This window comes from Triturus cristatus, chromosome 4_2, assembly GCF_964204655.1.
Source record: "Triturus cristatus chromosome 4_2, aTriCri1.1, whole genome shotgun sequence".
Classification (NCBI taxonomy): Eukaryota; Metazoa; Chordata; class Amphibia; order Caudata; family Salamandridae; genus Triturus; species Triturus cristatus.
In genome coordinates, this window is record NC_140586.1 from 566,718,831 (window position 1) to 566,790,919 (window position 72,089).

The 72,089-nt window shown below is 43.6% G+C and overlaps 1 protein-coding gene across 2 annotated transcripts; it reads left to right on the forward strand.

The window, feature by feature from the left end:
* The first annotated feature begins 994 nt into the window (after positions 1 to 994).
* Positions 995 to 57,479, forward strand: LOC146834706 (fibronectin type III domain-containing protein 7-like). 2 transcript variants are annotated; one of them, XM_085602221.1, is made up of 14 exons: positions 995 to 1,180; positions 1,603 to 1,616; positions 2,542 to 2,807; positions 4,992 to 5,246; positions 15,029 to 15,289; positions 16,827 to 17,096; positions 18,360 to 18,614; positions 21,149 to 21,406; positions 23,060 to 23,314; positions 25,091 to 25,345; positions 28,074 to 28,334; positions 34,112 to 34,141; positions 43,715 to 43,785; positions 54,438 to 57,479. In XM_085602221.1, exons 1-13 carry the CDS (start codon positions 1,118 to 1,120, stop codon positions 43,744 to 43,746), a joined length of 2,475 nt encoding a protein of 824 aa, XP_085458347.1. In that variant the 5' UTR covers positions 995 to 1,117; the 3' UTR covers positions 43,747 to 43,785; positions 54,438 to 57,479. The 2 variants fall into 2 exon arrangements, with proteins under 2 accessions (XP_085458347.1, XP_085458348.1); XM_085602222.1 differs by having other exon boundaries at positions 43,715 to 43,777.
* Positions 57,480 to 72,089: the final 14,610 nt, after the last annotated feature.

Here is a 72,089-nt window from a genome sequence, read left to right on the forward strand (position 1 = left end):
TCCCCAGCCCCCGCCCCCCGCGTTACGCTGTGGGCGGAAGTAGGCGAAAATAAAATGATAATAACACAAGTTCTTATCCTTTTATTTTCTCTGTGTTCCACTGCAAAAAAGCAGTGGGGCAACGCTCCTCCGCGTTAGCGGAGAAGCCGTAACTGAGTTGGTGGTGCATTTTGGAGCACTGGTGAGTCTTGTCACTGTCATTTACAGTCACTACATTTTCAATTGAAATGGCACTAAATTTGCATAGACTATATGGCGCAAAAACGATAATATGTGGAAATCGGGTTTCAGCAAATATTCAGCATTTGTGCATTACCAAGTAAAGTCTCTTGATTTGTTTCGATCCTACTAAAATCTTTGTTTCCGTCACACTTCAGAATTACAAAAAAGTGCTTCATTTGTGCGTTCCTAATTGGTTATGTAATTTGAGCTATGTGTTTAGTTCATTTACTGATATTGAAATGTTGTGCGTTAGAACCCAAACAGCACCCCACTGCATTTCCATTCGCTTCCAGTATCCCAGGAGGATTGGCACCTAGATCATTTTTACAAAATCCTCTCACTTTGCAGTCAAATAAATAATAGTACAGGAATAAGCAGCTGTTTTTCAGAAGACAAAGTCTGACATTTGATCTTTGTCTTTGTAAACGCGCAACAAATGTGACAAGATCAACAAAAAAAATTAAAACATCTTTATTGCTCATTCACCCACTAAACTCCAGCATGATGATTCTGGCCCCTACTTTCAGTGCCTATGCCTACTACCCGAGGACGTTAAAAGTCTTTCAAACCAAAACTTAATGATATGGCAAAGAGACTTAACCTAAATTAACAATTTTTTTCTAGTTTGGCCACTTTCTGCACTCTTTGTCCTGAGTGAAAAGGGCAACATGCTCCTTCCTACCTCTGCAGCGCTCCCTTTCTCTAGGCCGCCCCCTCAGCTGTAGGGTGTGGCCAGCAGCAGGTATTTATTTTCACTATCAGAAGGGCAGGGATGTGTTTTAGCAGTGCTGCAGTGTAGTCAGGCGATCCCAGCTTCAGAAATAAGCACTTATAGATACCAGCTTGTCTGCTGAGGGCACATGTTACTCGACGAATAATAGCAGCGCAGGTCAAGATGGAGATAGGAAGCGTCCGGTTCTTCGTTCTGGTGGGGGTTTTCTTCACCTGTGCTGAGAAGGTAAGTCCAAGCATGTTTTTAAATCAACCTCCCGGAGTTAGACTTTTTATTTCCACAACCAAGCGCAGTGCTTTTTCTGCGTGACGGGTCTTCCATGCCACAGAAACAAGGCGCAGAGGTCATGACCTTCAGAGCCTGTCAGCAGCGGCTCGCGGCCCACTGTGTGTCAGCAGCCAGGCTCAGCGCGCGCCGGCCGAGAAACATGACCCGCATTCCTCCCTGCATCTCCCTGCACGGTCGCGAGCGCCGGTCAAGGGCAGGTCTGGGAAGGGCCAGTCCATGAGCGAGGCGGGGGCAATTCACCGTGGAATGTCATCTTTTAAAAAAAAAATTAAACTCCCGTTTATCTGCTTCTCTGGCATCGAAAGTTGTTACTCTTTGTGATCTTAATATTGTAATAATGCAAATCTTATTTTTTTCAGGCTGCTTCGCAGAGCTCAGGTAAAATATTTTTTTTGTTTCATTTGCAGTTGACACTCACATGACCACAAGGTGTTCAGTGATTAAAATGAATTACAAGCTCGTTGGATAGCTTAATGATTTTTTTTGTAAATGTTCGAATCAAAGCAGTTTGCTTTCTAATACCGTTGGCATTGATTTCTCCACACACATATCTATAATTAAATGATGAGATGAGGGTGGGATCGTATATCTATCTATCTATCCATCTATCTATCTATCTATCTATCTATCTATCTATCTATCTATCTATCTATCTATCTATCTATCTATCTATCTATCTATCTATCTATCTATCTATCTATCTATCTATCTATCTATCTATCTATCTATCTATCTATCTAATCTATCTATCTATCTATCCATCTATCTATCTATGGAAAAGCAGTATTTTTATAAATACTAGAATCTCGTTGCTGCTTGAAGAATCTCATGTACAGACCCCTGGGTTACTTCTGCAGGAGGGGCACCTCGAGTCTTGAAAATATGTCATTAATATTAACCTGCAGCCTCATGAAATGTGCTCTTCAGAGAAGATTGGGCTGAGCTCACGAGACAGGTTAAGGCATCTCCATCTCGAGGCTTGCAGGGCGTTTTGCCTTGAAGTCTAAACATGGGATCATCACTTTTGAAAAATAGTTAGGCTCCAGTACCTTTTATTCATGTATCTATTTGTGGTATTTATAAAGTACGGGGCTACCTAAAGGTTCTGTAAATGACCTCTCTTTTTGCTTTTTTTGGAAGACCTTGGTGAGGAATTTCTAATGAATGCACATTTTCACTGCATTTCGCGTGATAATCTCAGTGCATGAAATGTATTTTCCGACATAGTTTGCTTTGAAATGCTGTCGCCAGATGCCACTCTTTGCTGATAAATACTGCTTTTTTTGTTTCTTGTAAACCTCAGCTATCGACGTGTCCATTTTTCAACTGACGGAGAGAAGCTTCTACGTCCAATGGACCAAGATTGCAGGCACTTCTTCCTACAGGGTGACGGCCACCCCTGTGAGCTCTGTGGTCACCCCGTCAGCCTTTGCCGTGTTCAACAGTGCTGTCAGCATCGGGACCCTCAACACCCTGGTGCCAGACACGTTATATGACGTCACCGTGGAGGCCTTGGACAGCCATGGAGTCACACTGGCCGAGGGAACCATAGTAGGGCACACAGGTACGAGCTGTCGAATGCACTCTCTTGTATCCTTAATGCTATACCACATCAGCCATCTCACCCTTGCAAGGTGGCATACACCTATGATATGAAATGATGGATGTAGCCGGCAGTGGGCACAAGCTGGGACTACATCTTAGCGGTTGGCACTGTGCCATTGCTGTGGGTAAGGATGGCGTGGGCCCACCTGCCTGTGCTGAGGTTGAAAGCGATTAATACGCGATCATTGTAGAAGAGTTTACGGTGTATTTGCAATGTGCCTGCGTAAAGTACACAGCAGGGTCACTGATAGCATGCCACTAACAAAGTTTTGGTTTGACATGTGATGCATGTACAGAAGCGTGTGACACAGAAAGCTGCTTGATCATATACTTATTCATTTATATTCAATGTGTAGCTGAGATTTTGTGAAGGGCCAAACGTGCTACTGGCTGGGGTGGGTCGAGTACTTTTTGTAGAATCACATGTGAACATTCAAGAGCACAACAAAACACTACACATAAATAACACAATTGAGGTGGATTCCATGGGGCCCACTTCACAAATTAAATCATGCTTCCTTGGAAGTACTGGTATAAACCTACACAACAAAGAAAAATGGGGAGGGGGGTTCTTTAAAATTGCCCTAACTTTCTGCTCTATTATTGTCTGATTTATTAAGGTGTACGTTCAGAAGTGAGAATAAGAGTGAGGAGTGTTCCTGAATGCACACAAAGATATCCCCTATAGTTGCTCTTCTCCTTTGCATTGCGTTTCCTTTACCTGACATTCCCCTACTTCCACCCACTAAACATTTTTTTGGGATCACCTTTGGGTGTGAAAAATCCTTCGTACCTTGCTGACCTTCCAGGCTTGTGACACCTCTGTATGCCATGCCCCACAGGTCGTACCTCTGCGAAGCAGTAAAAAGTATTGTACAAGGAGCTTTTCCACACATAAATCACATTTACCTGTGGGATCATCTTTCGGAATTGTAGCCTTCATTGTGCCAGATGGCTGCAGTCTGATGTGGACGGCTGCTCCTTAAACGTTGTGTAGGAGGGCAGCACTGATGTGTCATTAACTATTTGGACTTTGCACTTCCGGTTCAAGGAGCCATAACCGAAGCTCCTGATCATATCGGCACCAGTAATAATGGGATGGATGCTTTTCGCTAGATGCCTCATAATGTTAAAGCATTTTGACCATAAATACCCACTGTCGGGCAAATAACTTTTCGCAAGTGCAATGCTTTACTAAAGGCACCAAAACCGGGCGTTAATCAGGGGCAGAAAGAGGGAGCAGGTGGTTCTGCTTGCATTTCATACGGGCTGCTTTGCAACACCTGTGATTGTAGCAGTCCTAACCATTGCATGTTAGAGAGCGGGCATCTCTGCCGTTGCTGTTCTAGTGCATGCGCCTATTGCAGTCCCAGGGTGATTAGCACGCGTGAAACTGGGTATTCAATAAATATTATCTGGTAAATAGTAGCATGACGTGTCATGGGGTCAAAGATCATGTGTGACATCAGTGAGTCGTGAGTCTTATGACATGTCGTCTCTCTCTCCACCCCTGTGATTTTAGTGAAAAGATGCCACTGCGTCACTTTCTAAAGATGTCTCTCATGTTGGGTCAAATCAGAGCATTCTGCGTGTCAACCATCATAGATTTACACATCACTGGCATCTGCATGCACTCAGTCTTCCTGTGAGGGGAAGAGGGAGTTCTGGGGCCAAGCCTGCCCAGCTCATCCTTTGAGAGCCAGTTCTTCCATTGTAGAGCTGCCTGGAGGGGCTCAGAGTAAGGTCTTCATTAGTGCAAGCATGGACCTGTGTGTGCCCTTGAACCACCAGAAGTCTATAAAGTGTAAACACTGTCAGTCTCTATACCACGGAGATGAGGTTCAAATACCATGCATGACATCAAAGATACATGTAGAGTCTTAGCATTCATGATGAGATCCGATGACGTGTGCCAAGAGGGATAGAGCAGCCTTAGTGGAATAATCAATACCATTCATCATTCCATGTGACTGGTTCAATAAAACTACTGGGTGTACGTGATTAATGGAAGTTCCTGCAGTCAAACATTTTGAAACTGTCTTAAAATATGTATTGGGTAATGTAAATTTATGATCCCATGTATGAACACAGGATAACTCAAGGAAAGAGGGTTAATTTTGCTCTCTGTGTCTTTCATCCCCAGCTCCTGAGATACCCGTTATTGACCAGGCCTACTCCAAGCTGAGCCAAAGTATCACCGTGGAGTGGGCGGCCGTCCCAGGCGCCAGTAGCTACCTCGTCACAGCCCGCAATGGACCCTTGTTTTATGAGACCACCGTCCCTAGCTCACCAGGGACCGTGACCGGGCTCGATCCCGCCGTCCTCTACAAAATGACCATCCGGTCTATAAACTCCGCGGGAATGAGTCAGCCATCCCGTGCTAAGTATACACGGACAGGTAGGTATCCTCTTCGATCAACTGCAACTGTTTTACACTCTGTCTAATTCATCTAATAGTTTAGAATTTGACTGACAGCTCTTTCCCAAAAAATGCTCTTTTGTGAAAAATTACTCACTCACTGAGGCTCCAGCTTACCAAACCCACCCACCTCATTGAATACTCGCTCACCCATTCACTCTATAATGCACTCTTTGGTTCATTCATTAATTTCTTTACTTACTTATTTACACATTTACTGACTCACTCACTAATTCAAGGGCACACTCACTCTTTCACCCATTAACACACTCCTTTACTCACTCGTGGACTCTTTACTTACTCTCTTTCCTCACTCACTCACACTCACTCACTTGATCAGTTATATACTCCCTGGCTCATTCATTTCCTGCCAGACTCACTTCTTGACCCACTCACACCTTTTCCCCCCATTGACTCACTACTTGACTCACATCACATTCATTCACTCTTTGATCCATGGATCACCCCTTAGCTCACTCAATCATTCTTTAACTAATGTATTCTTCCACTCAGTCACTCTATTTTTCAACCACTCACTCACTGTTTGACTCACCTAATCACACACTCACTATTTCACCCATTGACTCACTCCATACCTCGCTATGGACCCACCCAACCACTCAGTCTTTCGCTCATTGACTCACTCATCAATTTACTCCCGGACTCACTTACTCATCCACTCACACACCGTTTTACCTATTGACTCACTCCTTGATTCTCTTCCTGGCTCACACAATCACTCACTATTCACACATTCACTTATTCATTGGTATTTTATGTTATGTTGATTTCTAAGGCGCTTACTAATCCGGGAGGGTATCGTGGCACTGAACAGGTGAATGTAAACATGCCTATGACCTAAAGAGATTTCTAGAAGAGCCAGATCTTCAGCTTCTTGAAGAATTCAAGAAGTGAGGGGGAGGCTCGAATGTGAAGCTGCAAGTCATTCATTCACGTTTTCATCCATAGAGTCACTCATTGATTCAGTCACCCACAACACTTACCATCTCGCTCACTTTCTCACTCGTTGTCATTCTAGGTCATTCAGTCATATTGGATTATACCATGAGAAAATAAACTTTTCATTACCTCTGTATGGCCATAGCTTATGTTTTATATTAACAGACTATTTACCACTAAAATTCAGACACCAATAGTGGTTTGAAATAGGTTGTATTTCCATTGTATCTACACAGACAGATTTCTGCTTCCTTCAAGGGTCCATCTGGTGAACGATATCACAAAAGGTCTCAAAACCCAAGCAGGCATCATCAAACTAAGCAACATCCCGAATGTCCATTGATGGTCATGTTTTGCAATGCAGGAGTGGGTAAAGAGAACTGTTGTCTCGCCACTGGCTGTCCCCTAGAAGGAGGGTATGTTCTCAACAAGGCTGCACATGTGAATAGTCTTCTGTTATATACTAATGGCAGCTGCAGTCATAATGGATGCATGTCTTGTATGACAAGGATCTATGACCTGGTAGACATACCGTGGGTGATCAGATTTGAGTAATCCGATAACCTGGGTTGACTGACACATGGGGTCTGCACATAGCGTTACATTTGGAAATTCATCAAAAAGCGCTAAAACTCAACATCTCCATTCATCCTTTCATTGCACAGAAGATAAACATATATTAATATCCGTAACACAGTCAGGCTAACTCTGAAACAAGGTCAGGTAGAGGCCTACGGCTCTGCAGCTGCAGCGAGCAGTTATTCATTCGAACAAATGGGCCCTCAATCGTCATTTCTTTACGCCTGGGGCAATCTTCGATGCAAAGCCATTGTAGAAGGGACAGTAATGTAACACCTCTTGCAAAGAACACAGACTCGAAATCAAAACCAGGTAAGGCTTTGCAAATCCTTTTCAGAGCTGCAGGTTATTATTACTGTCTGGTAATGGATTCCTGCACCTGAGAGGCATGTTTCGGTGTCGCCTCCAACAACGAATGACTCTAAAATCCTCATTTTCAACTAGAGCCCCATTCTCACCACTTCATTCTGGGTTCCAAAGCATCCCTTGTCGGCCTTAAGGCTCAATGGCATCCTTGTTGTAAGGATAAGATCGTTCCAAACAATTGATATCGATCCTTTTACAACTGAAGCTGTGAGATTCTATACGGCGCAAACAAGGGGTGGGGGAGACAGAACTTGGGACATTTATCACAAATCCCAAATTCGCGTCTTTAGGATCAGCAAAATCTAGAAGCAACGTTGGGTGAGCTAAATTTAGTATGTATGTGGAAGAGTATTTGGGAATATGGCAAGGTGGATGACCAACCCTGAGGGCAAGAAGATAGACACGCATCAGGTGTTTAGATTAATGCAAGCTGCGGTGCAGAACTATCAGGAGGTGATGAGATCCAATGAAAAGGCACACATCATTTTTATGGTCAAGTTTTGTGTCAGCCCAAGTACTGACCCCAACAGTATGAATATAGGAAGAAAATAGCAGCATATTCTTGTAGGTTAGAATATTTACACAGTGTTTCTACAGTGCCCACGTGTCACTGAGTAATTGTGCCAACCACAACACCTCCAGAAGATCGGCGGAGAATGGGCATAAAGGGCCTAATTTAGAGTGAAAAAATAATTTGTATCCTTGAAGCGTGCATGGTTCAAGGCTGAGTTTATGAAGAGTTTGTTGACAGTCCAACAAAAGTCCTGGTTCTTTTATGGATAGGACATTCACCTGAGCTTATTCTTTGAGGTATTGATTCAAGAAATTGGGTAGAGATAAGTGGCAAGGTGGAGATATCGACGCTCGTGCAAGCGCAAACACATGCACACTCACAGACACTGGCCTTATGCATGTACCTTGATTCTGCCTAAACGGCGTGTGATATATGGTAGAAAGGGGGCGAGTTGGTCCCACAGGATTATTAGGAATGTCTCTTGGATACTTGAGTGGAATGACCAGTCCTCACTTTATGATTCATGATCCACATACAATTGTTTGCTAAATCTAGCATGCAATTCGATTGCTTAAAAAAATTATCCAGTTTAAAAGAATCAGCTAAAATAATGCCACCACATGTGTTACATTTTAAAATCTGATCTCAGGCTCATTTAACATACAAATGCTTGTTCAGACCTTAACTGTTCCTGTGCGTCTTATGCACTGACCATGACTACCTTTAATCACTGCTTGAAATGAATGTAGCTGGAAAGCAAACATGTTTACAAGACAAACAAGCCCTCATTATTTTAACCACTATTCTCTATCAGCACAAAAGTGCTAAGTGGTCGAATCCGATTGGAGCACGCGTTAGTCTGTACTAAATTGATTCAAGAGGTAACATGGGTTTACATAATCACACAGCTCTCCAAGAGCCCAAACCAGCGTTTGAGTGGTGTGGGTTGGGAATATGGAAGTCATAATGTCGATAGGTTACAATATCATGACCAGAATATAGAGGGACAAAATATCGAACGGTTAGTTTGTATAGCAACTCAAGATAAACGTTCCTTGGTGATATACATATCTTCAAGGTATGTACATGTGGAGTTAAGAATAGTAAATTCATATCTCTCTCTGTGTACTTTCCTTTTCAATATTTTTTTCCCTTCATATTCTGGTCACAAGATTGTGACCCATGGATTTTCTGGCTTAGATATTCCCTACCACACTCAGTTTGAGCCTGTAACTTACCCGCCAAAATTTACATTGCCATGTAGAGGTGTGTGGAGTGGCCAAGCCGCTTTTGTGCAAATTTATAAAATTGCGTGTTCTGACCAGGAGGCAACCATGTCTTGAGACAATCTACCTGAGATAGGTCCTCATGATAGGATCCCTGCCGTTTCATGGGATCTAGAAATAGAAAGCCTATTCCATCTACCAAGTATTAAAAGACAATGCTTTTTTACTCTTAGATGATGAACCAAAAGAAACAAAGTGCAAAGAAACAGTATTGCACCTAATTCAAGGACTAGAATGCAAACTCCTTAAGGGAGGATTTTATTCTGGAAAAAATAATGGCAAGATGGTATTGAACTCTGGATGGAACACTTTATGGTTTTAGAGGGGAAATAAAGAATGAGTAACAGAGGAGTGGTTCTTTACATGAGAGTGCCCCTAAGCACCTTTGCAAACAAAACTAAAACTGTCCGTTCCCCAAAAATTCAAATGAAAGAGCCTGCAGACCTCCTAAAACAAAGGAGGGTCCCTAATGTAATAAGACAGACTGGGTGACAGTGTTCAAAAAGATCCTATGAGCCAAAGTGTACAAATGTGACACCTCCGCCCAAGCTACTCTGCTGGCTCTTCTAGCATCCTGTTGTCCTATTAACTAGGAAACTGATAATCCCAACATAAATCCAACTTTTATGAAGTTGATAACATGTAAGTGGTGATGAGCACTGGGATGCAGACCCACTAGGGTGCACCAGACTGCATCATCAGATCAATGCCAGGTGTAAACTCTGTCCATAATTTGAGCTAGTGGTTGCCAGTAGGGCCCACCGACACTCACTTTGAAGACCATCACTTACATTTCCTCATCAGACATTTACATAGCGCAAGACAGAACAAAACGGGCAAAGTGGAAAGACGAACGAAGAGAAAGACGGAAAAAAATGTCAGAAAGAGAGAAAGCAGGATGATTAAGACCGCTTGCTGTAGATTCAAGACTATGCAGCCTAGGTATTTGGAGCGCCGACATTTAACAGCACCAGCCTTAGACTTCTGAGCAGAGCGTTGAGCACTGGAATTCATTCTGTAACAAATAAAGCACTGTAAACTTCAATGGTAGGACTTCCGAATTTCAGCCTAACCTCTCTAGAGTGATCCTACTTGTAGAATAGTACCTTCTCAACCCCCAGTCCCCCAGCAAAGGCAACAAATACAAAATACAGAGGGTAGTGAGAGGAATAGATTAGAGAAGCCACCCTCTCAACGTCCAAACACCAGGCAAAAACAGCAAAAAGATAAAACACCTTGGTGCAGTGAGAGGAAAAGATTAGTGAGGCCAAGACAAGTCCTCTGCAAGACTACTGAATTGCCAACTCTCATAGAAACGTATATTGGCCTCTTCATCACGGATCCTCGCCGCACCTTATACAACTTCTCTAGAGCAGCCCTACCACTAAAACCTACCTTCTTAACCTCCAAGCCAAGGCAGCAAAGAAAAAACACTTGGGCACAGTGAGAGGAAAGGAAGAGCGAAACTGAGCTACATCCATCCAAACACTACTGAAAATACCAACTATCATAGGAGCCTCTATTAGCCTTCCTGCCACTGTCGTCAAGTGGCCAAGAAAGGGGAGAGAAAATATTCTTAGCGTTTTGAGGTTTTGATAAACAAATGTTACTAGCATTTCAAGTGCAGTAATTGAGCGACCTAACAGGGTATATGTGTTCCAACCAAGAATGCAAAATAAAACTATGGCTAAGACCCTCACCTATTCAACGCGGCATGTTTCTTCATTGGGAGGGAGCTCTTTTTATTTAAACTTTTGGTTATGACCCTATCAAGAGAAAGATGGTGATAACATAGATGTTTCCAACTCCTCGTCACCTTATTAGTGGTGTTATCCCTTGCGGGTGCTGTTGCCTCTAAACTGCACAACGTCTCTGAACAGACACACGTGCAAACTGCCACACCTGTAGGATCATTACACGGACAAAACGAAAGGTGACACGGCAAATTTTATTGAGGCCTCCAATCTACAAGATTAGATCCAGCAGGATGTACTTGTAACTTTATCTAGGTCACGGTAGGAGTTAATGATAATATCCTCCCAAACTAAGCCTGTTGGCCACAAGATTACTTTCTGCAGAAATTCTGAATTGAGGTAGGAGAAATGGTCTCCTTGTGCTTCCCTGTGCCCCAGTTCACACATCTGCTGAAGTTTGAAGAGTGTGACAACTGACTGCATGCTCATAACAAGCAACCATGAATCCTTAGAGAACACAGAGGTGAGTCTGTTGAGGAGAAATCCTGGAGCGGCCTCCCTACTTCAAAGCATATTTCAGAGGCCCCTGTGCCTACTAAGTGATTGCCAGTAAATAAGGTTGCTTCTGACAGTGGACTGTCCAACATTGACACAGGTTTGGACCCACCCAAGCCAGAATTTCAGGATGTTCTCTGAAGATACTTTGCAGACAATTCATCTCAATGGGAATCGTTTACAAAGTTGCTAGCTATCCTTCTGAACTTACCACGTGTTTATCAAGGTTGGATACTCCTGTTCCAAATCCTGGGGTGATAAGGATTGCCGCAACAAGGGTGGTGCATGCCTGCAATTTATTTCCAATGTAGGTTTTTGCAACACAATTCTGGTGTAGGGCACACATAGGAAGAAAACAGTAAAATTAAATGGAAGGATAAGCTCTAGACCTAGGGCCAAATTTGTGAAGTCGCCATGTTGATCTTTGACTGAAGAACTGCATTTTCAAGTACCCGATTTAAAAGTTCCGCACTGAGCAGAGAGGAGATGTACAAGACGTCACAGAAATATTTCTGAGCCAGACTTTGACTATATGACTAGCTGTGAGGTGACTACATTTTAAGGTATGGGGTCTGCATAGGGTTTCAGCCTGTCTCTTGAAACTGTGGCACAAACTACCTAGCAGCAATTTCTAGCATTGCTAGTTGGAGGTAGTAACCCCGGCTGTTTGCTGTTTTCACCCTTCTGCTATGAACAGGCTGCCTGTGGAAAAGATTACATGGTTTGCCAAGGATATCTTCATAGTTGCACAGAAGGAAAAAGGCCCTGCAATCTGTGCAGCTGCTGATATGTTAACAACCACATTTCAAATAGGCTCCTTGCCCTTGCAAACCAGTAGGGTGTACAGTCATCCAGCAGTCACAGGAGTGGAAACTGATGGCTCAAATAGCTTTGGTCACCCCTCTTTGCCACACTTCCAGGGAGACCCATACTCTCTTGGTCATTACAGACACAGACTTCAGTCTTGAACTTTTCTCCAACAAAACATTGTTTTCAGATAGGTTAGTCTAATTATTTCAATACAAACAAAACAAGTCCACTTTACCCAGAATGTATTAGTTTGTGACGTTATGAATCCAGAACTGGAAACAGTGTTCATAATGATCTGGAGGCAGGTGTTCACCCAACTTCCCACATATCTTTGCAGCATCTACTCATGGAACCCCATTGTTGGCCAACCAGACCATGCAGTGAATACTTTTTGCGTGTTGTATACAGATGGGTGAAGATGCAGGCCACCCATTGCTGCCAGAGGGAAAGGAAGCATGTCCCACTCTAGAACACTTAATATATCGAAACCCCTTAACATCTAAGGGCCTCCCTCACCCCTACCCATGAAGGAAAAGACCTCTGTTCAATGGCACTAACCTATATTGTACTCACCTTTTTTCGCCAATCTAAAATACCAGTCCCAGGTGCTTTGGTGAAACTTCAGCTGCACGCGGCACTTTAATAAATAAACAAATTATATAAATACATTTGCTCATCCATGCATCATTCATACAGAAATTGTGATATTGAATCAAAACTATTCTCCTCTACGTTTTGGTGATTATCGTTATCGCCTTATGTAGACAAGCATAGGCAAAGCCGATAGGTCTTGGCTTCACGAGTTCGAGTTATTGGTTCTTCCGATGTTTTTTGCCAATCGTGGGCATGGTCGACAAACTTGCGCTGAGTTTTCTATTGATGGCCACTGATGCGTGCATGGTAGTTGATGGATGATGGATATTTAAAATCTGCCATTTTAACATGGCAGACTGCCATGCTAAAGTGGTAAAGTAAAATGTTACAAAAAGAAGTGAAAAACAAGTGCACATGAAGCTCAAAAAAGGAAGTGAGTGACTCAGCAGCACTTTGAAATTGACTGGCCCTTGTAAAATAAATAAATAACACTGCGTTCTGTGCCTCGAGGAGAGAAAAAGGACCACGGTGGGGGCCGTGTGGGTTTTTGGGGCACAGAAAGATCAAGGAGACACATGCACTCTCAATGGAGTGCTAAATGCTAAATAAAAGAGTCCCATGTGGCATGCCATTGAAGGATACGCTCATCCCATCACAACACTGTGGGGCATATTTACAATAAAGTGGCGAAGTGTGTCATATAGCCAAGAAGGCTAACGACACGCTTCATCAATTTAGAAAGGCAGGGCTGCACCATATTTACTAGAATATGGTGCAGCCCTGCGTTTACCCCTGCACTGGCGCTAAATTTAGCTGTCTAGAGCAGGGGGAAAGCATTTCTCCTCGTTTCGCTGTTTAAGACCAGGTTTTTCCCAGTTTTAACTTTTACGCTGCCTCCTATTTACGCTGCCCTTGTAAATAGGGGGCAGAGTCAAAATCAATGGGTGTTGCGGTGGAATGCCCACCGCAACACCCATTACCCTCCCCTTTCACGTTAAATACAGCATGAAAAGGTGCCTTCTTTACAAGGCAGCGTGAAGCCACGCTAAGTGGCTTAACCCGCCTTTTAAATAAGGCGAGGCCCCTGTCGCCATCACAATGTCACTGAAAATGATGTTGTGGTGGCGATATGGGCTTGTAAATATGCCACTGAGGGTCCAAAAGCTCCTTGATGGGACAAACTCACGAATAGGGAGGAAAGCCGTCAAATCAAGAGCAGAGAAATGGGATAGGATGCAAAGCCATCCAAACATGAGCAACGGGCTGACCCAAAAGCCCGCTTTAATTATATGTTAAGTACTGAAAACAATAGGTGTGCGTAGAGACAGGCAAGGCCAGGGTCGGACTGGCCTAGAGGGAAATCAGGCAGTACCCGATGGGCTGATCTGATCTGTGTGTATGGCATTTTTTTAGCAGTTTGTGGGCCAGCTTTATGGCCAGGTTGCCCAGTTTTGACTGCTAATTTCCCTGATATTACCACAAACATTGCTTTCAGCAAACACAACTGCATGGAGTCTCCCGTACCTTGCAAAATACTAATACTGTGTGTCTTTACAAGTTCAAAACTGACCTGATATGGAAGCGTGGGCCACTTTTTTAGATATCTGGTTCGCTAACGGGGTCACTTCTATTTTGGTGTCCCAGTCCAACCCTGGCTAAGGCTGTCTGTAGCTAAGATCTTAAAGACTCAACTTCACCATTCTAACCCTGACCATTGCAGTTTAACCTAGAAAGCAGAACGGCATGCTGCATTGCTACTCTTGAAGCCAATTGTTTGTTTTCCATGTCATCTTATCAATATCCATTACGTGCATGTTGAATATGTACCATATAGTCTCCCTTTATCCTAATAAGAGACAGGACACATACTTGAGAGATGATCTCTACTGCTGTGATGTCATATCAGTGTGAACCCAAAGCAACCGGACACCCTTGTGATGTCACAGCAGTGCGCACCCAAATCAGCTGTACACCCCCATAATGTTATATCAGTGTGCATCCAAAGAAAGTGGACACCACTGTGATGTTACAGCAGTATGTGGCCAACATCATAGTACACCACAATGATGCTACAGAGCTGACTAGGACAGCAATTATAAAGTGCTCTAATCAGCAACAGATAGCCACACAGTGGCACTTCTCATGTACTCACTCGGAGATAAGGCAACACCCACAGTCGGCAGTAGCCTTGTCCCATCTCCACAGCTCACCCGGTCTTGAAGGATCTGAAGAAATGCCATGCTGTGCCAGCATCGTCTCTGCCTATATTCACCACCCTCTATCGATTGTCTTGATCCAATGGACATAGAGTGGAGGAAGGGATCCCCCGCCTTCTTGTTTTGTAATAGCATTGTGATATTGGTGTGCAGATTGAGTAGTGACTGTATTGATATTCTTTCACAGTTTTGGCGGCTGCAAACGTCACTGCGAGCTCTGAAAGTTCTGACAGCGTGCAAGTGGTGTGGAGTCCTGTTCACGCAGCTGTGTCCTACTCGGTGTCGATTGTGCGCTCCGATGGGTTGGGAAATCGAATAACCGAGAATACAACAGACACCAACCTGACATTCACTGGTCTGGATCCTGGTACCGTCTACACCATCATCGTAAACGCCTGGGATGAAGATGGCAATCCTGGAGATAGTTTCACTCTCACTCAAATAACACGTAAGAGCTAAGAAAACGTTTATGATGTGACCATTACACCAACAAATTGTTGCAACTGCCTACACACCCCATTCACTTTGCATGGCACTTATAGTCTTTTGTTTAATTGCAAAGGCTTTGCACATTGTGCTCCTTACCCACCTGCAAAATCCATAGTTATCTTTGTATAATTTAATGACACTACAGCTTGAAGAGCAAACCTCTATTTGTGAAAACAATTGACAATGACCTTGAAAGATACTTGATGCCTGTGACTAGATCAATAGTTGGTTGATAGAGTGATATTCGAGACATCAGTTATTTGTATAGGCATTTCAGTCCAGTGATAGCACCTCCAATAATCCATTCCTACCCAGTTAAATCCAGTCCTAGTACCTAGTCCACTCACATAAAACGGATTCTAGTATTCAATCAGCAATTCCAGAAGAAGAGCAGGCAAGTGTGGGTTGAAAAATCCTTGTGTGGGAATTTGGTGCTAGCATCAGGGCGCTGCTATTAGAACAGTATTCCCCTGTGTAGAAAACACCCACTATCCCCAAGAAAGCCTGCCTCATATCCACTGACACCGGGCTTGTCTACATTAGGCATATTTTTTCTGGTACAGAATATCAAACCATGTTATATCATATCAACTTTAAAAAACTGATATTTATATTACTGTATGGTATTATACCTCAGAACAGGGACATCTAAGCACTTCAGGTGGAGGAAAGTTGAGGCTAAGGGTTAACTCAGACCACAGCACCCTTCATTTCCGATGACTGTGCGGTTCTTATACCATGACATATGTGGATTCCATTCAGAATAGACCATACTGTATCAAGAGTAGGGTGTTGATGGGCAACTGTTACATAGCTCTGAGTTAGTGAGATGGTGAGTAGATCTTAACCTTAGAAAAGGGAGGTTATTTTAGATACATGCGTGCAAATGAGATTCTGATTATCAGAGGGAAACTATGAGGGTTCTGCTACTTAAGTCTGTGCCTGAATTTTTGCAAAATTCCAGACTGTCTGGAAACTCGTACTGCGTTTAGTTGAAAGTGTCCAACTTAGTAGAACTTATGTGATTTAGACTGTAGATCTTTCATCTTTATTAATGTCAAGTTGAGAATACATTGAAGGACAGAGAGAGGAAAGTTAGAAACGTTGTTAACGTAATTAACCTTAATCATAATTAATCAACTGTTTTGAGGTCAGCATCCACAGCGACATCAAGGCCACAGGATGGAATATGACAGATTCTGTATTGATAATGAAGCGTGCAACAATGTAGGTTGTTCTGGGGTCTGTTAGTGGCTGTTTATGATGAGAGAGCTAGTGGTCATCTAGTCCGTTACTCACTCTGAATGAACAGATGTGGTGAATTCGAAATAATAATGGAGAGACATTGTCATGCTAGTCAATATAGAGGCAAAGTTCTGCATCACTCAAATATGGTCCTGATATTGTCAGTATGGCATGATAGAATGATGTGATTTAATATAACGTGGAATTTGGAACAGCTGCAGCACATTTATACCTATATTTGGTTCAAACAGGTCCCGAGGCTCCAGCTTCAGCTACTATTACCACTGTTCTTGACGTTGCAAACCTGGACGCCACTTTCAACTGGCCTGCAGCACATGGAGCTTCAGAATACACACTGACCCTCTCCAGTGATGCCGGCGACCCCATCCTCAACTGCACATCGTCATCCACATCCTGCACCATCTTCTCACTTGAGTGTGGAAAACTGTACTCAGTGTCCCTCATTGCGAGCAATGATGGAGGATCCAGTCTACCTTCGATTGCAGAGCCTTTACTAACTGGTAAGTGACCTATGCTACAGTAGCCCTGTCTGATTTAGCGTTGATCTTCCCGGTGATGTTCCTCAATTGTTTAGTTTTCTAGAGTACACCTCATTTCCAAACCTACTTTAGCAAAGGCAACTGATCAACCTCAGGTGTTTTAAGTCTGTGCCCCAATCCCAGGACCAACATCAATTCATATGGTCAAAAAATCCTGAGTTCAGACTTGTACATGATGGACTTGTAAACATGTTTTTGTGGTTGCCTTTATTTTCCACACCAACCAAGTCTAACTTCCACACAACACCACCACACCAAAGCTCCCATTATTTTTAGGGTTGCTTGTGTGAACATGTCCATCTGTTGAGGAAAATAGTGATACATCTGATTTTTTTCTAAGTTCTTTATTGTTCGGTGGTTTGATCCCTAGCCTTCTCATCCTCCCCTCTGCCCAGAACCCATAGAGTCATCCTCCAAAGCACTGATAGCATTAATGCTCCAATTGTCCTTTTTTACCCACTTAGATTCAGTGGACCCAAATTGATTTTTTTCCACATTTACCACCCACATTTGCTTTCTTGGGAATGATTGTTTACAGGGCAACAGGTAACAGTACAGCATGTGCAGGAATCACATTTTTTAGGACATCCTTCACAATTCTAAAAACATTCTAGCAACGGTCACAAACATTCAGAAAACCTGAGTTCCACCTTCTCTTTAATGGTATCCGTCTTTTTGTATGTATCGGGTCTGCGTGAATCGAGGCCACCGATGTCAGTGGAAACACATAAACTGCTGTATCAGAGGTAATTCTGGGGGTAATGTTGGTGGGTGCTCTGTAGAGCTGTTCCAAAAAAGCGCTAAATCGAACCAATACATCTCACTCGTTCAAGCATTTTTTCCAACAGAGATGGACAAAATTCAGAACTACGTCAGAAGTTGTCAGGCAGTGCTCGCTCCAGCAATATAGTTTTATTGAACCTGCTTTCCATACCGATAGGGGAAAGTAGAGGTGCACAGAAAAATCATTTTAAAAACTGCGTGCTCATGTTTGGATGGGTTATGAGCAATCTTTAGGGTTTTGAACTGACCTTGTAAATTGATTTTCATGGTCTCTAATGTCCTCCAAAATGTTCAATTTCTGAGTCTCTCTATGTATGTAGTTAAGCTCTGCAGAAACACGTTTTACAAAATATTACACATTTTAGAACATGATTATTTGGAGTTGGTTATGCCGAAGCCTATTTGTGCCACTTCTAACAGACCTGCTTGTGCTTTACTTAGTTCCCTGTGCTCCAGAAGGTATCGCAATTTCAGAGGCGAACCCCGGCAGCCTCTCCGTGTCCTGGTCTGACGTGCAGCTCGAAGACTACTATGTTGTATTTGTGAAAAGTGATGACGGACTGGAGGTGAACTGCAACACATCATTGACACAGTGCCCTTTCCCAGCGGAATGTGGCTTCACCTATTTCATCAGTGTCTTTGCGTACAACAGGGCCGGGCAGAGTCCATCAGGGGATGTGCACAATTACACCACTGGTAAGTAAGCGAAAGGGATGCATTCTGTAATTGACCAATATCTGCAAAGAAACATCGCCAACCTCCATAGTTTTAAGAGGGCACTGGCTGTTTAGCTCAACTTTAGGCAAATAAGGGGATTGATTGTTCATGCTTGTGTTGTGACTGCCTTATATAAAGCTAGTTGTGACGTCTGTGCAGCCTGTTTCTGCAGGCTCTCTTTATTCAGGGGCATGCCATGTATGGAATTTAGATTTAGAAACCTTGGACTCCTGGAGTGCTGATTGTCAGTAGGATTGTATGTCTGAGTGAGTAGCACGCCAAGGAGTGATGTGCATGTTGGAGCAGTGTGTTCTACAAACCTGTAAGCTAAAAAGCATGGACAAAAAACTGTTGATTGCCCATGCTGAAAAGCATCAGCAAAAACTAAAATAAAGAAAAACGCAAGGCACAGCATGATGACGAATATCTAAGTGTCTTTGCATGTCCACATATATGTCATGATGCTACAGCAGCTTCAGCGTGATGATATATTGCATGCATGTGTCACCATGCATGCGCACATATGCACTTTGATGCGACTGCTATTTTTAGATATTTAGCATTCAAAAGAGTGGTTGGCCCATCTTGGGGTGGTAAATTTGAATTTAAAAAGCGCAACTAAACCTTTTTTTTTAGAGAACGCAGCAGAGCAGCAGATTGAAGGTACTGCACTCTCCTAAAAAGAAAAAATGAAAAAAATTTGATGGGGAGAGGTCGAGGAGCGATGGTGGAGCGAGTGGGGACAAGAGTTTAAAAAGTAAACAGCTTTGATTGGCAGCAGCAACAGGGAGTGGGTAGGAGCAACAGAAAAATGGTGTCAGCAACAGGGAGTGTGTAGGAGCAACAGAAAAGCTAGGGGGAAAAATAGGTGAACGGGGTAGGAGGAGCATTGAATCAACGGTGTGGCAATTAAAAACTAAACATCGCAGAGCATCACCAGCCATCCCTGGCCCGTGCAGGTTAGAGTGGTGTGGCCAAGTGGGGGATTTCGATGGATGATGACGAGGTAAAATGTATTATTTATTTAATTTTCCCTCGTTATCGTCCATCGAAATCCCCCCTCACCTGGCCCAGGCCGCTCTTGCCTTCCCAGGCCGCGGTGGTCACCAGCAACTGGGAGCATGGAAAGCAATGTAAGTAAGAGCTTGGTTAAATAATTATATTCAGGCCAAAGGGGAGGGACAGGAGAACTAAGGGAGGAGCTTCGTAGGAGCAATACGTAGAGTGGGGGGCCAGATGTGTGGGGAAAGCAGCATATGGGGGACAGAGTAAGAAATCACATGCACTCCCATGGAGTGCTGAAGGAAACAAAAAAAGTAGTTTCCTGAACGTGAGCAGTGGAAGGGTAAAGTCATTCAGTCAGTACGATGGTAAAGAAGCTATGCTCCAGAGGAGGGAGAAACATAAGAGGAGGAAGGAAAGTCATCGAATAAGATGCAAGCAAATGGTAAGCAATGAGCTGATCTAAATCTCACGGTGTTTGGACAAAATATCACAGAAAAAATATTGTGTGGACAAAATATTGTGTCAAGAATATCGAGGACAAAAAATTGTGAAGGTAAATTTCTACGGGAAATGCCATTTTTACCATACTGGTATTTATATGGATATCTTCAAGGTACGTAGATGTGTAGTTAAGAATAGTAAATCTTTACTTACCTATTTGCACTTACCTTCTCGATATTTTGGTCCTCAATATTTTTGACACAATATTCTGTGCAGACTATAATTTTGCAATCAATACTCTATCAGACATCTAATCTCACTGTAAGTAGTAGTAGTGTTAACAATAGGTCTTCGACAACACACAGCTAAAAGCTGCCTGTAGGTGGGACCTAAAATGTCCTTGGGATGGGCATTTAAGGACTGCATGCCTTCTGTTCCAAAACAGGCCTCCTTTAATGTTCAAAAGGGCCCATGATGTCCAATGACCATGTAGGAACCAGGCATGTGACCTGCTCCATCAACATGTACTGATGTCTTCCACATACTTCGTCTATACGCTTTCACCATGTATTTATATTTATTCCAAATGTAATACACTTGTAATTGCTGCTATGCAATTTCTGTGAAGCGCTCTGATTGCTTTGAGTCAAGCTTGTGTTATACAAAACTTGAAGAATAAATATTTATGAAGGCAGTGACTGTGCAAATGACATGCATCTTTCCAACAAAATAACACATCCTATTTGCTAATCAACAACGTGTGCTTTATTTTGATTGTGTGCAAATATGTAAAGCCATATTTGTACTCTTCTTGTATATACATCTATTATGAATCGACTCCATACTTCAGTACTCCAAAACAATTTACTTTTTTAAAGAAAGTATGGGACAGATGGCTCACTATTTTTTACTTAATAAGAAAAATGCCCTTTAACAATGTGCCCATACATGTGTCAGAATGTTTCAGTGAGGAACGGCTTGCTATATTTTGTAATTCATATATATATTTCTTTGAAAAAAAGTTAGCGGTTGATTTTAACTTTTACTTTGTTTGTTTAACTTTTTAGCACCATGTTGCCCTGGAGACGTGAGTCCAGCGTATGTATCCGGTGACACTCTCGAGATTGTCTGGTCTCCTGTCCGAGGCGCTGAAATGTACGAAACAAAAGCAGTGCATGGAACCAACGTCATCCTCTGTAATGACACGTCAACAGTCTGCGCTCTTTCGGCATTAGAGTGCGACACCACGTACAACGTCACAGTGTACTCCTACAGTGACATCCGGGGCAGTAACACCTCGTGCCCATCGAGATACGCGACAACAGGTACAATCGTTATACAGTATTTCTTTATGAGTTTGTTCCCCGATAATGTATGGTATCCATGTAGTTTAAACTTAAAAAAACCACAGGGAATGTGTTTGTGATTCCAAGTCAACAGGTCTGCAAACGCTCTTTCTTTAGGACACAAGCATGTACTGGTATGTAAAAATTGGTCCTGTTAGTATTCTGTGCTACTGTGCAACCTGCACTTTAATAACTGGCTCAACTGTGCATGCATGCATCAATAGTGCACATGCACTACAGTAACAACTATGGTCCTAGTGACCCATAGTTCAAGAAATTTCCAGTGATCCCCAGTGGTGTTCTGAAGTGTATGACCATCGAAAGCATATCATCATGGCAGAGGGACTACAGAAACTTTGCTTCAGGTGAGGGGGTTCTTTTATACTTTAGATTATATATTTGCACAAATAAAATGGGTTGCAATTAAAGAAAATAATGTGTGCCCACCCACCCAGGGGTATTTTTATAGGTGCCTAAATTCATTTCAGTTAGAAGTTGAACTATTTTTTTACCTAACTCCAACAGCATCAACAGGGCATTGGGCGATTTTCAGATGCCCGAGTGAATATACAGTTATGGAGCACTTGGGTTCTGTAAAGGCTTCTTAAGATATGGTGATCAATGGGTTGGAGGACCAGGTATCACACCTGAAGAAGTTCAAGAAATAATCAATAGAAAATTAAGTATTACCTTACCCTGATGATTTTCTCTGACAAATCTTATTCAGTCAGGAGATTAAAAGAAATAAATGGGGAGCTGATGTAAAATGATTCCTGCATTATACACCTACCTGCTTCCCCTGAAGCATGTTTTTTGTTAAAGGTCAGATGAGCCAGATGATCATCTTAAATTATAATGGAAACCGGGTGATACTTTGTGATATAAGATGGTGTTCTAGCAAAAGTGGCTTATCCATATGTTTTGGACATGTCCAAAATAACTTCATTTTGCCAATGAGGTCATCGAAAGACAAAGCTGGTGGTAGGACAACTCTTGCTGCACTAGTAATCCCACTGGATTCAGAGAAAAGCTAGTCCTGTGGATTTTAGATGGGTTAACTTTAGCTAAAAGTCTTCGAGTGTTGAATGTCAAATAGGAAACCATCTACTTAAACATGGATTAAGGATCTTGTTTAATTGGCTGGCTTGGAGAAGGCATCTTTCAAAAAGGGGAAAGTAATGCTAAAATGTTTGATGATTTTTAAATCTATGGTTACTCGTAATATGGCATTTTGATAGCAAGAGTTTTATTTCTTAAATCTTGCATACGCTGTGCCTCTCCTCTCTCTGCTTTGTTTCCCATAACCCTCCTAATCTTTCTCTTTTACTTAATTCCATCTGTAAATGCTGATTTAAAAAGAACAAACATCCTTATGGGACAAACTGTTGTGAAACTAGTGATGTTATGATTGTAGAAGCGTGTCAAAACTTTATTATTTAATTGTAATAGTTTTTTCTTAATGTAAATACATACTGTAACTAATAAAAAGGTTCTTTCTTAAAAAGGTTTTAAAAACAGAATTTCAATGCACAGTTTCACATCTCTTTTCATGCACTTGCACAGCTTGATTGTATTGGAGCATTTTATTCACATAAATGTGTTTTAAGTAATGAAATGTGTTACCTCTTATAGCCCCTTGCAGTCCTGAAATATTAAACATTACAACAATTGATAAGTCCACCTTTGACGTCTACTGGGAGTCCAGCAATGACGATGCCACGTATCTTGTGACTGCAAGAGGGGATGAAGGAACGTGGAACTGCACCAGCTCTGGGATCTCCTGCACACTGGCCAGTCTCCCTTGTGGATGCATGTTTGTGGTCCATGTTGCGGCGAGTTCCCCATCAGGACTGAGTTTACCCAGCTATGCTGTTCCTTTAGAAACAGGTGTGTGGGCATTGTCAATCTATGAAGCAAACAGTTGCAACACAATATATACAAATGCAATCTTGCAAAGTGTAATGAGTCTCCAGGAAGACGGAATAGAATTCCATAGGACAATATGTTTTGAGTCAACAATATCATTCCTGAATCAAGAGCTTAGGAAGTGATTCTCAAAGATTTTTATAAGATGGTTAAACAATGTGCTCAAGCAAAGGCTATTAAGTTTTAGCTGCATGTCAGTAGTATTCTGAGACAATAAAAGTTTTACGAGATATATTTTGGCAGTAGACAAGAGTCTAGAAATAAATTATGTGCCATAGTCAAGAGAGCTTGATTGAGTCTCTGATCAGACATAGTTTTCAGTTTCTTTCTTGCAGATTTGGTGGGGTAAATGATGTGGCATTCCCCTGTGCCTGCTCTTGTTCTATCTCATACACCTAAATTCACTACTGCGAAAAATGTACCATACTGGTGGATATTCTGTGGTTCGAAGCTCCATCTGCAGACATAAACATCTTCAGATCTTCTGAATGAGGAGCTGTGAAACAAGTTCTATTGATTTTTTAGTGCATCTAAGTGGGACTTAGGGCGTAAAAAACCCATAATGAATCTGTTTAGCTGCAGTCTATTTTTTAGCATTCACCAATCTCAAAATTCCACTGTATAATTCTGAGGTTTGCACCCAACTGTGTACTGTACTATGTACAGTGATTTGAACTTAACTAAACAAAGCACTTGACAATAATAAGCCCCAGTGTTCATTTCTATAAAGCTTCACCCTTCCCCTCAGGCATGAAAATATATATGTCCCTTTTGATGATCCATGATTTTTCTTTCTCTGGCCCCTAAGAGAGTCAATGCATATTACCTGGTCATTACCCCCAGTCAGGCTTGGCCAGCCTTGAAAGTTTTCCAACACTTTCTTCCTCGTCAGAAGTCCACTTACATATTGGACACCTCTCAAACTCTTGTAGACCACCCCACTCTAACCTTCACTACCACAAAATCCCATGGCTACTCAGCCTTTGATCTATCTTCAACACAACCAATGTGTATATTATTGCCAGCAGACATACCTTGAAAGGTAGAACAAATATGCAGGGTGAGCTCCTAAGGCTCCTTAAAACTGGTGAAAGATTACAGCGATTAGGTCCGTTTTCTGATCAATCTATGAAGCATTTTGGTATTAGAAATATATATTTACACCTGGTCAGCAGATAACATTGCTCGATGGATGATAGCAAGTCATATCATCTGCTGTAACTAAAGACGAATGAGTGAATAAATCCGCTGAAAGCGGGGTTGTACTAGTGATTTGATCATTGCTCTGTTGATCGAGATTTACTGTTTCTCAGGCAAATCCTACTGATATGGGTCACCGGATCTCAGCGACGATTCATTCATATATTGTAGCCCTGTGGACCTGCCACTAACCATCTAATAATTGTAACTCTTCTCTTTTAAACCTTGCTCCTGTAAGAAGCCATCAGACAATATACTATCAATGACATGGCTATCTATTTCTGAGATGCTCTGGACACAGAGCATTGTGTGTGGCATTGAGCTATGCTATGTGGACTTTCTATTGTGTGACTATGATCTTGTGAGACACTAAGTGCCATCTTAATTCAAATGTCAATAATCTTTGTGTGTTGGTACAATATTCTCATAGTAAAAACATGTGTATTCAGCTGTCTACTCGAGAGCAACCACATGCCCAGATGCTTTGCTTGGTTGGATAATGCTAACAGTGATTTGATTTCTTTTTCCCCCCTAAAGCTCCATGCTGCCCTACTGATCTGCAAGCAGTTCAAGTTACTCAGGCCATGACCAATGTCAGCTGGTCAACTGCGTTGGGTGCACAGACCTACACGACAATGCTGGAATCATCAAAAGGCCAGGCTAAGTGCACCACCCTCCAGAACCACTGCCTTCTGGGCTGTATCACGTGTAGCAGCAACTACTCCGTGTCGTTGGAAGCCATCAGCGAAACAGGGCTCAAGTCAGTGTGCACGTACCAAGGCTACTCCTCCAGTAAGAAAAGGAAAGCAATGTCCACATGTTCTGTACCACCTTCTGTTCCTTTAAGAAAGGCTTCATGTTAAAAAAAATTCTTCATAATTTTTAATTTAAAGTGATAATACGTTTAGTTGTCTTTATCTGCCACATATTGCGTAGTCAATTATTTGCACAACGTGAGACAATTAAGCAATTGAGAAATATGTTACAATTTCTAGACAACAGTGAATCATGTGCTAAACAGTGATGCACAGCCGTACTCTTTGTGTACACATGTACTCTACTACAAGGCCATTGTAAGCAAGCAGGCTGTCAGGACGATCTAATGTTTTTAAATGATGGTATGTCAGTGGTAAGTCACACAGAGATTTCTAGGCAGTTCTGCCATTTTACACTAACTAACTTATTTGCTCACTTTGAATATGGTGGGAGAAAATATAGATGTAGACATGCACTTTGATATGTCTGTGACTTCTGTAAAAATAATAATTCATCAAAAAGTATTTAGGAAACTACTAAATTGGTCTAATACAAAAAAAACTAATAGGACTTTTTCTGTGTCACAACCCCACAAAGTAAAATATGTTCCCTTTAGTGAGAATATTTCATTCTAATTTTTTGTGTTTAGAAAGTGCAATCACTAAAACATTCAAGAATGAAATTAAAATGGTATAGATTAAAATATAAACAAAATATCATGAACGACATTGTAGAGTTGGGAAGAAGAGGTTAGAGGTACACCTTTAGAGGGAGACCAAAGGAATGAAAGCAGGGGAGTGGTAGCAGGTTGAGGACATTTTAAGGCTCATGGGCTAGCAGTAAAAAAATAATTAAAATGAGATTGAAAGCCTGTAGGGCCACTGAGTGGAGAGTTTAATTTGGGACGTAAAACGTAAATTGAATCCACTTTTGTTAAGCGAAGAAAGTTAAGGAGGCAGTGGGGCTGAGTCCAATGATACAATGATGTTTGCCTTAAACTGAACTTCAACAAAACGGAGGTTCTTCTCTTTGACAAGGATGTCTCCCATTGGTCTTCGGACTGGAGGTCTAGGAAACTTGGCCCTCTTCCCACGCCAGTCTCAAAGGCCAGGAACCTGCGAGTCATCGTTGATACCACTCTCTCATTCTCCCATCATGTTAATGCATTGACATCAGCCATCTGGTTCATCCAATACATTTTAAGAAAAATCGTCTGTTTTATACCATCCGACCTACAGAAAACAGTAGTCTCAGGATTAGTGTTGTCTAGGCTGGACTCCTGCAATGGACCCTTGATTGGTATGAACAAAGCACTTCTCTACAAGTTGCAAGTCCTGCAAAATTCAGCCGCCCGCCTACTTTGCAAACTACCAATTCTCTTCACTGGCTTCCAGTGGAAAAGAGGATAACATTTAAGGCCCTTTGCATTGCCTTTAGGGCGCTGCACAAACAGGGTCCTGTCTATCTAATGGTCCATTTTTGTTGGTACTCTCCTCCAAGAATGTTGCGGTCTGCCTCCCATCAGCTGGTGGAAGTTCCCAAGGCACGACTTTCCAACTGAGGATGGAAAGGCTTTTTTTACATTACTACCAGACTATGGAATCAACTGCCACTTTCACTGAAAAACTCACCAGACCTAATATCGTTTGGGAAAAGCTTAAAGACCTGGCTTCTCCAGGCCTAAAGCTACGCAGTTATTATTTCTCTTCTCTCGATTCCCCGTGGATAGCTGGAGCCTGTGATGTCAGCGCCTAGACGCCTCCGGGTAGTAGTGCGCTATATAAATAAATAAATACACTTAAACATGATACACAGAAAGGAAACAATTGACGGAGAGGTATGGGTAAGGAGAAGTACGTGAACAAGAAGTTGGTTAAAGGAGTTAAGCAGTGAGACTAAGAAAGAGCAAAAATAATGGAAAATCAGTTACCCAAAAGAGAGAAGATAAGAACGATAACTATAATTCATAGCATGAAAAGTCAAAGAAGTGGAAAATTTTAAAAATGATATGATGCTAAAATCTGAAAGTGTTTGCGACATAGAACATGTGAATTGAGATGAAAAAAAGAGTAACACTTTGACCCTAATTGCTTGTGACAGTAGAAAGAGAGAAGCAATAGCCATAGGAGTAAGACGGTCATGAGGAGAGGAACCAAACAAAAATAGAATATCTGTCTTAGGTTTAAAATGAAGAGAGTGAAAATATATATCTAGTCCTGGACAGAGAAAGACAGAAATGGTGTCATTAACTATCATAAGAAGAAAAATATGTAGAGATCTGGAAAGCTTTCAGCATAGAGGAAACATGAAAGATTTAAAAAGAGATGAATGAAGTAAGGGGCTGTTAGAGAAACAAAGGGAAGCAAGGCAAATTACATAACTTAGCAAAATCTAAAGGAGGAGAGGAAAAGACTTAGAGGACAAAACATGTGAGGAGAAACCCTAATAGGGTAAAAACTGGTACCAGCATTTCATCAGCAACAATACAGGGTTTCCGTCAAATATTACATTTTGATGTATATCTGCAATAATGTAAGGGGGATGTTATTACTGTTTTCCTATCTCTGGCTAAACATGTTCTCTTCATGTTCAGTTTAGCATATTAACACTATTAGGGGGCTATGTAAGAGGTTGAGTTAGAATTCTGGGACAGGTGGCAAAACTCTTTAGGGCCAGTTTGCCTTTGGTACATTTTAATGCTCCATAACTTATACATGGTTCCCATTTCTTCACCTGATTGTCTTGTCGTTCTTTTGTTTTCAAGGTGCCTGCTGCCCGTTGGGTGTGAGGCTATACAGACTGTCCAGTAATGGAATACGAGTGAACTGGCGGGCCTCTGCCGGGCAAGGCCAGTATAGTGCAGACCTTTATGGATCGAAAGGCAATTTCACATGCTCCCCCAGCCTCGATTCCAGTTACTGTGATGTTACAAATATACCCTGCGGGGATGTGTACACCGTGGTAGTTGCACCAATAGATGATGATGGTTTGAAGCTAACATTCTGTCCCAAAAAGATATATTCAGGTAACAAAATATTTCTGGAATAATATGTCTGAATGAGCGTGTGATGCACTGACTTCCACTCCCACCATTTTGGTTTCTTACTTTTATGTGATATTATGATAGCCTGTTTAATCTCATAGTAATGTATGATTATTACTTAATAATTCATCAACATGTTCATTTTTCTTCATTTGTACATTAATTGCGCTGTGCCACCTCACTCCACTCACTACTCAGAGTTTTATCTAGTTTTCCTGATCATAGACAGTCCTCATTATCGGTCTCGTGATTGTTTTCATTATTACCCCTGATCAAAAAAAAATATTTCCTCATCAACTATGGCCATCTTCTTCCTCCTCTTTTCTTCAAAATGCTTGAGACGCTTTTCTTTAACATGTTGCCCACTTTGTTACTACCAATTTCTTAAGCCTCTCGAGACAGGTGGTTCCCAAATCCTGAACTTTCTCACCACACCTAGGCCTGTGCCTACTGAACTCGCTTGACTGATGTGTAACTTTTGATATGGTTGTTCAAAAATCTCCAAAGAAACCATGTATAGTCTTGGTTTCACATCACGTTACTTTCCTGTTTCACTTCCTACAGAGAGAACTACTCCTATTGAAATGTAATACAACCTCTCTGACTCTGGACCAATCACTCCACCAGTTGACTTCACTCATGGTTCTGTTTTTAACCCTTTTCATTGTCTCTGCAGTGCTCCCTCAAACCTAATCCTACTGTGCCTGTTCCTACAACCTATTTCCTGACGGCACTCACATTGTGTTCTGTTGTCCCTCCTTTATTCAGCAGCATAATGTAGGGTCCAGCAGCTCCTGCGGCACATGGGGAGCCCTCTACCCTCAAGGTGCCCCAAAGTTTCAGGGGCCCCATTCAGCCAACACCCATACCACAGTCACCAACACCCATAATACAGCCTCCAATCCTGCTCCCACCCGCACCAGACACTAGACTTGATGACATCATACTCTCATTACGTCAAATCAAAGAAGAACTACAAGCATTAAAGGAGGCAATGTCGAGACAACCGAGGTACACTAGATCTACAAGACAGTCTAAATCTAACTGGCACTTGACCCACCCAATAGCCACTTCGAAATTTTCGCTCCCCAGCTGGAAATCAGTTTCTTCTCATAATAAATCATCCCGCCCAATCCGTAGCACTAATCCGCTTTCGGAGAAAGAGTTACTCTGTCTATTGCAATCCTACGAATCCTCTCACAAGAATCACAACACTATGTCCCCAGATCACCCGCCCACTATGGCGACAATCCCAACTATCCCCCCTAACCCGCACAGGCCCACTAAACACAACCCTAGATGCGTCATGGACAACAACCTCAGACGAGTTCCCAGGAACCTAATTCATCCCTCATCATGCCCCGACTTAAATGCATACTCCTAAACTGTAGATCGGCCTCAAGACACGCAGCCGACGTAGCTGATCTCATTCTCACACAAGAACCGGACTTGATAATTTTGACCGAAACTTGGCTAAAGGAATCCTCTACACCCATCATTGACATACTAGTACCCCCAAATTATGACATCATCAGACTGGATAGGATTGATAAGACTGGGGGCGATATTGCCTGCATACACCGAAACAATATTTCAGTAAACAGATCCATATCACCGGTATTCCCTTCTTGCGAATACATATGCTTCAACATCAATAGTAATGGCAAACCAGTATGCTCTCTACACACCCTCTATCATCCACCAGGTGACAACCTCACCTTTACCGAACACTTCATGGATATTGTCTCTTCGAATACCGGACATCAAAATACCCAAATATTTCTAGGAGACCTCAATCTCCACTGGAACGACCACAATGATGCAGTGGTCAATAGTCTCAAAAACTTCCTCGCTGACCTCGAACTCACCCAAATTTGTAACAGCCCTACACAATCCTCGATATAATAATTTCTAAATTCGACTCCGTTCAGTTAGAGATGATCCATCCTTGTGACTGGTCTGATCATCATATTATCACCTTCTTCATCAATGAAACAGTGAAACTTAACTCGGTTCAACCCACAAGACCTAAAGTATGGAAGAGGTATTTGAAAAACATTAACCCTAACATAATCTCAAATTCCAGCTATTACCTACTTCTTCCCCCTGAAGGGATTTCCGAAGTTCATGATCTCGCCATTCACTACCTCAATTCCATGAACTTGTTACTAAATGAGGTAACCCCCCTTCAACTAAAGAGAGTCTCCACAAAGGATTCTAAGCCTTGGTACAATGGAAAACTCAACGAGGACAGACGATCTCTCAGAACAACTGAACGCACATGGAGTTCAGCTCCATCCGCCAATCACCTCAAGATACTAAGGAAGAAGAGAAATGCATATTACAGAAAGATCAAGCGCACTAAAGCAGACTTCTTCAGCTACCAACTAGATCAGGCAAAAAATTGTCCAAATAAATTTTTTGAGTTAATCAAAACTCATATAAGGATGCACCTCACCGTCCGCAAGATAAATCATACCCACAACCCAATTGTGAAGAATTTGCTTCCTTCTTCACTCAGAAGACTGACAGCATTAAGAAGGACCTTCTCAACGATCTAATCTCACACTCTGTCTCACATATGAACAATTCCCCATCCCTTCAAATTGCACCACACCAAATCTCATCAAAGTTCGATCTGAAAAATGACGCATCTTGGTCATCCTTTGCTACTTACAATAAAGAATCTATTCGCAAAATGCTTATTGCCCTGAATCCTGCCCATCACTTCACCGATCCTCTCCCCGCAAACGCTGTAAAAGACTTCACCCCGCTGCTTCTACCTCTCTGGACCAAGATCATAAATAGCTCATTACAACAAGGTTGCATCCCGGACACCCTCAAAGCCGGGCAGGTATCCCCCATTCTAAAGAAGCCTACAGCAGACCCTACGGACTTAAACAACTACCGCCCTATATCCAACATTCCTACCTTGGCCAAACTATTAGAAAAATGTGTACACCTCCAGCCGATAAGACATATTGATCACTTTGAGCTACTTTACAAATACCAATCAGGTTTCCGAGCAGGTCACAGTGCAGAATCAGCCATGACACATATAATTGACGATGCTCTACAAATCCTAGATCAGAATGGAGCCTGCCTACTCATCTTGCTAGACCTTTCCTCAGCCTTTGATACGGTCAAACACGAGAACCTGATAGATTTTCTGCAACACAGAATGGGACTATCGGTATCAGTGCTACATTGGTTTACCTCGTTCCTCCAAAACAGATCACAACAATTCAAGGTCAACCACTCCCTGTCCAAATCCGTCCCAGTAACTTTAGGAGTCCCACAAGGGTCTTCACTATTCCCGACACTGTTCATTCAGTTCATGGAACCACTCACCGAAATTCTCTAAGTGTCTAACGTGCACTATCACATGTACGCTGATGACACACAACTATACCTTAAGATCCATACCCTAGAAGACATCAAATCGCTTAACACAACTCTCGGAAAATCCCAGACATGGCTGACAGAAAACCATCTCAAACTAAATGCCCTCAAAACCGAATTCCTCCTAATCGCTCCTCCCGCCCAAGTTCCCATAATGCAAGACTGGATCACACACCTTACTGCACTCAACGGCCGACTAATCATCGTGGACTCAGCGAAATCACTGGGAATAACACTTGACAGAAACCTCAATATGCAAAAACACATCAGCAACGCAACAAAAGGAGCAAACTTTCAGATAAACACATTGTGGAAGCTGAATCCTTTCCTGTCGGGAAAGAACTTCAAGTTGGCAGTACAAGCTCTAGTTATCCCAAGAGTGGATTATGGGAGTGTCTCTCTTTGTGGCCTGCCCAAAGCTACAACAGCCCCTCTAAGAGCATCAATCAATGCTGCAGAGAGACTCATCACTGGCTCTAAAAGAAGCTCCCACATCTCCCGGACCTAAAATTCTTGAATTGGCTACCTTTTGAAGCCAGAATTCATTTGAAAATAGCATGTATGACTCATAAAGCCATGCATCACAAGGCTCCCAGCTATCTGGCACAGAAACTGGCGCTCTCGTGTGGGGTCAGATCCTCAAGAAGTGCAAAAAACCTGCTACTGAAACCGCAAAGATTCAACAAGAAGAAAACATATAACTGAACCTTTTCAGGGATGGCGCCCAGCATTTGGAATGCCCTACCCCCAGAAACCAGACTTAATCCCTCTACTGCATCTTTAAAAAAAGAAGTGAAATCGCTCCTCATGTCTAAATTCACCTGAGCATGTATTAAAGAAATTAGGAGACCAAACGTACCCTAGCTACTGTACTTTACTATGCCCACGGTCCATCCAGGTATCCTAGATAGTATATATACACTTTGCCTGATATACTGGGAACGTTTTGTTATGTACCTTATAACTATGCATTTACAATAAGATGTGTATACGTGCTTTGACTTGCATTTATCCCGATGTGCAATTAACTGTACTTTTCAACCTAGACACTCACCCTGTAAAGCGCTCTGATATCCGCAAGGGTCTTCTTCGCGCTGTATAAAACTTTCAAAATAAATAAATAAAAAAGACCAATGAATATCTGTCAGATATGGGAGACTCAGGTGCCCCTTTCCACATTCTCCCAGGGAGATGCCCTATCATTTTGTGTTACATCACTGCCTTTATCACATATCTCCAACATCAAATGACCAAATGCTTCACTGCTATTTGTCACTGAATGCCACTGCATACCTTATATTGAACTCTGTCAAAACAGAAACCATATAACATTATTCAATGATAGCTCATAAAACAACACAGCTCCCATACCATCTCGCCTCCACGAACACAATCTCCTTAGGCAAAGACATGAGGTCCTTCTTCACCTTCATCGACACAACAGGCATAGCCGCTAATTTCCATCTACTCAACACCCAGAAGTCCGTCCTCATCTCACACTTCATCATCCTTAAACTACAGTCAACATCAGGAGGCAAAATCTCAGTAATTGCTTACTTGTCTGGCTTCAAGACTACTACTTTTTTATGGTAGAGAAGATCCTTCACTATTCCATGAGGACCATATTTTACTCTCTTCTGCTTTAGCCTCACTGCCCGTCCTGGGAGTAGTCTGGTTGGGACTCACTTCTCAACTAGGCGATGTAACTTTCTTCACCCGTATTTCAAAGTCTGCCGATTTCCTAGTCCTTTCATCTTTCTCAAACCATCTCGCTGCTTTAAAGTTGTTTCTCAGAATATTGTTAGAAAACATAGTTTTCAAAAATATGTCCCTATTGGGTGCAGAAGTTATATTTTTTCAAACAATATTTAGGACACAATAATTCTGTCAGACAATATATTGGTTACAATATTCTGGTACCATACCCTCCAAGCCCGCCAGACCTCACTAACAGTCAACCACTGTACAAATCTACTCCTTTATCCTTATGATAAGCATCTCAACACTGCCTGTTCACTTCCGACTGTGTAGGCTTCTGCTTGCCTCACAAGTAGTCCACAAGAAACACATCTTTCTACTCTACTCAAGCAGCCACACTTACCAGCATTGACAATGACAATTATGCCTCATGTTTATAGCTTGCCAAAGATTAACATAAGTTGGATATCTTATTCCATATCCCTATCCTATTGCTCACACCTCCCACACCAGAGTTCCAGAGTTGCACATTTTATGCATTTATCATACTAATTGCGAGTCCCACTGATATGCACGATGTTTTATTGACAAATACTGTTTTTCTACTAATTTTTTAACAGTGCAAAATATTAATAATTTTTATTTCTATTGCCTTTTAGTCACATGCTCTGGCAGTTCTGTTGGAATGGGTAAGATAAATATAATGCTCATTTTACATATAAAAGCAATAGAGGAACTTTGGTCTAATTTTCGGCTTTTTCTTGTTGTTGATTTCAAACCATGGGGCTGCACTTTTATAGAATATGACACCTTCGCATTTACTGAGTAGTAACCCTTCGAGTACATAGAAGACGAAGAGTGTGGTAAAAGTCATAAAAATCTTTAAAATGTGGGTGCGTTTGGATACAGGAGTTGCTCCTGGGCCATATTACAAAGGAGAACTTTTAAGATGAGAATCACAAGCCACAAACCCCTGAAACAGCTGATATTATGAACAAGAAGTCCAGGGTGATATCCCATGTATGTTGAGATCACACTGACTGTAAGACAAAAGCAAAACTAAAAAAAGCGGAAATAAAAAAAATAAAACAAAAACATACCTTCTTGCCTCTTCCTCGCCTCCGTAGTCCTCCCTCGCTCTGCCTTACTGGAAGCACACACATGCGACCAGTCAGCCAATCACAATGCTGCCTTAGCAGCATTGTGCTTGGTCGGACTGCCGTGTTTCGGGGCTCAGACGCTGACTGTGGGCCTGGGTATGTTCTCCATGTAGGCTGTAATAAAGCATGCATGGAGAACATGCAAAGTGTGCAAGACTGTTTTGGGTGGCCCGAGAGGGTCGGCCAAGCTGTCACTGCACACATTAAGAGGGTGCTACCACTCCTCCCCTCCCCCGCCCCTAACGCAAAGTGGATGGAAGTAGGAGAAAATAAAATGATAATAACGCAAGTAATTATCATTTTATATTCCCTTTGTGTCACTGCAAAAAAGCAGTGAGGCGCCGCTCCTCCATCTTAGCAGAGGGGCTGACACTGTTTGCAGCCATTAAGCACTGTTAACATACTTACTTGTTCGCAAATGCCCTTCACATTCCTATAATTTGTTGATCTGAAATCTGGTATCAAATGTTACCATGAGATGGTGATACGATTTACATTTATTTTCAATGATAAAAGGTGCTGGTCTCTTGAATGGCCATTAGTTGTGTAGTAGCTGCAAAAAACACTGATAGGAGCTCACAGGACTAACAAACGCGAATGAACCCCCAAAATGTTGACAGACAACCTATATCACCCATTGACAAAAAGACAATATAGAAAATGATTACGAAGTTAACTTTTTTCCATATTTTTTGTCCTGATCAGAAAGCTAAAATAAATGCACCTTTTTGAGTTCAAAAGGTTTTATTGAATTTTCAGCACATTTTAACTATTTGTGTAAGGGATGCAAAATAAACACAAACGTTGTCCTACATATTGATCCACGCAATTTAAAATGTTGTAGAATCTATTAAAGGATGACCAGCTTGTGTCTGTCCACCTGACACAGTAACTTCAATCGTGCCCCTCGGTTTCTTGCCAATCATTCAACACAGCATAACAATAAACTATCAGAAAAATGATCGGCAAAAAACAAATCCTGATAACACCATTATGCTCAGCATACTTATTCTGCAAATCGAACACTGGGCTTGAGTCCTGGCCTGGACTTCCTCATAGATCTTTTCCTGGGTCTAACACAGGGCTGCTAAAATCATTGCTTACTGGATCTAATACAGGACTGCTAAAAGTTATTGCAGGGACACAAGACTGCTAAAAGTCATTGTTTACTGACACAGGACTGCTAAAAGTCATTGTTTCCTGATTATGACACAGGACTGCTAAAACTCATTGTTTCCTGATTATGACACAGGACTGCTAAAAGTCCTTGCAGGGACACAAGACCGCTAAAAGTCATTGTTTACTGACACAGGACTGCTGAAAGTAATTGTTTCCTGATTATGAAAGAGGACCGCTAAAAGTCATTGCAGGGACACAAGACTGCTAAAAGTAATTGTTTACTGACACAGGACTGCTAAAAGTAATTGTTTCCTGATTATGACACAAGACTGCTAAAAGTCATTGCAGGGACACAAGACTGCTAAAAGTCATTGTTTTCTGGCACAGGACTGCTAAAACTCATTGTTTCCTGATTATGACACAGGACTGCTAAAAGTCCTTGCAGGGACACAAGACCACTAAAAGTCATTGTTTACTGACACAGGACTGCTGGAACTAATTGTTTCCTGATTATGACACAGGACTGCTAAAAGTCATTGCAGGGACACAAGACTGCTAAAAGTCATTGTTTACTGACACAGGACTGCTAAAAGTAATTGTTTCCTGATTGTTTCCTGATTATGACACAAGACTGCTAAAAGTCATTGCAGGGACACAAGACTGCTAAAAGTCATTGTTTCCTGGATCTGATACAGGACGGCTAAATTTCACTGTTTCCCGGCTCTGGCAAAGGCTGCTTGCTATAAGCCATCATTTACTGACACAAGACTGCTAAAAGTAATTGTTTCCTGATTATGAAACAGGACTGCTAAAAGTCATTGTTTCCTGGTTATGAAACAGGAATGCTAAAAGTCATTGTTTCCTGATTATGAAACAGGACTTCTAAAAGTCATTGTTTCCTGATTATGACACAGGACAGGTGGGTTTTTGCCGGTATCACGAAGGAGACTTGTCCGAGTGATTAGTTTGCGGTTTTCCATTAAAAAGGCACAGTAATATAGAACGTTGGGCAATTTGTTATCGGTTGAATGTTGAAGTTCGTAGTCTTCATTATTAGGAGGCATTTCTGAATTAAGTATATTTTCTTCCTTAGAGTTACACCTTACATTGGAAGAGGTGGTCGTTTATATCTATAGCAGTGCGTGTTTGAACTTTAGAATGTGGCGCATGATTTAATCCCAAGCTGACTGCTTGTCTTTTTGAGAATTTACTGTTGGCAAGTTGAGGCACCCGGAATTGTTTTGCATAAGTGCCGCTCGCAGGCTTCGACAGTGCACATTACCGGCTGGGTTTTCATTCTGCTTGTGACCTACGATTTGAGAGGACCTGCAAGGACGCTACGCTGTACCAAGGGGGAAGGCTGTTGAATCCCTCGCCTCGGGACTGCGAGGACCACAGTGCTCAGCGCCTAATTCATTCACCACACCTGGCTCCTCTTCCCGATCCCGCCTCCATCACCCATACAACGCCTCGCGGCACCCGCTTCGCGGGTGCCGCTCGCAGGCTTCGACAGTGCACATTACCGGCTGGGTTTTCATTCTGCTTGTGACCTACGATTTGAGAGGACCTGCAAGGACGCTACGCTGTACCAAGAGCGAAGGCTGTTGAATCCCTCACCTCGGGACTGCGAGGACCACGGTGCTCAGCGCCTCATTCATTCGCCACACCTGGCTCCTCTTCCCGATCCCGCCCCCTCTTGCCCTCCCACTCATTATCAAGGCCCCTCCCAAACGCGCTAGCGGAACGCGCGCGGGACGTAGCTCGGGGCGAAGACCGGGCAAAGAGCGGGCCGCTTGAGGCCGTTCGTGGACAAGACGGGCCACCCCTCCAAGTTTGACTTTTATTTATTTATGTGATACAAATACTTGTGCAACTGTGAGTTTATGTTTTATTATTATCCGGTTGATAGCCGTTCGCAGCAGCTGCTATGTTATTCTAGTGTTTTACCCTAACGTGATTTCTGGTACCTGCATCACCTTGTATTCCTAGGTCCATTGTCACTTCCTCTGGCTACCCCCCCCTATTGCTTGCTCTTTATCCTTGAGGATGACTTACTTAAGGTCTGGTAGGAAGATTGTGCAGGGTAGTATTGGGGGTCGTGTAACAGGGACTCTTGATAACTTTATTACAAGAGCAGCTCGGGTCCTTGAACAAGAAATTATTTTAACAGAAAAAAGACTGTCTTTAGAAATCGCAGCTAAGAGATCGTCCCTTGGTAACATCATGGCAGCCATTTCCCCCGAATGTAGGCAGCCCCAACCAGTTTCCGACTTGCTACCTAGTAACGTGCAAGGGTCGCTGGATATATCAGCACTGAGTTCTCTGGAAAATATCCCCGATATCATAAATATTTCTGAACCTAGTGGCTTACCCACAAATACTAGTGTTATTCTCTCACAGCCCACTATTGAGCAGTCACGCATAGACACCCCATCTTGGGTAGAAAGTCCCAGTCTATCCTTGGGAAAAGAAAACGTGTGGGAGTGCTCTTTAAGGGTAGACGCGCAAAAGTGTCTAAAGTGTCTAAATTGTCCAAACCTGCCAACCCACGTCATGCTCCCCATTCCCATTTGCCTGGTAGCACTCCTCCTGTTGTTGGGAGTCTTATGTCATCTCATTCTCCCACTACTCTGCCTAATGTCAACTCCCTGCCCTCCGGCTTTTCCGAGCTTGTGGAGCAACTACTTAAATCTTTCTTCCTACCGTTATATGAGAGAGTCAATCGACTCTCTACTTCCATTGGGAAAATAGAGAGTATGGTGCTTACTAACACGTCCTTACTGGAGAAGATTATAGTGACTCCTTCTGGCTCTAAGATTTTACCAACCTCTGATATAGCTGATAAAACGAGGATTGTTCCTAATGGTATTACTCCTTTGGTTAGTGTACCTTCCCATTCCCATGCTCATAAAGATCATGTCGTGGAAGTATCCCACACACCTGTTAGTACTGTTACGCCCAATGAACCAGCTAGAAATGCCGTTATTAATAAGAGTAATATCTCAACCAGACAGCCTATTATTGAGGGTGATGGTCCTTTCTTAAAACTCCCATGTATTAATCTTCCTCCAGAGTCGCTGCCATATACTGTCATCATGGTAGGTGTTCCAAGGCTCCCCCAGGCAAAGATTGAGTCCCATAGCGAGCTGAAGAACAAAGTAATTCACTGGCTAAATGGAAATAGGCCACTGCCGGCTAGATTATGTGCCGAGATCCTGACTGTACGTAGGGTGAGCTGGTTGGGCAATGGGGTTAAGAAAGTGGAGGGAGATTGTGTGATTATTAACTTTCGGGACCCAAGGGTGGTGAGTCATATATGTTCCCATCCCAACACCGCGAGTGTCACTGGAATAAGTACGCTGGATTTGTCATACTTCTACCCTCTTGTCCCATGTGTTGTTCCCTGTGACATGTCTACTGGTTGGGAAAGGGTTAACAGGGGCTTTCGTCGTCAGCCCGGATTTGATTTCCATCTCCCACTGTCTAATTTCTTTGCCCCCTTGAATACTCTAGAAGGGGTTGATTGACCGTTATCAAACCTACTCAATTTGGGTTGTGCGAGTAAGGCCCCTGCTGGCCCTGAATGTTCCGGGTTTGTAAGTTGGGGTGGGTCAAGGGGGGTACACTTGGGTTCGGGTGTTTTGTATCCCAACTATGCTCGTGTTTTACAAAATGTCCCCCTTAGAAATTCTGATTCCTTATTACCAGTTTTGGAGTGTCTAGATAATCCTCAGGGCACTAGCCCTGTTAACTCCAATCCATCGAGAATCGAGACGGTACCTCGTACCCGTTTGTCGCATATCGACAGACCATCAACTATACACACTGATCCTTGTGTCCTTGAGATTGAGTGTATGGGACCCGGTATTACCGTAACCCACCCAGCCGTTCTGGGTTCCCTACCTGCCCCCCTGCTGGTTGACTTTACTAGCTCCCCCCCTCTCACTTTGGCCTCATGGAATATTGCTGGTCTCCGTAGTAAAATAATAACGGAAGATTGGTCTGCTTGGGCAACTATCCACGATATCCTTGTATTTCAGGAAACGTGGGCTGTGGACCCTATTTATTTTTCTGGGTATGTAAATTTTTATAAGGGGGCTTCCAGTGGAACAAGGGGCCGTCCTTCGGGCGGTCTCTGCATATGGGTAAGGCAAACTCTTAAGTACAGACTCACCGAATTGGCCATTGATAGCCCCGACATATTGATCATCTCATTGCAACTCAACGACGACCCTGACATCCTGATTATAAATGTATATAACAGGGGCCTTCCAGGTGGGCGTGGCACAAACACCTTTTTACAACTGGATGGGTTTTTGGACCCCGTCAATATATGTACTAATGTGGTAATAGTGGGTGATTTAAATTGTTGTTTTGAGCCTCTGCATATTGCTTGGGATTCACTCACATTGGAAGTGGATGCAATTTTGAACATCCCACCTCTTGATCTCCCCCCTATCGAGAGGTGGACCGAATCTGCTATCCAGTGGATGAGTTTATGTATGGAGCGTGGTTTCAGGGCTGCCAATGGACGGACCCCATCCGATAAAAATGGCAAGGAGACCTTTTCTGATGGTCGTCGTCGTAGTAGTAGAATCTATTATGCCCTAATCAAAGTGGAGTTTTGGTCCACATTATGCGATATGGTGGTTCTAGACCGCCCCGAGAGCGACCATAATCCCTTAGTTCTGAGTTTCTTGTTTTGTCCAGCCCATAGAAACAAATCATCAGAGATAGTGACTGCCGATGCCCTCCTAACTAACAACCAACGGAGAGTGCGCTGGGAAAGGGTTGCCATTGATAGTGTAGTACTCTCTGAGATCAGCTCAAAAGTCTCTTGTGCATTAGAAGACTTACAGTCTCTTCGGAGCCCTGAGGATGTCGTTGGTGAGTCTACTCACATACATGAAAATCTATTTTTTGGCCTTAAGTCTCTTTTTTCCAAACCTTGCAAGGTCAAGAAATCATTCACTCCAAAGCCAAATTCTTGGTATAATAAAGCTTGCCGTGAGTCTTATAGCAAACTGAAATCTGCTATTAAAACTAAAAACCAGGCTATTATTAGACTAGCCAGGAAAGACTATAGCAAGGCTAAAGTTCTGGCCAAACAAGATTGGGATAATGATCACTGGAATGACCTTTTGGCTGCTAGTAAACAAAGGAACTTAACTTTGTTCTGGCATATCGTGAAGTGGGGCAACTCCCCGAGTACGCAGGTCCCTTCTAATCATGTACTCCCAGATATCTGGGTGTCGCACTTTGAGTCTCAGTTCTCGGATACCAATCTGGTCGAAGCGATCGCCTCTTCCTCTATTCTGGATTTGTCCACTTCCCTGAATTTTAAATTCGATTGTGAAGAGGTTGAGATGGCTCTAACCAAGGTGCCTAGTGGCAAGGCACCGGGTATAGACTGTGTTCCCGCGGATCTCTTCAAATTCGATCTTGGCAATTGGGTGCCTTACATTGCACTCATGGCAACTGCTATAGCCAAGGGGGCTGCCATTCCTGAATCTTGGAAGGGCGCTGAGATTCTGCCCATCTTTAAGAAAGGTGATCGCTCCTGCCCGGGGAACTATCGCCCGATTAGTTTAATTGATTCTGTTCAAAAAATTATTACAAGAATGATTCTAGCAAGAATCCAGTCTTGGATCGAGCAGGAGGATATCATCTCGCCCCTGCAGGCCGGTTTCAGACCCTGCACTAGTACCATCGACCAGGCGTTCAAGTTTCAACTGATCGTCTGGAAAACGGTTTATCTTTGTGGTGGTACTCTATATGCTGCTTTTGTCGATCTTCGGTCAGCATTTGACCTAGTCAATAGGACTAAACTTTGGGGGGCATTAGCGGAGCTGGGGATGCCTGCTGATCTTTTGAACATCGTCATCAGGTTGCATGAAAATAACTTTGCACAAGTTCGATGGGGGAATCAAGGGCAGGTTACTGATAGATTCAAAGTAAGTAGGGGCGTCAGGCAAGGGTGCGTCCTTGCGCCCACTCTATTTCTGTTATTCATAAATAGAGTCGTGCAGTATTTTTCTTCTACATCTACGGACGCCCCTATGCTGGGTGGTACCAAAATCCCACTCCTCATGTTTGCCGATGACACCCTACTCCTATCCCAGACTTTGTCTGGGCTACAGGTGGCTTTGAATGTATTTGCTAACTTTTGCTCTGACTTTGACCTGTTAGTTAATGTTTCCAAAACCAAATACATGGTCTTTAACAAAGGGAGATGTGTGAAAGGCCATGTGTCTATGAATAATGATTTACTTGAACGAACCAATGTTATCTGTAGTCTTCGAAAATAAGCTGAATTGGAGGCCACAAATAGATGTCCTATCTCTTAAATTTGACCAGCTCTCCGGGTGCTTGGTTAAGGAACAAAAGCAATCCCTGTCGAAATTGATAGGCCCTCCCATTAAAATTTACAATGCAAGGATTAACTCAGCGATCCTTTACGGCGCTGAACTCTGGGGTTTTGCCGATCTTTCCCCCCTGGTTAAGGCGCAACACAAATTTCTTAGGAAGCTTACGGGTCTCCCCTGTTCCACCCCAGTGAAACCGCTCCTGCTGGATCTTGGCTGTCATTCTTTTGATGACATTGCTAGGTTTAAACCATTGGCCTTCTGGAGGAGATTATGGACGGTCCCGGAATTAGGCCCCTATGCAAAGGCATTTCTGGACGTCCGTTCCATCTTGGGAGCCGGTAACATCATCTGGTTCAGGCAAGTTAGTCAACTTTTGGAATCTATGGGACTGGTAATTCTTTGGACCGACCCGGCTACCAACCCTTTTCCCCCCAAAAAACATTTTAAAAGCCTTTATTGGTCAATGGTGCTACGAAAACATCTATCCTTAGTTTCAGCTGAGTCCTTGTCAGGCAGGTTTTTCGAGCATAAAAAGTCCCTCTTTTAGAAGCCTACTGGGACATTATTACCAGGCCCAGCGACAGGAAACTTTACCATCAATTTAGGGTTGGCACCTTACCAACTAAATCATTTACAAAAAAATGGAAGGGTGTGACCTGTGATTCCTGTAGCTGGTGTACTGACTGTGCTGATTCAGTAGGTCACATATTCTTTGTCTGCCCGGCCTATGCTGCCCCCCCGGGCCAAATGGCTTAAACCTATATGTCGCACATTGGGAACTAGACAGGGGTTTGAAGCCCTAAGAATTCTGAGATTTGATACTGGTGAATGTGTCGTAGTCGCAGTGGCCAAATTTTTGGGTTGGGTCTGGATTATCAGAAATAGGAGGCACTAGATTTTTGAGCTGTGTTTACTCATGATTTTATTCTAATTGTGTTACTTTGGACTTGTTCTTAACATTTATTCTGTTTGTATTTTTTACTCTGTAATTGTCTTTTTTGATGAAATCTATCGATAATAAAGACTAACGAAACGAAACGACACAGGACTGCCAAAAGTCATTGTTTCCTGATTATGACACAGGACTGCTAAAAGTCATTGCAGGGACACAAGACTGCTAAAAGTCATTGTTTACTGACACAGGACTGCTAAAAGTCATTGTTTCCTGATTATGACACAGGACTGCTAAAAGTCATTGCAGGGACACACGACTGCTAAAAGTCATTGTTTACTGACACAGGACTGCTAAAAGTAATTGTTTCCTGATTGTGACACAGGACTGCTAAACCTTGCAGGGACACAAGACCACTAAAAGTCATTGTTTACTGACACAAGACTACTAAAAGTAGTTGTTTCCTGATTATGACACAGGACTGCTAAAAGCCATTGTTTCCTGGATCTAACACAGGGCTGTTAAAAGTAATTGTTTCCTGAATATTGCACAGGACTGCTAAAAGTATTTTTTTCCCAGATCTGTCACAGGACTGCCAAAAGTCATTATTGGAAGTACTTTGTGAACGTTCAGATCTCAACAGTTCTTAATCCTTCTTCTCTAAAACATCTTATTAGTTTTGGACTAAATACCTCTTAATGCTAAATAAATGTTTTGTTTTAGTGATTTACAGGGGGAAGAGAAGTGCAGACTAACGTCCAAATTTTCATGCAAAAATCAGTCCAGGTAAACAGGTAAATTAACTTATATTACTTATACTTAATAATTCTGTGAACAATACACATATGCTTCTGTTAAAGTTTCTTAGTATACCGTAATACACTATTGTTTTGTGAGTGATTTCTGCATCACAGAATTATTTCTCATTCATCTCTTGCCATATTTTGTCAGGACCTTGTGTAGTGTGTGTGTGCACGCTTGAGTGCGTGTCCATGCAAGACAAATGTAGATGTTTGATTGAGTGTTTTGGGAGTGTAACTTCTACTCACGAGGGTGCAGAGCTATTTAGACACTTGGAACCAGTGAAGGTGGCGGAAAACAGGGGACGTGTTCACATTTTTTCAGTCCGGCAGACCTCAAGCAGCCATGTTCTGTATACATTAAAGCAGTTTTATTTGTTTTTGACTGGCCCAAATAACGGGGATTACTAAAGTAGAGATGCGACTGCACAAACGCATTGCAAGCCATAACTTCTTAGAAAAGTTAGAAAAATAACATTTTCTGCAAAACTTGTAGATGTTACAAACAGGCTTTAGTGGTGGATGCCACCTGATGTGTGATAGAAAGAGCAGAGTCGATGACTATGCCTAGAATTCTAGCTCAGCCAACTGGAGGCGACAGGTTTCCGACAGTGAATGCTACCGTTTGGACGGATTTATAATAGACAAAATTTCGTTTTTTTGGCTTCACTTTCACAAAGTTCCAAAACGTTCATTGCTGCAATTGCTCTAGAGGTGCCGGACTGGTTGTAAGGGTGGTGGTCGTGTCCACAAATGGGGACAATAAGGTCTTAGGCTGGGCTCTGTTTTTCTCAGATAGCAGGCAGTGCAAGGACAACTCAGTTAAATGCTGTCCAGGTTGTGCTGATCTAAGTACATGTATGTGCACATATGTGTCCATGTGTGATGTCTGTGTGCGTGGTGGCACTCGGGGGCTTATTTAGGAGATCCCTGTGTCACTTTTGCACTAAGTAATGTGGTACATGAGTGACGGAGAGCTCTCATAAAGATTTACGAAGCCACGCAAAGCCTCCTTGCATGGCTTTGAGTGGCCTCATAAATCATAAGTAAGACAACGCAGCACAAATCGCTGCGTCGCCTTACTCTGCGCCAGGAAACCGCTCCATGGGCGTTGTGATGGGTTTTCCCACACTACACCCATGGGTTTTGACGCTCCCCCAGAATTACCTAATCACTTGAACATGAGGCTCAAGTAGCTGAGGTTCAGTTTGGGAATTTATCAGCATATTGTTTTTGTAGAAACATATCCCACATGCTAGTGCACTACAGTGTCAATTAACCAACATACCATACCATACCATTGACATTAACAAGTGCTAGTTCTATGATATATATGCATATGAATTTCTGGTACAAAAACTTGTGTTTCACAGAAACCATAAAAAATGGAAAATATTTCACTCTTCCTTGTGAAACATACGTTTTATCATCAATCCCCAAACCACTCTACCAGAGCTTTACTGTTGCCAGAGTCATTAGGATTATGCAGCAAAGTTGTCTAAATTATGTTCAAAGAGTATATAAATTATGCAGCAAAAATACGAATTATGCCACACATTCCCTAGCAGTATTATTTGTGTCCATTTATGCTAGTTTTGGGAAATCTGCAAATTGTGCTAATTATGTGGCAAAGGCTGTCAATTCATAATCATGCAGTAAGCACAGCAGCCACAGAATCACATAAAGTTATTAACCCTCTTAATTGTCCATTGTTGCATCAACAATTTATTAATAAAATATATATAAAACCTAAATATTCTCATTTCAATCAGTGCCCATTGTTAGTTATACTTTGAAGAAAACTGCTTTTATCAAGGTAAATCCCCCAAAATGAACACATAACAAAAACATAATATAAAAAAATACATAACGGGTTGCATATCTAATATTGTCCTATATTGCCTAATCGGGGTTCCGGTGACATTTACAAACAACTGGGTTTTCAACCTTGTGGTTTATCATGTTGTCAGTACACCTCAATGGCAATACTGTACCATATAACACTGGTACGTTATGCATTTTTTTTCTTGCTAATAAATTTGGTGCCATTTTACAAATGAGCACAAACTTCCCCAAAACAAATTTCATCCACTTTGGCATCCCCGTCTCAAGTTTTATGCAAACTGGACAAGTGGGGTCAAATGGGACTAAGGGCCAGGCCTGCGGCCAACCCTTGCCACATGCGGTTTGGGATCTGCAGCAGGTTGGGCACCAGTCCTGAACGTAGGTCCTTTCCTGTGGTCAACTCCCACTGCGCACACCGAAGGCTTTGCAGACTGGGGTATGGCCACATGTGGCTGGCTGGGACAAGCCACACAGTGGGAGATGGACATCTGAAGCAGGCTGGGAAGTCAATAAGGCTGGGGAAGAGAGGCAGGAAGGCTGGGGGCACGAATAGGAGGTCAGTCAGAAACAGACATGAAAAAATGAGGAAACAGACTGTACCGTACCACTAAATTATAACAAAAACCACAACCTGTCATAACACACCTTTCAATGCCACTTCACAGCATACATTTCACACAAACCACACAGCAGACCAGTGTGCCGCAACACTCTAATACTACACATGCACACTTGCTCACATAACACACTGCATTCTGCTTCTGGCTCAGCTCCTTACATTACTAACCTTACCATGCTGTTCCATAATAAACTACAACCTATTGCACCACATGACAGCATACCGTGCCCAGGGCACAGTGTAACACGAGACCACAGCATGACACACCACATTCTTTTTCTTATTTCCACACATCATCTACTTCACCAAACCTCGCCAACACCACACCACTCCATACCACACTACACTATACTGTAACACATATTAAAAATCACTGCACCGCCCCATAAAAGACCAGTTTATACCACATCTCACCACTGAACAAAAATACCTGTCAGTTTACATTGAAATATTGTCGAACTGTACAACACAATCTGTACCATTCCATACTATAACACAATAGCCTTGTAACATAACATCTACACACTTCACTTTACCGCCTCAGCAAATATCAATACCACACACATGCCACTATAACACACTTAAAATGTCACAATAGGCCTCACTGTAGAACACCTTACTACACTTTTGTCATGAAGGATGTCAGTACACTCATAAAATGATTATATTGTTCAATGAAAATGCATAATTTAAAGATGAACTTAATTAGAATATTAACACGGTCCTCTAAGCAATCAAAAGTGCAAACACACCCTAAAATATATGAAAATAGAAACATTTTACTTTGAAACATTTCAAAAATAAAAGAACATATTATACTTGAAAAAATCTTTACAAAAAATATATATTGAAAACATTTGATTATGACATATCACAAAACTGCCCAGTCCTCCAGTGCACTGAACTTGCATAGTGTCATGATGCAAGACAAGTCACCAGTGAGCTAGGGATTACAGTAAATAAATAAAACCTCCAACAGGACCTGGCGAGGCCACTCTGGACTAGAACATGAGTTATTTGTATTTGCATACTAGGGTCTATTCGTTCTCATACACATCAAGGAGATAATTCAGTGTTATTATTCAATGACACTTTGACTCCTTAGAAAGCTTAGAATCCATATGTGTCCATCTTATGTACCTTTGAGTGGAATGAACAAATATTGTTATCATTCATCCTACGTGAACAGGCACTATCTTTTACATGAAAGTAGCCCGAACTGCTAAGCCAGGTCCTCTCGGAACTGGAACACTAGCAACCCAAGACCAGTTTTGGCCTGACGGGGGCTCTTCAGTTGGGTGTAGCTTGGTTCCAGTGGCGCAGTGAGCAAGGGACAGACATCTGGGCATGTCTTTTGGCTCTTAGGGTGGTGCATCAAACACACAAAAGGTGTTGGGATGATGATTGCAATAAGTCTAACCACGGGCAATCGCTCAAAGTAGCATTCCAACCCATCATTCTTTTGCCCACCATGTCACCTCAGATTAGACCCAGTTACATACATGCAAATCAGACTTGACCCTGTTCCAATAGGAACAGTCCAGCCAAAACCGCCAAGTCAGGTCCTCTCTGAAACTGAACACTAGCAACTGAAGACCGGGTTCACCCTAATTGGGACTCTTCAGTCGGGTGTAGCTTGGTTCCATTGGCTCAGTGAGCAAGGGATTCATGTCTGGGCCCTTGGACACTTAGGGCGCTAGACCAAGCACACAAAAGGTGATGGGAGGATGCTTGCAAGAAGTCTAACCACTGGCAATCACTTGGGGTAGCATTCCAACCCATCGTTCTTTTTCCCACTGTACCACCTCAGGTTAGACCCAGCTATATACAAAAAAGTTGTGACCCTGCTCCAATGGGAACAGTCCAGCCTGAACTGCAAATTTCCAGTTAGCGCTTAAAATTTAAGCTGAAAAGAGATATAGTATACCACTTGGCACCTATGTAGTGCATCACCATACCCCGACACTGGGGATGGCGGAGGGTATAAGTTATAAAGGTCAGAGCGTTCATGCCGACTGGTGTAACTGGAACAGTCTTGTTTGACAATATTAACCCAAGAACTGTATTTGCTGTACTTTTGGTTGAGATTTGCATGTGTTTTTTTATATGCGGTTGGTTGAAATTAGCAAAGTTTTTTATATGCGTGTTTCCCACCCATTTGTGGAAGGATGATTGCATCATACAAACACAGTCCTGTAACTAACATAACACAGAATTTGTTAAAATAAAGTCATGTTATGTTGACACAACTGCATTTGTTACAGTAGTATTGTACTGGTTGTTTTGTGATATTGTATAATATTAGAGGTGACTTTTAGATGACAGAGGTTTAGGCAGTGGTGCCCACCTGGAAATTTACCTTTGGAGGCAAGGTTTAGCTGCAATAATACAATATTTAACTTTAGGTGACATTAGGCTGTCAGGGACCTCACTCACATAAAAAAGGTTCCTGAGCCCACAGCATGTATATGATGTTCTTTTCAGGGCCAGTACAGAACTGCCCAACATTGTCTAGTTCAAGAGCCTGTGTTTAGAATAGATAACATCGAAATGTAGGGGGTTGTTCTAATGATCCACCTCTGTAGTACCAAGCCGTCCTAGGCCCCCCACTTTCTTACACGCACTTTGGAGAAATTGAAATTCAATATGAAAGTGAGCAGGTGCCTAAAGCTATGAAATATTTGTGACTTCCCTGATAATCCGTCAACCAATATGTGAAAAAAGATTGCAAAAGAGAAACTGTAATGAATATAATTGAACATCACAACTAATCCCAGTGACAAACAATTCAGCCTAAAGAAAGGAAAACCATGCAACAATTGAAATTAGAAATCCTCTCATGTAACTACCCGCCGGTTAAAATAAAGGGGATCCAAAATTATGTCATGCCTTTGTCTGAAAGTCAATAATATATTATTGGGTCTCGTATTAAATGGTCACAGCTCCCTGATCATTGATCTTACCATATCTTTGTTTGAGCATGTGTTATAGAACAGAAGAAAATCATCAGTTTGGGAGAACAGCAACATCTCCTAACTTATGGATGGATACTGGGAAATCATTTGCGTAGAAAGGCTATATGAAACCTGAGGAGACCCATCCAATCCCAGTCAATTAGTAGCAGATGAACACATATGTCAGGGTCATCAGCATGTATTGGTTTAGTCCCATTGTAATACCAATGAAGGGCTGGCATTGTCCGTAGACACGGAAACACTTATAATATGCAGACTTTGATTCAAGCATAAGTAAATTTTTCTAACCACTGGAACCTAAGAAGGTTTACTGGCAGAGACCCAAGGAGCACCAGGAAGCAAACACATTGAAAAACTGAAGTTCTGAGAACTTCCTTGATGTGGGTAACATTCATGATGAGTTGAAGACTATTTTGTTATTTCATATACAGTGTCTCACGCCTTTCTTTTTACCACAGTTCAACAGTATATGTCATAGAACTGCAACATCTTCAAAGTACACATCCTCCAAATATATCTAATGCATATCAAGCACCTGGATACCCTCTCGGTGATTAGTGTGCTATACAAATCAATATAACATAACATAACAACAGGATGGGGTGGCTCCAGGGATAGTGCATCTTCTGCAAGGATCTGTGTTTGTCCCCTTGGTTACAGGTTTGAATACTGGTGGGTCCTCACTGCCTTTCATTCCTCCAGAGAAAGATTTTAGGTTCAGTAAAGTTTGTTATTTAGCACCAAGAAACTCCTGGGTGAACATGTGATTTACCAGCAGAAGTTATGTTATGTTATACAAGGAAACAGAATGTGATTGTAGCTGAGAACTGTCTGATGTTGGGCATCTACCCACTGGTATAACGTAAACAGGCCTAGTGCACCATCAGAGATGCACATCATTTCACAGCTATGAAGTGTGCAGACAGTCAGCATGAAGGCTCTGTCCTTTTTTCCCTCCGGTGTTGGAGTACAGGGATGCAAGGGTGATGCACCACATTGGTGCCAACTGGCATACTACATCTCTTCTCAGCTTAAATCTCAAGAGCTAACTGAAAATTAATTGTTGGGAGCATCTCTGTCCTAGTGTGCAGCGATTTTCCTAGAGCTTCAAGATACGGTTGAAACTCAGCACCTTCGAAGGATTGTCTATTATTGGTCTTCAGGCTTGTGGGGAGTCAGTATGCTACTATGTTTTCACTTGTGGGTTTGAAGTAACGCCCAAAGTGGTCAAGGGTATGCCCAGACATGGGTCCCTTGCTCACTGTGCAATGAGAACCAACCTACCCTGACAGAAGAACCCCCCCTTTCAGGTAAAAAACAGTCTTGGGTTGCTTGTGTTCTGGTTAAGAGAGGACCTGGCTTAGCAGTTTGGGATGGACCTTTCCTATTGAAGCAGGATCAAGACTGATTTGTATATAGCTGGGTGTAATCTGAGGTGGCATGGTGGATAAAAGAAGGATGGGTTGATGTGCTACCCAGAGCAATTGCTAGTGGTAAGACTTATTACAAGCATCCTCCCATCAACTTTTGTGGGCTTGATGTAATGTCCTAAGTGGCCGAAGGTATGCCAGGATGTGGATTCCTGGTCTTGGGTTGCTTGTTCTCCTATTCAGAGAGGACCTGGCTTGGCACTTTGGGCTGGACTGTTCCTATTGGAGCAGGGTCAAGACTGATTTCCATATAGCTGGGTCTAATCTAGCATGGTGGCTAAAAGAAGGATGGGTTGGAATGCTACTCTGAGCGATTGCCAGTGGTGAGAACATTTTCAAGCATCCTCACATCACCTTTTGTGTTTGATGTTATGCCCTAAATGGCCAAGGGTAAATCCTGATGTAGATCTGTTAGTCACTGTGCCACTGGAACCAAGTTATACCCAACTGAAAAGCCCCACTCAGGACGAAATTGGTCTTGGGTTGCTTGTGTTCTGGTTCAGAGAGGACCTGGATTGGCAATTCGGGCTGGACTGATGTGCATATAGCTGGGTGTACTCTGAGGTGGTATGGTGGGCAAAAGAACAATGGTCTGGAATGCTTTCCTGAGTGATTGCCAGTGGTTAGACCTATTGCAAGCATCCTCCCATCAACTTATGTGTGTTTGATCTTTTCTCTGGTTTTGAATGGATGTATAATTCTCTGCCGATGGAAAGATTTCAGCAAGCGGGAGCTTTGTACAGGCCAGACTAGAATACCAGGAGTATCTCCTATCAGGAAGTATCTCCCATTGGCAATGTTCTGACTTCTGCCCATGCTGTAGTGCAAGCTTCTTCACTCAAGCATTTGTTGCCCCAGTGGCTTGGCACAATCTGCCCTCATTGAAAACCGGTTCCACCATCACATCTATGTTGGCAAACCATGCTTTTGGGCTTTCATTTTTGCTATCCCTTGGAGGCCCTGATGCACTAATAATGTCAAAATACGCCAAAGGGACTGAAGAATCACAATTTTGCACCACTTTAGAAGTAGTGCCTCAGTGTTAGTACAAAGTTCATGCCCCACTTTTACAGTGCTGATATTGTGTCTTGACCTATCTCTGTCTTGCATTCCTGAAATTACTGTTTTGCATATGTTGATATTTCCTGCCTCTACTGCCATTCACAGGCATATGTCTTCAGTGATAAGGTTTTGGGGCAGGCGGCTTCGGCTATGAAATGCACATGCTTTTCTATCTCTTCCTTTTTTGATTTGTGAAGATGTGCTTTGGAAATGGATTCCTTAATGGAAAGTCAGTTATCACACACCAGCTCCCACATTGACCTCTGGTTGCAAATTGTGTTTCTTCTTGGCACCCTGTCCAAGCAGGAACCATAATCCCAATCAGGGTAAGTCAGGTACACACCATGAATTAACCTGTGTTCACCCTCTGGTAGCTTTCGCACAGAGTAGGCTAAGTTCTAACTTAGGAGGCAATGTGTAAAGTATTTATGCAACACTGAAAGCAGTAAAACAGTGAAAACGTCACTCAAAAATTACCCACACAGGTTAGACAAATGGAGCTTATTTTAATGAACAAAACAATACTGAAACAACCAAAATCCAATAAGTAGAACCGTAGTTATGAAATTGTAAAGAAATATCTTGAAATGTAGTGCTTAAAAACGTAAAACGCCAATTGAGGCTATCTGGTCGTGCTTGACTAGCTCAAATTCAAAACTTCAGGCCGGCCATGATGGGGCGAGGATCGGAAACAGGGACCAGCCTTGTCTGGCTGAAACAGTACCTTGGTTGGGGAATTTTTTGACGTCAAGGGAGTGATGCAGGGAGTAAGGAGGAGATTTGTCGTTGTCGAGCCACATTGGATGTAGGTGTTGCGTCGTCATCAAGTTGCACAGCCTGCATTGCAATGTCTTTGTCCAACCAGCACAATGACAGCGGTGCATGGATTTTTGTAGCTGCAGCACCTTAAACCCACTCCCAAGGATCCAGGACTGGATGGGCACCACTTGGCAGGGTAGGGCTCACACATTGCAGAGTCCAGGTGCTGCTACAGAGTTGCTGGAATTCTTCGATGTCCCTGAGACTTCAGAATAGGAGGCAAGCAGACAAGCCCTTGGAGTCACCCTGGGTTCAAGTGGTGTAGGGCCAGTCCTTCTCACCCAAGTAGAGAGGGCAGCAGGCAGGTCAGCACAGCAGAAAAGCAGCTCTTCTAGAGCAGCAGTCCAACAGAGTGGCAATCCTTGAGCAGCACAGCAGTCCTTCTTCCTGGCAGAGTATCCACAGGTCCAGAAGTGTACTGAAGTGGTATTGTCAGAAGTGCAATGGTGCCTATGAAATGGGGGAGACTTCAAAGCGGGGCTTGGAAGTGCACAGAGGTCTTTCCTTCATGCCCTGGATCCAGACTCACTATAGAGGGTTAAGCAGTCCTTTGTGTGGGGACAGGACACAGCCTATTCAGGTGTGAGTGAGGCAGAGCTCAGCTCTCCCCAATTAAGCCAGTTAATGGCCCATCAAGGCCCATCAAGTCATCCCTAAACTCCCATTGTGTGTAGCTGTCTAGAGGGAATGCACAAGTCCCAGCTGTCACCACCCCATACCTGTATTGGAGACAGGAAGCAGGCACACAGAGCTTCAGAGCAGAATCATGCCAAGTTTCTAAAAGCAGCATTTTTAAAGTTGTAACAATAAAGTCCATAGGTACCAAACATGACATTTCCACTCCTTCTCAATCAGAAATTACATTTCTAAAATGTAATAAGGAATTCCCAATGTTAACCTATAAGAGGGGTAGGTCTCACAGTAGAAAAAAACAAATTTGGGGGTTTTTCACTACCAGGACATGTAAAACTGAAAACAATATATCCTGCCTCTTACTGCCGTAGCACCCTGCCTTATGGGCTATATTTAGGGCCTACGTCAGGGGTGACTTATATGTAATAAAAAGAGAGTTTAAGGCTTGGCAAGGGGTTTTAAATGCCAAGTCGACATGGCAGTGTAAACTGTACAGACAGACCCTGCAGTGGCAGGCCTGAGACATGTTTAAAGAGTTACTTAAGTGGGTCGGACAATCAGTCCTGCAGGCCCACTAGTTGCATTTAATTTACAGGGCCTGGGCACATGTAGTGCACCTTATTGGGGACTTATAAGTACATCAAATAGGTCAATTGTCGTTAAGCCAATGTCACCATGTTTAGGAAGAGAGCACATGCACTTTAGTGTTGGTTAGCAGTGGTAAAGTGCCCTCAGTCCTAAAGCCAATAAAAACAAATTCACCAAAAAAGGGTAGGAGGAAGGCAAAAACTTCTATGGGTGACCCTGCTGAAGTGGGCATTTCCAACACCCCTGCCAATTAAACACTACATGTTCCCATGTGTCACATTCAACACTTGCCCTGATTCCAAATTGTGTTTTATACCCAGACATTGTTACGGTTTTGACAATGGCTGAAATATTCTGCAGGAAAGTTTTCCAGTTCCATGCACAAGTAGCTTATCCAGACCATCTACATTGTATTCTGGGATTTGTCGTTCTTCTTTTGAGGCCCTGTATAAAGTTAGTACTTTAAATCCCAAAATGCAAAAATAACCAAAACAAACCTTGAAATACCTTTAACAGGACATGCATAGACCAAGTGAAAACCTGAGAGCCCTGCCTTACTTGTTTGTATTTTTGTGGCTCTATGTTATTATATGTCTTTTGATATTTGCTGGGAATATGATGTCCATGCTATTGCCTTGTAAAATATCTAATCGATCTTATAATATTTTTTTACAGAGAACAAGAGAGGAACAAATCAGCTTCCAGGGACCATTCAGCTGGAGAAATATACATCTGTTTTTGGGGAGGCAGTGCACATTTCCAGACAGCGTCATTCCATTGATTATTAATACTTAGAGAACAATCACGTCTAAAGTGGTTGTCTCCAACACTGCAGGTTTTAAGAGAACCTGAGCACCACAAGGTCATTTTACTGTATTCTATGATTTGATGTTAAACTTGGCTGTATTTGCCCTCTTTTTGCGAATTATGAGCACATTAGTGCAGTATATGGGCTACAGGAAGGTGTGCTGTTAGAAGACTGAGAGGCTTTAACATTTTATGGAGTTGAATTATAGTACATGTAGGTCTCCAGCCTTTCTACGCCTTTATGATGCCTTTAGAAATGTCAAGCAGAGCTTCTGTAAGAGTCAAAAACATACTTGATTTTTATAAAGTGCAAAAATACAGTAGACCGGGGACTTAAAGATCTTCCTGAGTTCCATCTGTCTTTCCTCCACCCAACTGGTTCTTAAAGGCTTGGCAAAGCTCAGACTATCCCCAGAGAGCGCATGCAGTGTGTCTAGAATACATTTCCAGGTTCCAGAAACTCCTCTTCTTCCTCATGGGATGTAAACACCTTCCTAGCAGAAACCATATTCTGCCCCTTCGCCCCCTTTGTGGCAGGACTGACCCAGTGGGGCTTACAAACATTTCGTCAAAATAGCATCTTCCTTCCATCAGTAGGAGATGTAAAGCAGGCCTTGTGTGTGGGAGCAAAACGCGGGTCAGGCGCATAGCACTACTTCTCTGAGGCATCTAACCCCTTCCTTGCCATTTCGCGTCCCCAACCCCAGCTTGTCAAGTCCCCTTCTTTGCCCGCACTCAGTTCCAAATCCATTTTACTGATACGCATTGACCAATCCTCTTTCTCCTCCCATTCACTTGTCAAGTCACATTTCCTGGGTGGATCTCAAACCTTCTGCCTGGGTTCTCTGTGTTCCACTTGCACTCCAGCCCAATAATCTCTTCTCCCTCCTCCTACCCACTTGTCATCTCTGGGTCCTTTCTCTTTTCCTCAGCCTCATCCCCGTTTCCTCCCTGCTTTCCAACTCTCTGTCCTTTTTCCTGCCACCCATTGTCTCTTGTTCCCTCATGTCTCTGCTTCCCATCTCTGTGTATATTCTCAATCTGTTTTCCAGTTCATCTCCCAATCCCTTCTCCCATTTCCTCTTCCCAGGGGTGTAGTTTCAAGGGAGGTGTTTGGGGTGTTACACCCCCCTAATAAATGTAATTTTTGGGTAAATTGTTGGGCAGAAGTGCTTTTAGTCGGGTATCATGATGTGGCTGTTTTATTTCACCAGGAATTTTGGCACACACAGACTAAAATGCACACACACACACCCTCTCCCCCTCTCTTTTTTGAAAGTCTTAAAAATGTTGATTAGTTTACAACATATTGTGTTTTTCCTCGCTTAGTGCTCCTACCAATCTGCATTCCTCTTCCTTTCCACTGCCCCTTAAGCCGCTCTTGTGCTCCCTACTTGTTGTATAATGTATTATAATATTTTATGCCTGCGTAATTATTGGAAAATCTGTAGCTCACCCCCCCTCAATCTTACTGACGAAGCTCCGCCACTACTCCTTCCCTCTCCAAAAAAAATCGTTCCAATTGACTCCTAGTCTAAATATGAAGCAGATAAGTCATGAAACAGCCCTCGCATGCCCGGTAAAAAAAACGGGTATTCTGTAGTGCTAAGATGGACCATTGCTGCTCCTTGACACTTTTGATGAAATAAGACACTTCATCTTGTACCTTTCCTTACTCCCTTCATAATGCATCAACTACCTCTGAATTGGCAATTTCGAAATAAAAAGAGAAGATTATATTTGTTCGCTCTCCTTACTTCCTTTCTTACATTGAAGTCGTTTCTTCAATTCACAAGACGCATGAGTGTCTCGAACCCCTGGAAAGATCTACTCTACTCATCCAGCTGCTCCATAGCATTTGCCCCCCCCTTCCCCTCCTGTTCCTGATCTCTTTACAATGGGACTGAGGCAGCCATTGGAACCTTTGACTTTTCCGGACAAGTCTAAGATTACGACTGCAGTTTCAGTCCTTCATAGTTGAGCTCATAAGTAGGGCATTAGCAACTATGAAATGCCTTCTCCCACTTTGAGTCATTGTAATGGTGGTTAGTGACCCTCGCCCACACCAGTACATATAATTCAATGCAGAGTCTGATCCTCTGTCCCAGTATTACCCAACACACAAGAACAGGATGACAAATTATAGACATCAGAATATCTAACCCATGTTAATGTTGGATATTGAGATGGCTTTGGTGGTACCAATCTCATCAAGTCATCAGCAACTGTAGACTTGATGATATTGGTACCACCAAAGTCATCTCAATATCAGCTGCCCACTCTGAAACAGTGCTACTCTCTCGAGTGCCAGGTAAAGTCTGAAAACTACCAGAAGCAGAGCAGAGCCACAAGCCTCTCCTTCCTGTGAGCCGACAGTCCACGTGGTGCCTTCTTGTTTCACTTTAAAAAAAAGTCCAATGCCACACCCTTGTGGTTGAAGGTAAGACAAAGCATATGAAGGTCAAAGATGCAAGGGATCTCAAATGAAGATGGCGTGTAATAAAATGTTATTTGACAGCTATGTTATTTTTCAGAGATTTTTGCCATCCACACAACTTGGAGAAACCCTCAAGAAATAATAAAGTAGTAAATATATTTAAAATGCATTTGCTTTTGTCGCAATGGAATAAAACATAAAATACGTGTGGCCCATATTGGGGAAACAAGCTACTGTATTTTGAACTGAGCAGAGATCTTTTTTAAGAATCATATTCATTGACATGTTTCCATGCAAAGTTGGTAGCAAATGTTATTTGCTTCAGCCTGGTCTGCTTATCTGTTTCAATAAGGAGGAAATGTTTTTTGGACAGCAAGAGAAGTGCCACTTACTGACATATCTCAAATGTAATTCCTGATTTTTGCATGAAAGGAAAACAATATGTAACAATAAACATGATGTACTTGCAACAATACGTATTAATATTGTCTCTTTAATGTTTAATTATTTAGATGAGATGTGTAATACGTAGGATGATTTCACTGGGATTTATGGGAGTATAGAAGACCTAGCAAATGTAATGTGAACAGGAATTTACAAATGCACCCTTTCACAGATTCGCCATTTCTTTGTGAAGTGTTCTGCTTCACAACAGATTGTTGCCCTTAGAATATAATTCACAATTCTGCAACATCCCGAGGACTAAATTAAAGCTACCACATCCAGATTGCAATCCTAATACCCATAATCTCTTCCGCTACAAGAGACCACTGTTTTCTAGAGGCTCATATTGAGCACATATAAGGCAGAGGGTGAACGTCTGGGCCAGATGTACTATTCCCATTCGAAAACCATGGATGTTCATTTGCCTCACCAAGTGGTGATGAGTCCTATGTACTAATAGGTGGCTTCATAAATTGTCCATTGGCAAAATAAACTGCCTTCAAATATTTATTAGGTCAATAGCCATTTGACAAACTGATTGGCTGCGAAAGTCGGGAGGAAGGCCTGTAATTGCTGGAGACCTTTGTTCCTGCATTCCAGAAAGGCAACCTTTTTTTAGGTCTAGCCTGGGCAGCGCATGCGTTGATCTGCGAGGCTTGCTGTATTAGAGTATGGACTTGAAACCTGCCCACTCTCCGCCCATACTTTTCATTGGCTTGTGTCATTGTTCTTCATAAACGCTGACTTCTGATTCGTTAATGGGCTTGTTAGTCCCTCCTTAGTACCGCCTTGTCTTCATTTGTAACCTCCCATGAGGACACCCCTTTTACATGTGTTGTTGCACGGTAGGCTTTAATTACAGCCTCCGAGCACTATTCCGTTTAATGGTTTTCTCCTGCCTGCAGCAGGCATGAAGCTCTCTCGCAACGCTTTATTATTTTTTTTACATATCTCGACACGCCACGCTGATAGTGGCTTCAGTGCTTTTGCTTTACTTGCTGTGCCAAACGCAGCCGCATGTTTTTTTATTTTTTTTTTATTTTTATTTTATTAGAAACCGTTAGCACACAATAAAAGACATACAAGGGCCTACAACCACCAGGGCCGGCCGCTATAGAGCCCGAGGGCCCGCAGTGTAACGCCATACATTCAATTGAACCAGCGGCAAAGTACCCGGCAGTCCGTAAGCACCTATAACAGACCATGGCCATAGGCCAGGAACGGTTTAAGACAACGGTTTCATTTTTTATTAAACATAAAACACACTCAAGGCAATGAGAGTCCGAGATAGCAGCGTGCTCTTCCCAGGACGGGGAACAACATACAGTGTCCAAAACGATTCTGGTCCAGAAGCGGTGAAGGGGGGCAATGGGAAAACAAAGCATGGAACACACATCACACACTCCCGCAGAATGCGCAGCTAGGGGGTCAAAGCAATATCGACCTCTAATGGCAAAGGCGGGGCGCAGATACGGCCTCGATATAAATTCCACGGACCCCATACCCTACTCCATTTCCCTGGCTTACCTCTCGCCACATACACCGTCTTTTCCCTAAACATACACCAGTCCATATTCTCCTTCCATACATCAACCGTGGGCGGCCTCGGGGAGCCCCATAGCTGTGCAATGTTACGCTTAGCCACCATATACCCCAAGGTCACCCACTGCGTCTGTGCCGCATTGCAATCATTCGGTTCCCAGACATTCAACAAACACCTCCTAGCCTCTGGCAACAGGGCCACGTGCGTGACCCCCTCCAGTACAGTATGGATACCGTTCCAGAATCGCACAATCTCCGGACATTCCCACAATATATGAAGGAACGTGCCCGGCAGGGCACATCCGCGCTTACACAATCCATCCATCGAATAACCCATACGCAGCAAACCGGGCCCTGTGACATACACTCTATGGAGGATCTTCAGCTGTACAAACCGGAGGCGGGCCGGGATCGCCACCTTCTTCGGGGAGGCCACCGCCGACACCCAGTCCTCATCATCCAGCTCTAAGCCATCGCCTGTCCATGCCTCCCTCAGACGGAGCAGCAAGTCCGCGCGATCGTTGATGAGTTTCTTGTAAATCAGAGAAATAGTGCTGTCGGGCACATAGCCATCCAACACTCTATCCTCCAGTGGGGAATACTCGGGGATGGCAGCAGCGTCTGGAAAAACCGAACACAGCGCATGGTGGACTTGAGCATATCGGAAGTACTCTCTATCGTTCAATTTATATTCCTTTTTAAGCATTTCAAACGTTTTGAAAGCTCCCTTCACCCAAAGATCACCCACCTTACATATACCAATCATGTCCCATTTCTCAAAGCCTTTCGATCTCCACAAACAGCCCAACCGCCCAGAGGCATACAGCGGCGTCGCCCGAGTCAAGCGATCCCTCCACCCCATCGCAGCATTCGCAGCGTGCCACACACGCACCGCCACCCGCGTGGGTCCCGTCAGCCGCGTGTCCGGGGTCACCGAGTACAGCGCCCTATTATAATCTCCACCCGGAAGCAGGAATTTATCCATCTCGAACGCCGGGTTTAAGGCAGGACCATATATCCCGTGGTTCACAGCCGCCAACTGAGACGCCCAATAGTATCGTTTGATATCAGGGAGTGCAACCCCCCCATCGTACCAAGGAAGCGTTAACTTGGCGAGAGCAATCCGCTGCCGCCCGTCCCAAAACAGTTGACGCTGAAGACCCTCAACCTCCCGGAAATAGCGGGCCGGTACGACATCCAGAGTATTTTGCAAAGCGTACAAAAAGCGAGGCAGCGACATCATTTTAAACAATGCCGCCCGTCCAAGCGGTGAAAGCGGAAGTCGTCGCCATCTTGCGACGTCGGCCTTCAGTCGCTGGAGGGGAGGGAGAAGGTTTCGCTCATAGCGGACCGCGGGATCCAGTGAGATAAAGATTCCCAAATATTTGAACCCCAGGGTAGCAACCTGAACAGGGCAGTCTTGCGGCAGGAGGGGGGCGTCCCCGGAGAGGACGTAGACGCACGATTTGGCCCAGTTGATAACCAGGCCGGAGTTGCGGCCAAAGGAAGTCAACACGTCCACCAATACCATTAGTGACTGTCGGGGGGAAGTGAGATATAGAAGGATGTCGTCCGCGTAAAGGGAGACACGGTCTTCGAACTCCGGCGTCCATCTAATGCCTCGCAACGACGGCTCCCAACGCAACCAGGCGGCGAGAGGCTCCAAAGAAAGCGCAAAGAGAAGGGGTGATAGCGGACATCCCTGTCGCGTACCCCTCCCCAGTGCGAAGGGAGCCGACACCCTACCATTCACCACCACCTGAGCCAGTGGGTCAGCGTATAACAATTTTACCCAACCAATAAACTCAGGGCCGAATCCAAATTTCGCCAAAACGGCCCAAATATATGGCCACTCCAAAGTGTCGAACGCCATAGTAGCATCTAAAGATGCCAAGATGGCCGGCTCCCGTATAAACTCGGCTCTAGCCAGCACACCGTGCAACCGCCTCAAATTTCCGATGGGGTATAAAACCGGACTGATCCTGATGAATCAAGTCGCCCGCGACTCGAACCAGTCGGTTAGCCAACACCTTAGCCAGAATTTTGGGTTCTGCGTTCAACAGTGAAATGGGCCTATAGGAGGCGCAGCGGTCTCGCGGCTTCCCATCTTTGTGTATCACCACTATGGTGGCGAGGCGTTGGTCAGGGGGAAGGAAGCCCGCCGCACGTGCCGCCGAAAACATGTCACGAAGATACGGCGCTATCTTATCAGGACGTAACTTATATAGTTCAATGGGAAGACCATTAGGACCCACCGCCTTACCAGACGCGATCGAGCGAATGGCCAAAGCAATCTCATCTGACGACAACTTCGCCTCCATCAATGTTGCATCCGCCTCCGATAAGGTTGGCAGTGCGATGTCTCTAAGCAACAGATGAGAATCCTCCTCCGAACGCACGGAAACCGGAGAGTATACCCCGCGGAAGTGATCCGCGAAGCAGTCAACAATCTCCACAGGGTCAGTCACACGCACTCCATCCATTCTCTCCACAACGGGCACCACCCTGATCGCTCTCTCCTTCTTATCCAACCAAGCAATCAACTTTCCGGCCTTATCCCCCACGTCATACAGACGCCCTTGCTGCTCTCTATACATCCCTTTAGCAGCTTCCGTGACTAGCGCTCTATAATCTGACTGTTTGAGGCTGAGAACATGCAATTTCTCATCAGTAACTCCACGCTCCAAGTCCTCCTCCATTTCAGCTATTTCAGTCTCCAGGCGAACCACCTCAGCTCTCTCGCACCTCTTAGTATGGGAGATAAGGGACAAGGCCTGCCCCCTGACCACCACCTTATAAGCCTCCCATAGGGAGACGGCCGACGACACCGACCCCACATTATCAGTGAAGTAGTGATCAGTGGACTTGACCAACTCCGCGCGGATCTTAGGGTTACGAAGATACCAGGGGCCAATAGGTGCCACTCTTCCCTCTGTGCCAGGGTCAACCCTCAGTTGCAACCATATAGGGGAATGGTCAGAAATACCTCTGGCTACGTGACGCAGCTCCCCAATCATCCCCGCTTGGGTCGCCGGCATGAGCATATAGTCGAGTCTCGAGAGACTCCCATGGGCCCCCGAGTGAAAGGTATACTGCGCTTGTCCCGGGTGCATCATTCTCCAGCAATCTACCAGTCCCAAAGTGTCCAAAAAACTCCCCAACCAGGCCTGAGCCCTAGGGAGATCCCTGGGGGGGTGACGGTCCTCCAATCCAGAGACCACGGCATTAAAGTCTCCACCCAACACCAAAACCCCCCCAGGGAGCCCCAGAACCAAACGCCCCAAGTCAGCAAATGTAATCGTCTGCAACCCCGGGGGCACATACACAGCCACCAGTGAAATGGTTCTACCCTCCCATCTCCCCACCAGCGCCACATATCGCCCCCTATCATCGTGAAGCACCTCGTCCACTGCCAATGGGAGGGAGGTCCTAACTAAGATGCCCACTCCCCTAGAGCCAGAAGTGAAACCAGAGTGAGCGGCAAGGCGATAGCCCCTCCTATTTAGGGCCTGGAAGGAGTTCCCAATCAAATGTGTCTCCTGCAGGAAAACGATGTCGGGCGAGAGCCGCTTCAAGAACTGTAACACCACCCCGCGCTTGATCCTGTCCCCCAGACCATTCACATTCCACGAAAGGATTCGCAATCCCCTATCCCCCATCCCACTCCCGCACATGATACCCACATCCCGGAGAGCACAACCCGGAGAAATCAGCAAACAACTTCACATTGCCCTGCGAAACGAAAAAACAACAACATCCCCAACAACCCCCCTCCCCCACAGACCCAAAACCACAACTCCCCTCTCCCTGCACCCCTGCTTGAGCCCGAACAGCCCCCCCAACTTGCAGTGTGCCTGTCGCCCTAACATTTACCACAAAAGAACCCCAGAAGGAGGAAAGGACCCCAAAAAGCTCCCCGCAACCCCCAGACATTTGAAGGGCATGATGTGCCGGATTAGAGTGTAACTGAGCCAAGGTGCAATGAATAGTCAATCTAGTCCATCGCCAGGATCCAAGTTCTAGTCCTGCTCCACCACATCCCGTCCGCTCTCCTCCGCCCGATCGTCTCGATCCTGTCCCCGCGGTAGGGCATCCAACCAGTCACCAACCGCCTCCGGTCGGTCAAAAAAGTGGGAACGACCCTGGAACTCAACCCGCAACCTCGCCGGGAATAACATCGCGTATTTCAGCTCCATGTCCCTCAGGCGCCGCTTGACACCCAAAAATCCCAGCCGCTGTTTCTGGACCGCTTGCGTGAAGTCCGGATAAAAGCTAACATTGGAGTTCTCAAACTTCAGCGGCCCAGCCACCCGCGACGCCTGAAGGATAGCATCTCTATCTCGAAAGTTAAAAAGTCGAGCGATTATAGGCCGCGGGGGAGCACCCACTTTGGGCGCACCACCCGGAATCCTGTGGGCCCGCTCCACCGCAAAGAACTTGCTCAATCCCTTGGGCGCGAGACGGTTGATCACCAGATCCTCCACAAAAAGATCAGCAGCAGATTCCTCCGATCTTTCCGGCACTCCGATGATACGGACATTGTTCCGTCCAGCCCTGCTTTCCGAATCCTCAAGTCGACGATCAGTCTGGTCCCTGCCAAGCCGCAACCGACGGACCTCCGTCTGCAGGGCGGCCACGTCCACAGTTAGGCTCGACGCCGCTTGTGACAAGGAGTCGACCCGCTCGTTGGTTTTGGACAGGTCTGCCCTGACCAAATTCACATCGATCAGTACCGCGTCCAACTTATGTGCCAGGGTATCAAATCGCTGACCCACAGCAGCCTTCATCTCCTCAATGGCGCCCATAACGTCCTGTAGGGTAAATTCCGACGCTGGGCCCGCCAGCTCTTTAGACCGCTCAGGCGATTTATGCAGGCCAGCGGGGGATCCCTTTAGCTGCGCGTAGCGGTCCATGTTGTTGGCCTGAGTATAGGATCCCCTCCGGGTTGACTTAGATTTCGACTTGTCCCCTTCGAGTCTCGCCGCCATCGTCCGGAGGCCACCAAGGTTGGCACCCGCCAGCGCCAGGGACAGGGACCCGTTGGCTAAGTTAAGCCGACACTGCGATCGCAGACAGGACGTCCGTGGATAGTCCGAAGATCGGGCCAGACACTCCGTTGTCCGCGCTCCTCTGAAACACCAGGGTCCCTCAGCCGATCTCAAACAGCAGACTTGAAAACGAAAGATAAAAGTGCGGGGCACGGGGCAGGTCAAGCCCTGCATGCCGCTGTTGTTCACTTCGTACCCGGGCACCTCACCAACTGGAGACCGGGACCTAGGCACCAGCAGGCCGCAAACTTCGGAGGGCAACCATTCGGGTTCCCGGCGTCCGATCAGAATTCGGAAAACGGGTGGCACCTCAGCGCGAATGCATCAGCAAAAGCCCGTCAAATTTACCAGGATTTAGTCAGGATAGACGTGGGAGGTTGTGGAGGCCCTCGAGAGCCTTAAGCCTATGCGGCCATCTTGGTTGCGCACTAGGCTCCTCCCCCATGTTTTTTTTTTTACTATTTAATTATTTTTTTTAATTGCCCCATGCCAAACTTACACTTTAATGTCGGCCGCCCATCTTTCCTTAGACGAGCCGTGTCTAAAGAAAGGGGCGTGGCCCTCATTAAAGTGAAAGCACGGTATGGGGCGCTTTTACAAAAAGAAGCATTTGTTTGTCAACTTGGCAAACAAATGCTTTTTTTTGTAAAAGCGTCCCATGCCGCGCTTTCACTTTAATGGTGGCCACGCCCCTTTCTTTAGACACGTCTCTTCTAAAGAAAGGGGCATGGCTGACATTAAAGTTAAAGTGCCACATCCGCGTTATTACAGACTAGCATTTGTAATGCAATAGGTGTCGCATTTACGAAATTCTCAGAAATGCGAGACCTGTTGTATTGAAAATGCTTGTTTCAAGTAGCCTGTGTTCATAAAGGAACAGGGGTTGTTTTTAATAAAACATTCCATATTGGGAAGACATCGGAGCTGAGAAAGCAGTGGTCATCTGGAACAATAGCTACCCCCCAGGGCTGCCGACACAACTCCCAAAGGGGAAGCTGTGGATCAATTACCACCCCAGCTCGAAGGGGTTGTAACTGATTAATGTGTTGTGACTGCCGTCACAAACCACTGATAGACTTCTCTCCAAATCACATATAGGAGAGGGATTTCGAAAGGTTTGCAGAAGCTTTTTTGTGAGTTTGAAAGACCTCTCTGGCTTAAAAAATGGGTCATAATAGCTCAGTATATCCTTTTAAAAGCATTTTAAATATACACACACAACACACGCAAACAAAATCATGGAAAATGGATTGAAAGCCAGTAAGATAGATCAAAGGGTTAAGCACCTTCTAGGGATAATCTGTCAAGAGATTAGCAACCGAGCAGAATGTATTCATCCTTTTGCCCTAAGTTGATAAATATGCGTTATTTAGTTAATTTATAGACCTCCTATAACACCTATAACCGGGGAGTGTTCTCAAAATGCCACTAACCGCTCACCTGAATTTGGAATGGGCAGGATTCACTTTGAAATTTGTCATGAAAAATTGCAAATGCTAGTATGTAGGCTTGTAGGGGACAGCTGAATTTCATCCCGGCATATGCAACTGGGCAGCATTGAGACTCCAGGGTTGCAATGCCAGAACAGTGTGAATGTGAACACTGGAATGGAGATCAGCTGTCTCATGCAGATCCCCATCCCAGCATTTGCAACTTTTCACAAACAAACACAAGCTGAATCCACCCCACAAATATTAATGAATTATTCAGACTGCAGAATTTTGCAACCAGCCCCTTTGTGCAGTGAGGGATTTAAAAATTCCTTGCAATGGAAAGTGGGAAACTGGTGCTACCGAAATACAAAATATTGAGCTGTTTTTACTGGCTGGTTTTGTGCATGTAAAGCCTGTGAAAGAGTCTCCTTCTTTGCAACTAGATTAGCCTGATGCAAAGTGTGCTCTTAACACTTTTCACTAACTTTGCATTTTTTGTGCGTTCCAACAACAATTTACAATGTGGTTTTCCAGTTGCTATACACCAGTGGTTCTTAACCTTTTGACTTTTGTGGACCCCCACTTAATCGTTACAGGAATCCAAGGATCCCTGCTAAATCATTATTGATATCCAAGAACCCCAACTAATGGCCAGATTACGATGGTGGTCGGAAAGCCTCTGACCGAGAGTCGAATTCTCCTAGACCGTGTCGGAACCCATCCACCCGACTCGGTCAGAAAAATTTCCGACCGACCTATTACGATACTCGCAGTCCGAAGGGGAACTGTTTGGTCAGACCCAATTGGTTCCAACCGGCATTCGGAGAATCTGAGTTGGTCGAAGCCGATTCATACAGCCCAATGGAGAGCGTTTCCGACCGACTGATTATGATGTCTGATTTCGACAGCGTTTCCGACTCGGTCTGTCCGACACAAAAAAGCTGTCGGAATCTGACTTTGGGGGCCCCTGGCAGGCCCCCTTCATTCTGGGTCTTACGGTTTGGGGTCGAAGGGGTGCCCAAGGGACCCCCCTGTAAAACCATGCACAGTGTGGCAGCAACCATGGGGTGCCCGCAACAGGGTGCAAGGTTTTCCACTGACACCCATTTTCCCCATAGGAGCCTGTGTTGTTGGTTGGAACACCGGCTCCCATTGAAGTCAATGGGATTCCTTCCGAACGGTGTTCAGAAGCATCATAATCAGTCGGGAGGAACCGCCGACCACAAGTTAGTCGGAACCAATTCCAACAAGGAGTCAGGCGGTTTGGTTTCCAACCGACATCATAATCAGGCCCTTAGTCATTCCTGGAAGCCATCCTGAATAATTTTACTTATTCGAACCCCAAAACAATACACAAAAATACAGACCTAAGCATTCATCAAACAGATACACAAATGATGAAATATTTAATTCACAAACAAATTAAACACATTGTAATTTTAATGGGAAGGTTGTAGCTTTTCTGAATTCAACTGAGGCAACCCATTGTTCATGTTGAATTCTGTTTGATTCACATTCACTGCTCTCAAGTATCAATCTGAGGATATCAACTTAATTTTTAGTCTCCAGTTTCAAATTCCTTTACATTTACATAACATTTTAAAATGTCAATTTTACATTTGCTTCTTTATTTATCTACATTTTATGAATCTGTATATTTAATTTTCTAAGCATTCGTGGATCCCTTAAATAGACATTGTGGACCCCCTGGCATCCCCGGACCACAGGTTAAGTACTACTTACGGAAACAATCTATTTAAGAATTATTCAATATCATCAAGGCAAGACTCTCATCAGAACAGAGCTGGCTCTATCAGGGGGCCCACTGAAAGGCTGGGGCCCTGGGCCAGAGCCCACTTTGCCCATGCCTTAAAACATCTCTGACCCTTGGCCAGTAGGATAAAAACAAGGCCAGGTGAACGTAGGGGTCATCTTTTGGAAATTACCCACCCTGTACAACCCTGACTTGTAGAGACATTTATAATCCTTTTCCCAACGTAGGTGGGGAACAGGTTATGTCTCCCTCTTGACATGGGTCTTAGACTGGTGTCAGATTGGCTGCAGCTGTTCATACTGATTCAGGAACTATATGAAGAGACTCTGTGTCTACAGCCCTGAGTTATTATGGTTAAAATGTTTTCCTGGACCCTCAAATCAAACCTCAGAACTGTTTGACCTATATCTCTACATGTACCTGGTTGGGAAACCTTACATTCCCAAGACTTACTGGGAACTAGTGAAGTCAGTGGGACCGTATGGTTATATTAGTGATTGACTCTCAGATATTTCAACTTTGACCAGCCATTCATGCAATGCGGACTTCCAAGGTTTATTACCATGGGTGACCCACCTAGCATGCTAAGTTCAATTCCAGCACTACAGTTTCCCCTGTTTGAACATTTACTGAAGAGACGAGTAGGACCTGTAGCTGGTTTTCACTTGACCTGTGTCTAGCAACCCCTGTCTAGTGACCACCAGATCACAGATGATTGTTTCGCTGCACTTTGCCAGTTTTACTTTGATGCCAGTCTCTTTTTGCCATCAAATAAGCTCTTCCTCCAGTTGGTTGGTGATCCAAGTTCGGTTCTGGGTGGTTATGGTTTTGATGATCTAAACACATTCACACATTTATCACTTTTTGAAGATTTTCAGCCACTTGGTCTCAAACCCACTGACTTGCCCCTATGTACACTTGGGTAAACTGAGAACTAGGATAGAGGACCTTTGTTTCATAGCTGACTTGAACCAATGCCAGCATTTTATCTGGCACCATTGTCCATTGATCAACAGTACGGATGCAAAAGAGGTGAAACACAAATGACTCCAGAAGAGACTCATTCCTACAGAATACAAATGAACACAATCTCCCATTCTATTTGGTTTTAAGACTTTAGTGATTAAGAGCTACAAGACTGTTTAGGGTCATGTTGCAGCCTCATAAGAAGATAGAACACTCAAGTTTCTTACTCATCACTTTGGCTTACATCCTTGACCTACTTGTACATACATACCTATTCTTTTTAAAATCAAGAGCTCTGATTTCACACTGAGGTTATTGTATGTGTTTACTGTGTCATACTGTATCTGAGTTCTGAACCTACTACCACCTATGGGAGTATGCCGTGATTGCTCAACATTGCTCCGTCTAGAAATTCAACAGTATAAATGGATTCTCTTAGTTATTTAAAAGAAGTGCACTAATGCCTGGTGCCCTGGGACACTGTTGTACCTGCTGCTCAGCCAGTGTGAGTGTGGTGTGGAATGTTGGTGTGGATGATGCTGCGGAATGTTTGATGAGTGAGGCTGGCAGGTGGAGATTGGGCTGAGCAGCAGGAAGGCTGCTCCTGGTGGGGCTCTCTATACCTTTTATCTGGAGCCACCTACTTGAATAAATGCTACCTTAACAGGATCTTTGTTTCATTACAACAGGCACCAGGGACATATGACAGTGCCCTCCACTGATATATCTCATATTGACTGGCTGAAACCAGACCATGACAAAAAAAACCACTGAGGCCTAACAATGTGTGCAATCTATTCCCATATAACGCAGTGGAAGGATGGGTTTGACTAGATAATTTGGCAGATGCTAAGAAAAGTCACTGAGCCAGTGTGTGGGACCACATGGAATATGGGGAAACGAACAGTCCTTGCAATAGGCATTGTTTTTGCTTAATGTCACTGGAGTCACAGGAATCAGATACTACTGCAAGCTCACTGAATGCAAAGAATCTCTTTTTTATGGCTTCAAATGTCACCAGGGTAGCAGAGGCTAGCACTCACGTCTCCTTAAATGGTACTGTGGTGAGACACACAGAGGACCACCTTAAGTCACTTGAAAAATATCATTAAACAAAGATAACATGGCCAGGGCTTTTAAAATGAATGGCTGCAATGCTGAAGGAATGTCACATATTTATTGAGCAACTGTTTGATATCCTCCAATAATGTATTTATGTTGCCCATAGTAATTCAATAATTAGCTAGTTTTGTATTTTTACATTTTCATTTAAAACTGTATTTTGTTTGAGACAATCTTTTCAAAAGTTTAGTGACTACTGGTAAAATATATTTAATGAGCCATCTCACAGATTCAGGGTTCAGGGTGCTATCTTTCAGGGTGCAGGCACACAGGATATGTGCTATAGATTTTCATGCAGTAGGTCATTATTCGCATGTTATTGAACTAGTATTACTGGATTTTTGCATTTCACAGATGAAGCCATCTGTCTCACCAGTAGTAATGGTGTTAAGGACTGAAACAGCAACATAACTTTTCTGGCTTTAAATGGAGTTTTGCATCTGCAATGGAGACCTTCTCCCATCAACCTTCTAAGGCCTGGGTATTTGACAATAAGGTGCACAGTAAAAGGAAATGAGAATAGAGTCGTAATTAACAAAACAATCAGCGACACTGTTCCTCGTTTCCCCAAGAGGGGAGAGCATTCTACAGATGATTCGGCAGAGGGACTACGTTTCCCGTCACCCCCTGCACTCAGGCCAAGGAGGGCATGTCCACGCCCGGAGGAGACTGGGCTGGACACCCCCACCCCCCCTCCTCTCTATAAGGATAAACGCCTAAGGATGTGCAAGAAGAAGATAACCTATCCGCCGACAGAGGAGGAAACTTTAACTTCTTTAGATTCGTTCCTCGCTCAGGCAACTACAGCTATAGCTAAAGAGATTGCTCTCATGAAAGGAGAATTTCAATGGGTCTAGTGGGTGGTGATAAGGGGCCATTCCTACCTGCGAGTCCCGAGGTGCAGTCTTTGCCATCTCAAGACGTAATTTCCGACGCTCACGTTCCTGACTTCTTTGTACCCCCTAATCCAACCCCGAGTCATATAATACTCCCAGTCCCAGTATCAGACCTTGCATGTAAAAGGAAATGAGCCACTGCCAAAGCCTCTCTCCAACAATGCCAAAAAACCTAAAAAGGCCAAGACAACTCCGTTAACCTCAGACACCCAACCCTGGGTAAACGATACACCACCGAAGACCTCGAACTGGGTCGAGCTTTATGACACAATCTCATTGTTACTACTCCCAATTTTCCAACGGCTAGAGGCCATTGAGAACGCAATTAAGGAGTTAGCAGTTAAAAGATCTCTGCAATCCCTGAGAGGAGGGGATGTTGATATTATTGCTGGAGTTGCAACTAAAATCTCCTATACAGCTGTTTCTGTTGCGGTAGATAATCTGTTGGTCCATGAAGGTTCTAGTTATTGCCCCCTTGCGAGCCAAGGAGTCCAAACCGCCCAACACTAATTTCTCTGTCTGCTCGGACCCTCTTGCACTCTGCTCTGACCACTACGCTTCCGGTAGATCTAGTGGCAGATTCCTTGTGACAGAGATTTTCATGGGACCTGATGCTCCCTAACTCAACCCCAAGGTTGGAGGGTATTTGTAACCACAAGCGGAGAGATTATGAAGGGTCGAGATTGGACCTGCCGCCAGCCGCCTGTCCTTACGTGATAATTTTGGCAAACACCCCTGAGTTAAAAAGTACACAAAAAGAAACAACTGATCAATTAATTCTCAAAGCACGCCACTGGATTACCAAGCACACAGATGAGCGAGTGGAAGGTCTCATCAACATTTTAATGGCAAAAAGGGTGGGCTGGGTGGGAATCTCTTATAAAATAATCAGGGGGGACGGTGTTGTTTTATCTCTCAAGACATCCTTTATGGCCCGAAACCTCCTAAATTTATTGCACAAAGCCCCAACACCGGCATCCCAGATGTTGTCTTGCCGCTAGGTATTTTTTTTACAATCCAGTACCTCAACTGCGCAGGCCAAGGGGGCTCAGGGACTTTGCCAGTGTTCCCCACTCAGCGGGCAATCAATCCTACATAAGCATGGAGTCAACCCCCTACCAATCAGTAACCAATTTACTGTACTGGCAGATTTGGAAGCCTGTGATTTACAAATAACTAAGGAGGTCACTCCCAAAATAGTAACCAGCAGTGCCTGTGAGGAGCTAGAGTCTCCAATTCAACCTACTGAGACTAAAGACTGGATCTCAGCTATTACATGGAACATTGCAGGCCTTGGTCAAAAATTGTCTGATCAAGAGAGGAACAAGTATATAACTGCCTTTGATCAACTTTTTCTACAAGACACTTGGGAAACAGGCCCCATTTAAATAGATGGTTACAGAACGTTCCACACTCCTGCCATCACGTCAAATTCAGGCCGCGAGACTCGAAGTCCTATCATCCCACAAAGATTCCACATATTATAATATGTTATATCTCAAAGGCCCAGACGGTAACACTGCACAATAAATTATTACAATAATAATTTTGGGGAAGAGATGTCCAAGGTCGCAGATTCACTTGAAGGGAAAATGAATGTTCTACTTAGTAATTGTAAGAAGATGCCTAGTGTTTTATGAATGGGTGATTTTAATGTGCATCGTTGTTGCTTTTCTTTTAACCAGATATGTGGGCTAACGGACGAGGACTGAGTCGGTATTCCCCATTTAATGCATCATTTGTATGGTTATACACTTAATAGACATTATCACAAAAGACCTAGAGAAAATGAACCCTTTTTCTGAGACCACAGGCCAGTTAAAAAAACTTTTGGTTCTGGCACCAATGGCTCAACCGT

Coding starts and splice junctions, on each gene's coding strand:
- LOC146834706 (XM_085602221.1), top strand. CDS start 1,118: ATGGAGATAGGAAGCGTCCGGTTCTTCGTTCTGGTGGGGGTTTTCTTC. Junction 25,346..28,073: donor GTACCAAGGCTACTCCTCCA/GTAAGAAAAGGA, acceptor TTTGTTTTCAAG/GTGCCTGCTGCCCGTTGGGT. Junction 28,335..34,111: donor TCCCAAAAAGATATATTCAG/GTAACAAAATAT, acceptor ATTGCCTTTTAG/TCACATGCTCTGGCAGTTCT.